This window comes from Motacilla alba, chromosome 4 (assembly GCF_015832195.1).
Source record: "Motacilla alba alba isolate MOTALB_02 chromosome 4, Motacilla_alba_V1.0_pri, whole genome shotgun sequence".
NCBI lineage: Eukaryota > Metazoa > Chordata > Aves > Passeriformes > Motacillidae > Motacilla > Motacilla alba.
The window spans coordinates 26861148-26933236 of NC_052019.1; the positions used below are offsets into that span (position 1 = coordinate 26861148).

A 72089-nucleotide genomic window follows, 5' to 3' on the forward strand; every position below is an offset into this window, starting at 1 on the left:
TGACATTCCTAACAGTCACTCTTCAGAAATGATGTTTTAGATGAATGCACAAGGCAGAAATTTAACCACTTTTTACTTTTTGAAAGCTTAACAAACTTTTATGCCTGTGATTAGATAGGTTTTACAGCAACATTGGTAAATCAATATGTGTTTCAAACTCTCGTAATTTCTCAAAGCCTTCAGGAATCACAGAGGAGTTAATTCTGGAGCTGGGGGCTGCCAGTTTATATGAAAGAGCCATGTTCCAGCCTAAAGTCTGTCAATCTGCAATTTAGAAAAAGGAAACTACAGCCTTATAGAAAAAGTTGTTATCGTGGGCTATCAGGAATGATTCTAGCCAGCACTGATTGGCTGTATCAGAAGAGTATTTCCTCTCTTCTCAATAGATACATTTTGTCATAGATAAAAAGATTCTAAGATTATTTATGCTGTAAAAAAGGTTTTCATAGCTCTGACAAATAAATTGTTTTAAACCATCAAACTCACTCATTTCCAAATGCATTTCCATTCAGATATAGAAATGACAAGCCCTTCATTAGAGCGGCAGCTTTTAGCTTAATCTTACCAATATTATTGACCTATTCAATGTTTACTGCAGCAAGCATTCCCATGGATATCTAAAAGCAATATTTTGAATTGCCTTTTCAAAGGAGCTCACCCACAAATTTTAAATCACTTTCAGGCTTTCAAGCTGAAGTAAACTTTTCAAATATAATTTCACATATTTCTCCTCTCTTATCTCCAAATCTGTATCGAGTCCAAAGGCTGTAGACGGCTCTTGTCTCTCTCTTCATTCTACACTCTCCCAAATGTCAACCTTCAGTTGTCAAACTGAAGAGAGGACCAGGTGAGGCTGTCTGCAAAGCCAAAGAAGAACCATTCTGGTTTATGCTCACATATTTCGGACAAAGGTAGGAAAAAGACCTAAGAGAAACCTCCACTGCCTAAGAAACTTTCTTTTGCTTCTATAATGCAAACAGGATATAGACAAGAGAACTTACAGCATTCAGTGCAATACACTGGAAAGGGCAACTACATTTATCATTATAATTATTAAAAATAAATGAAGGGGCAAGGTTAAAAGCAATTCACCTTTGTTTCCCACTTACTGTTGCTATTTTTAGTCAGTCAAAGCACGTGGAGAATACTGTTGCCACTTTGATTTTGAGATCTAACATTGAGCTAATGTTTGTGAAAATGAGGCATATGATGCAGAGCCACGCGGAGTTCGGATTCATGTGATCAGGGATGTGCAGGACCTAAAGGCAGGCCACTAACTGAAGGAGCACTAATCAAGAAGAACAGGGAAAAACCTGCCACAATAACAACATCACATGTTCCTTGATAATGCTTTAGTGAAAACCTCTTACAGTATACAGTGCCCTGTCTTTGCATCTTTAAGAAATTAAACGCTCCAAGTGTTTACATTAAAAAATTCCAGCTCATTTTTTTTCTCCTACAGAAACAAAATCCAGAGACACCTGAAAAATGAGTGGGACACTAATAAATTAAGTATTTCAGTAAATTTTTCCTCCCTAAGATTAATTTGATGAACCTAGCACCTAGTAAGAAATATTATTTTAAAATGTTATTTGATTTTGAAATTGTTGGTGTGCTAACAAAAAAGTATTCCATTTTGCAGCAGAGGAAGGATTCACCTATCAAAAGAGACTGGCTGTCAGAGATGAAAGAGAGTAAAGAAACGGCGAGAGCCATTTTAAACATGTAAGACAAGACTTTCATCTCATGCTGGACCATGTGGGACAGCGCTATTAACCTTGGGAAAAAATCTGACAGGAGTGAAAAAGAAAAGAAGATGGAAAAAAAAAAGGAATATTTTACCTTCAATAATTTTTCTGATCTGTACTGACACATTTCAAGAAGTCTACATTTATGCTTTTCCAGGGGTGAAAGTTTTGCCATATGTCCTCTACATCCTTCTGTACATCCAGAAGTGTTGTCACGGGTTTCCTGACAGTCTGTGTGTCCTTCGCCCACCTGCCTGTTCAGGTGCTGCCTGTGGATACCTTGGGCAGAGCAAGGCTGGTGAATGCATGCATGACTCCTTTGCCTGGGTCACTTGTGTACCATTCTTCCACCTCAGCAGTGTGTGACACTGACCGCCAAAGCAGTGTTAAAGCTAGACGTTTGTGTAGTTTGTGTTATTTCTGCCTGCAGAGCAGGTCCACTCCAGTTCTGCAGCTACAGAAGTGAGTGCTCCCAGATCTCATCGGTGCTTAAAAAACTCCCTCTGTAGAATTCCACAACCCCTTCTCGCAATGCATTTGTAGTCTAAATCCTCCTTGCTCTTTGCAATTGCCTTCTTTACATTTAAATGATTTTTTTTTTCCTGAGAACTAAATGGACAACTTTTTATCTTGCCCTTGAGGAACATGAAAAACAATCGCTCACAATCCTTTTCTTAAGGACCCTTTCCACGTTTAAGCTCCCTGTCAGTTTTCTCTTTTCCATACCAAACCAGCCACTTCTTTCAAGTCTTTGCTTTGTGCCACAGCACACACTTTTAAGTCTCACTCGAGGTGCTCTGGCCCTTAATAGGTGGTGGCCCACAGCGGGCTGAGTCGATCTCAGCAGTGCGAGCCAGGGCGGAGGCGATACCTTTGGTGCCTCCAGAATCTGCTGTAACACCTCCAGGAGCGATCAGTGAGGATTTCAAAGCTAGGCAAATGGCTTTGTACCTGCCCTTTAAGGGATGCTCTCTCCGTTCCCAGCTCCCGTGCCCAGCCCGGCCGCTCCCCCCACCTTTCTCCGGTCCACGTTGCACTTGGACTCACGCAGCCCCGAGGCCCCGATTGGTGCTCGGGTGCTCGGCATGGCAGAATGCTGCCCGTGAGCGGGGCGAGCTCTCCCCCACGACAGCACTGCGCGCACATTCAGCCACTGGGCTCTGTCCTTTTTTCTTAAACCACGCTGTTTTAGGGGCTTCACGGTGAGCCCAAAGGAGGCACCCCGGAGCGCTGCCCTTCCCGGGGGCGGGGGAGCTGCTCACCTGCGCCCATCCCCGCGGCGGCGGGGCGGGGGCGCGGCGCGGGCGCGGGGCGGGGCCGGCTCTACTCCGCTCCCTCCCGCGGGGGCTCGGGCATCTCCGCGCCGGGCGCTGCGAGCGGCAGCCGCGCCGGGATGGAGGGCGCGATCCTCGCCCGGGAGCCGGCGCACACCGTGCTGCTGCTGCTGCTGCTGCTGCTGAGCCTCTTCCCCGCAGGTGGGAGCCGCGGGCGCGGGCGGGCGCGGAGCCCCGCGGGGCCGGGGTCGGCACGGGCGGCGGCAGGGAAAACTTCGGCGCTGGCGGCCCCTTCCACGGGGCAGCGCCGCGCCGGGGGTCGGGCGGCAGCCCGCGGTGTGCCCGGCATCGCCCCGCGCTGCCCTTGCGGGACGCCCCGGCGGGGGAAATAAAGTCCTTTGTTTGCCGTGCGCGGCTCTGCGGGGCTGGGAGAGGGGCCGGCAGGGAACCCCTCCACCCCCCTCCACCTCCCGGGCCGGACTGTTTTGACAATAAACTATCCGGGGATCAGTACAAAATGTCCCCGCGGTTAAGTGCTCGTTGAACAATGGGCAGGAACGAGCGGCCGGCGTCAGGTGTCCAGCGCGGTGCAGCGGGGTGCAGCCTCCCGGGGGGCAGGTGGGCTCGGTGCCTCTGCGTCCGCCGGTGCCCCGGGTGCAGGGCTCGCCGCGGGACAGGGCGGCAGGGCTTGTCTCTTGCGGCACTGACGGACCTTCGCGGTGAAGAGGAGGGCGAGAGGAGCCTTTCAGGCCTTTGGGGGTCAGCTGCTGCTAAAACTTTGATGTGTTGTAGGTTCCCCTCCACTCGTTTCTAGAAAGGGAGTTTATTTGCTCGACCTCTCAGCCCTGGAGCACAGGTCTAACGGTTTCAACACTGTATCTGGCTGCAGAGCTGGGCAGCTTCGCACACGGCTTTCAGAGCCACCGTGCATCTTCTTTCGTGGTTTGTGGGCTTAGGAGGTGTTTGGCTGTGTCCAGGGAAGGTGCTGGAAGGAGGTCGCTGCTAGACCTGGGAAGGAATTTGGCCCTGGGCACTGAAGTCTGAAAGGAGATAAGGTGAAAGGTTCTTTCGCTGCTTCTCTGAGAACGAGCTTAGGATCCAGGGGAGCGATGCACAGCGATAGGTGTTTAACGTGTGCTGCCACCACCAGAGAGGAGCCTTGCAGAGCACCCTGTGTGACACTGACGGGGAGGGTTCCGCCAGCCTCTGCCCAGGGGAGCGAATACCGCTGAAACGCCAGAAACCAATAGTAGTGACAATTTACACTTCTTTGTTGTTGTAAAACACTTTAGGATGCTTAATGGTTTTGTTTAGGTAACTTTTTGTGTTTACTGCCTTTTGTTTATTGGTAATCTGAGTTGAGTGTGGTTTCTGGCAGTTTGGGCTTTCCTATTTAGAAGTACCCTCATAAGGCTGCAAAATGCTGTGGCCGCAGGAGTGGAGAAGTCTCCTATCAATGAGTTATTCTTAGAAAGAAATTTTAAAAATGTTGAAACCATTAATACCTGCCACCTTTCTTTACTTCATTAATTTCTTGCCTGCGCTTTAAGGTTACTCTTCGTTAGTTAGACTGTCCTTAAGGAAAGCTTGGGAAACAGGTCACACTGACAGCATGTCCTGGAAGACAGAGGTGCAATTTCCAGAGTACTGGAGAACCAAGGAGAACCTATGAGAATCTTTCTCATGATTGTTCTTCTCGTTCTGGGTTTATACACTTACTTGTGGGAGACTTCAGGGACACATCAAACAAAAACTTGTGTGAACAAAAGCACACCATGTTGTAAGAAATAACTTGCTACTGCAAAAGACAGCTGTCCTTGGGTATGTATGTGCATCATCTGTGTATCACACAGATGTAGGAGTATTCTGGGCTGGTTTTGTGGTGCTGGGCAAGGTATCAGTGTGATGGTTTGAGTCCTGGCAGCAGCATAGGAACGTCAGAAGTGACAGGCAGGGCAGAGCTGGTGTGCTGTTCTGGATTACTCCAGAGCTAGTTTGACTCTGTGCTACTTTTGGTTTTGCCTCAGTGTAGATGCTTGGCTGGGATGATCTCCCTGTTGATATCTATCCTGTTTATCAGTATACAGGTTTATAATAAGTATCTTTCTTTGGCTGTTGGTCAAGAGCGTCTTCCTTTGGTTGCAAGCTGGGAAGGAAGATGTAGAAAACAACTCGGGTGTAGCTTCTCAAAGGGTAAACCATTCATCTTTTCTGTCCATAGTCCCTTCCTACTTTTTGTTTTTCTTGCAAACTAACATGCTTCCATACTTCCTTCCATTTGGGACTTGCCTCATCCTCATTTTGATGCAATATTCTAGAACGATCTTTTCTCTCCTTCTCCTGTCCTCCCTCAAGGCTTGCTTTGTCCCCCACTATCCAGTACTCCGCTAGAGTCCCTTGCGTTTCCATCCTGTGGTCATGGAAGACTGGACATGGTTCCCTTCAGCATCTATCCATCAATGCAACCTTTTTTTTCCCCCACAATCAGCTGCAGAGTAATAGGAGACTCTCCCTGTGCCCAGAGGGAAGAATGTTTTCATGATGCTCCCTGCTACCTGTCAGCCATGAGGGAGGAAGCTTGAAGGAGGAAGATTGAATTTGATGAGGATTCTGATTGCTGTCATTCAGTCACTGCCTTGACCTCCCTCAAGCCATCCGAGTATCCTGCCTTCCCTGCTCCCGTTTCCATCTCTGCTCTCTCCTTCTCCTTTTCTTCCCTTCCCTGTGGCAGTGCTGAGTCTCCTGTGAAGAAATGTAGCCTAAGGCCACTGCCAGGAGCAGAATGGAAATGTCAAAGATTGCTCAATATTCAACTCTTTTTCCTTGCACTGCCACTGGGAACCTTTTCCCTGTGAGTGTGTGAGTGATTTTCGTTCAGGCTTTATAATAAAGAATGTGACAAATTTGGCAAGAAGTGAGGCTCCCATTTACATCCTGTTTAAATACCATTCATAGAGACTGAAGGCATTTCCATGTGTTTATTTTGCCAGAGAGAGCCTCTTGTCAACAGATGACTGCAGCTGTAGTACTGTTGGGTTGTATTGGCTCTCTGTGGGTTTTCCATCTCGCTCCAGCTCTCCCAGTGATTGTCCAAACAGTAATGCTTCTTTGCAGGTGCCTGAATTAAGCAAAGGATCCTGAGTCACCTCCAGAAGGGACATGCTGCACCAGGATACAGGTGGAATTGGAAGGGATATGTCTTTAGCACATGTAATCATGAGCCAGGGCAGGTCTTGGGAGAAACATTTGAGTCATATTCCACTCAGTAGGAGGTTTTCCTAGAGAAGCTTGTCCTTTTTGCTCTCTGGTCTGTTCTGAGAGACTAATGGTATCTCTATAGTAGTTGGATTTCTGTCTGAACTATAATTTGTTGTTATTGCAAGCTATTAGAAAGATTTTTAAGGACTATCTGGAGCTGCCAAACTAGGCAAACCAAATACTAGGCATTTGTAGTTTGAAGGAAAGCTGCTTTCTAGTTTGAACAGTAAACAGCCTGATGGAATCTGAAGGTAAGGAACAACACATTCTGGATAGAACAAGAACCATGCAGCATCAAAGAGTTTCAACAACATATATGTTTATCTACAGTACACAATGACTGATCTAATCTCTTATCAGTCTTGTAGAAGAGAGGCAGTAATTGCTCAAGGTTAAGCCACTTTTCAGCTTTTTTTTTTCCTCTGTCCACGAAGATGAATGCCATTGCAGAGATCAAGTGTTACACATTGTCGTGCTCTATGGATGTGACACATGATTTTACAGATGTTGTTTTCTTTTTCATCTAGTACAAACATCTTCCAGGATTTTGACTCATTTCCTTAAGTCTCTTTCAGCTGTTCAGAGAATGGCTAGAGGAAATGAGGTCTAATATCCTAATGCATTGCATTTGCTGTAAGTACCCTCTCACTTTAAGTACATAACTTTACCTTTCTAAAATTTTGGAATGTCTTTCTGACCGTTCCCATGCCCAAGAAACAAGTTGCAGATGTTTCTGTCCCTTGGAAACTCAGCTTCCCTTGTTGGGGCTTCTCAGCTGTAGCAGAGCTTAAGGTGTTCATTGTAACTTTAGGCAGGAGAGAAGAGCTGATGCTGTGGTGCCTAAGGACAGTGTGTTACATTTTTTGGTCATTTATTTAAAACAATCTGAAGAGAATGCACACAGAAATTATGAGAACTTGGCATAAAAGGAATTTTAAAATTAGTAGTATTCTTCTATATTACTGTATTCTATAGTATTGTGCTTGTCTTTTCCAGTAACTTTTAGGAAACTAGAAGGTTTTTTTTTCCAGTAGGACCCTGTTTGACAATGAATCCTGCAAACAGTCATAAATGAACGTAATTTTACGCATGTGAGCAGTCTCCTTGGCTGGCTGCCAAACCTAATGACAACTGAAGTGTATTGTTTGTCCACTGGCCAAGATTGCTGCCGTTAGTGATAAAAGCATAAGGAGAGTGTAAACATCTGTGTTTGAGGGGAGAATGTGACTCCTATTTTCTAGGGGATACCAATTAGAAAGCTCAGTAAATGTTATTTTCTCAGTGGATTTCCTCTTGGGGATTATATTGATTTATTCTGAAAACACCGGTTTTCAGATTTAATGGATTTTTAATGATATTTTTCACGTTGCAAAAGATTTTTTTTTCAGCATGTCAGGCTCTTGACTTTACCAGCAAAGAGACATGTAAATAACAGAAAAATGTCTAATGTTGCTACCATGCTATGCAAATTCTGGGCTGCTCCATAGGGATCATTTCTGGAAATTGAACTAAAATGAAGCATCACTGGGTAACATTAGGAGCTACAGGGTTTTTTGTCACTGGGGGAGCTGACTGCATTCAATGTCTATAATTTTAAATGTCATCTTGGCAGTTGAATCTGTAATCACGTAACACAATCAAATATCTGATATGGAGAAGAACTCTCCGGTCAACTAGGCACTGGCAGTTGTAAATCTAAGTGATAAAAGAGGATGCATGGGCTGATTAAAGTTAAGAAGAGATGAACACTGTGGCAGGCAAATGTGATAATCAGAGAGATGCACCTCTTACAGGTTCTTTGGAAGCGTAGCAAATGCCAGGTTAGTCCTACATCTCCTGTCTTTTCCTATCAGTCCTAAGCAGTTGTCCTCTGCTCATGCTGGGTTACCATGCTCCTCATGAGGGACCAGAGGGCTGGAGCAAGTCTCCCGTGAGGACAGGCTGAGAGAGCTGGGGCTGTTCAGTCTGGAGAATAGAAGGCTGGAGTGAATTTGTTTTACAGAAAGGCATTGTGCAAAAGCCACACAGGAGAAAGAAATCAAGCTTGGTTGATTATAACCTGTCATTGAGAGCCTGCATGCTTTGAAGGGGTGGAAAATCCCAGTGAGCTGTGTAATAGAAATGTTTTGGGTGTTCGCATGCCTAGGCCATTCAGAACTAACCAGATCCCTGCTGACAGGTGTCATGAGATTTAAAACTTGCTCTTGGCTCTCTCACTTAATCTGTTTTTTGTTCAGGAGTTAATGGCTGCACTGGATGTCACATGTTGAAGGTTTTGTCTGCAGGCCTCAGGACTGGAAATGTCATTCTTTGCTGCATGAAATCTGACTTTCTCATGCATTCATCTTCTTCCTGCAGCTGGGTTTTTAAGAGACACAGCAAGTCTTAGGAAGCTCCCACAGAACTCTATGAGTAAGGCTGGAAGAGACTTGCAGAGATCTGCTCTGTCCCCAGGTCTTCCTTGTAGACAGATGGAGCAGATCTCCGCACACAGACTTTTGTTCCAACCTGCTCTAAGGCAGATTTCTGCAGCAGACTCTTAACACCTGTTTTTTTTCTAGTAAAAAGGTATTAAAGGTCAAAAGCTTCTGATACCTAATCTCCCTTGCTGGTTGCCTTATTCCATCCTTTTATTCTCCTGGTCTTTTGGATATATGAACTACTCATCACCATCCTTTTTATAATAATATTTTACACATCAATGATGTAAACCCTTCAGCTTCTCTTTTCTATGATAAACATTTTCAGACATTTTCTTTTGGAGTGTCTTTTGTAACTCCTTCTTCTCCTGCTCTTCTCAGCCCTCTCAGGCTTGTTTGCATTTTTTTTTCAGATATGATCTGTAAAACTGACATCTGACTGCAGATGAGAAATGCAGTGTTTCCAGGTTCAATAAAATGGTCACCTCCCCCTGTACTATGTGCCTCAATTTGATTCAAAGCATTGTAAATCTGATTTTAATCATGATTTAAATCAGCCAACAGTAAGCCTCATTTTAACTGTTTTGCATTTGTACTTAATCATTTTGCAAAGAAAGGTTTAACCTCCTTTATTACCATTGAGATAGAGTTTTAATTAAATATAGCCTTTGCAGTTAATGTTATACTTACTTTGATTAATCACTGTGCCTGTATTTAAGCAATTATGTAGCTTGTTACATATACACTGATCCTGATTCTTCATGTGTATGTTTTAGTATGAAAATAGAAAATGTTGACATTTCTTGTATTAGATAATTGATTTTTGCTGATGATTTGCATCGATTACAATGACGGAAAGAAGACTTCGGAAATGTTCTTCCGTTAGATAAAAAATAGCACCACATAGAAGCCAGCCAATTCAGAAGAAAAAACTCATTGAGAAATGTTTTGAAAAAAAGAATTAATGCCTGAAAGGCCTGTCTGTAGTCAAAACTGGTGGCTTCTAATCACTGTGCTACAAAAATTTTAGAACTAGTCCATGTCATTCTCTCCTTATTCTTAGAATAGCAATGGAAAGAAACATTCATGGTTTTTTTCAGCTCCAGATCAGTAGCTCCTCTTTGAATGGACTAGTTGCTTAATTGAGTTGTACTGAATGAACTGAAATAAAGAAAATATTTTCTCTGCACCTGCTAGGAAACTCCACATGTCAAAGGCTGGTTTATTGCTGCAGCACAACCTGCCTGAAGGTGCTCAGGGGCTGACTTTGATGAATCCAGTAGTTATATTATCTTTAAAATGTTGGCAGCAAATTTAGAGCTTGAATAAATTTTTGCTTTTATTTTTTTAATGATTAGAGGAGCTGTAAGTTTAAATTTACGTTGTTGTATTTTCAAAATCACTGTTGAGTATTTTTACATTTTAAAAGGAAAATGTACATTGTAAAAATGCTGTGGGTTTACTTTTTCATGTAAAATTAAATTAAATATGCCATTTAATAGGGTATTTTTACCTGAAATGGTCATGTTTGTATGCCTTATATACAATTCTGTGCTAGGACCTGATCCTGAAGCATTCATTTTTTGCTGCTCAGTGGCTGATTCTCTTCTTCACTTTTGATGCTTGTTTGCTATTGTCTGTATCAAGGAAGTGCTTTCTATGCCTGGGTGAGCATAACTTTTATACTTCGAAAAGAAATTATGTTACCTTCCACAAAATAAAAGCTTCCTCCCAGTGGCGTTCATTTTAACACAAGCTGTTAAAGTTTCCTATTCCATAGCATGTCTGACTTCCAGGTATTATACATAAAATTGCTGACTTTGCAGTAGTATTTATGTTATCATACCTAGGATTTGAGGTATGCAGCACAATAAAAGAGGTCAAATGGAAGGATGAGAAGTGAGCCTTGTGTTTCTGGTCTCCTCCTGTAAGCCAGTTATATTCAGAAGAGATGCTGGAATGGGATTCCCTGTTGAAGCAGGCACTCAGGCTGCACTCACATTAAGTAGTCCTGTGTGTATCTTTCCTGGAGCAGGAAGAAGGACTATTCAGTAAGCAGTTACCTGTATATATGTAATGTATGCAATTTCTGATAAGGCTTATAAGTAAACTAGAAAGTAAAGTACAATTTAAAAGCAGAAACTACAAGTTGGACTTCTGTGATATGGGAGAGTTATTTATCTCATTGCTGGAAGACTGAGGAAATGAAGCTGAGTTGTCAGAAATATATCCAAGTCTCTATATTCAAGGTGCTTCTATCTAAGACAATATCAGTGACAGATGTTGCTGGATGTTGGTGTGATTGTTTGAGGTGAAATTTTTCACCTGAGGGTGTTCTGAGAAATGCGCTCATGACTCCCCCAGAAACTGTCCCAGTCATAGTTTGAGAAGGCATATGCAAAGATACATATCTAATATACTGGGTACCTCACTAAAAATGACTTATTAGATTTGGTATTGTCTGTAAAACAATGCTTTTACAATAATTTTTTTACCAACATCTTAATAGAAAAGTTTAAGTGTTATTTAGACAAGAGAAATCTAAGTTCTTGCAGGCTTATCAAAAATCTCTGAATAGATATACTTAATTTATATGGACAAATGTGGAAATATCCTAAAACCTGCCTCTTAAATCCTGGATCTTGTGCCATGTGTCTGTATGACATGATGCAATGGCTTGTATTTTGGTAACACAACTGTATAAATACTCTGTCTTATTACTATACCCAGAATTTTTCTCATTAATCTGTCAGTTCTTTCAGTGAAGGAAAAGAGAATACAAAGTATTATGGACATAAAAGATAGCTGTGTCTTTTCTGCAAAATTTGGTGAACATGTTAATCTGAAAGTCTTGTTTATTGCTGTAATCTTCTAGGAAAATGTACTGAACTAAATATCTAGAGAAAGTAAAAAGCAGTGTTCCTCTTTGTGGTATTTAATGTGGTCCATCATAAGAGCAGTGATAACATAATTATGCAATTATTGGTATATTTTCCCCTCTGGAGGCCTTATGTAGATGATTACCAGTGCACCTTTTAATGAAATTGCTACTATTTGATAAAATTACTGCCAAGACTTGAAATAATTAGAATTCGCATTGCCAAAAGTCTTACATCTCCTTCCTCAGTTGAGCCTTTTCCAAATAGGCATTAATTCAGATTGCAAAGCGATTTACTGTTCTCCAGTTTCCTCGTTTCTCTTCATTAAAATTACCTTTTCACTGCATTTCAGAAAACATGCTTTCAAGCCTATGTTGCTCATTACAAGGAACATTCGTTCAAAATGGAAGTTGAAAGACACTGCACCTTTTAATGTAAATGTCAGCAAAGAGAAGTGAGAAGAAAGAGCCATTAAAGGAATAGATGGGGCGCATGACAGCTGAATATGAATAAACTGTGCATTAGTGTGCTTTTCATTCCTTCTAATCATTCTCCATACTTACTTCATAATTTGTTTATTTATGTGTCTAACAGCTGACAAAACTAACCGTGGGGACAGCTGGTTAATAAGTAATTTTGGAAATTAGAGGAAAGAACTCAGTAATTCAGTAGGAGTAAGAATCAGTCTAAATGTATAAATCTCAATGCTGACAAGCACTGTGGCATACAGTTGCTCTTTTTTTTGCAAATCTACTTGTGTGTGTACATACATACATATTTAGCTGTACTCTGTGTTTCTCTTTGAATGAGAATTATCAGGTAGCTGTTGTAAGCACAGACCAGTCCTGTTAAAAAAAACCAAACCTGGCAGGTCAGTCATGCATTGGGTTTGGTTTTATTCATTAATACATTGCCTGTAGATTCCTCCATGGTGGGAAGTTCAGGTATAAGGGACCACAGTGCATCAATGTAATATAATGAAATGAATGAATTACCTAGAGTAGGTTGTCACACACAGTGCTTCGAGATAAGTGACTGGGCTGCTGTAGTGCACGTGGTACTCCTTCAGAAAACAAACCCCAAAACAACAGAAAAAGCCCCAAATCCATGGCTTCTCAAAAAGGAGGATTTGGGAAGGTACCATACTCAGCCTTGGAAAGAAACATGGTGTTTGATCCTGCTGTAGCCATTTAGTATGTGTGCTAAACTAGAATTATATTCAGCTACATGTCAGCCTTTGACAAATGGCTCTATTTGCAGAGTGAGGGATGCCTGTCAGAAAGGGCAAGCTGCTCAGCAGGCAGGAACAATAGCCTGTTTGCATGGCTGGATTTTCCTCACCCCAGCAAGGGAAGTAAAGCCAGCAGGGAAGAGGAAGGTGTGTCTCTGTCTCTGGAAGGTGCACTTGCTTCCCCCAGCCCCTGGCCTTGAGCGAGTGTTGCGCTTGCATGCATAGGGCAGCTCTCACATGGTTGTGGAGGTCATGTGAGGAATCTGCTCTGCTAAGCCTGCTTCTGAAGTACTGAAGCAAAGTGCTGTTAGCTGCATCACTAATTGGTGTGACAAGACCCCCTGCAGGAGGACCTGCTGGCTTCCACCCACAAGCCAGGGATTGTCCCAGGTGCTCATGGTTATCCTGCCTAAAGATTCTGTGAATGTTTCTCCCAGAGACTGCGATGTACAGGGTCTATAGAGCTGACTGGATTTGGCTTCTTGCTACCTGTCTCTGATACTGGCTCTTCCTGATTCACCACATCTTGTTCTGGGGGATGCATAACCTCTCTCCAGGTGTAGCTGGGTGTGCCCTCAGTCTCCTAAGATCTTTTCTCTGCAAGTGCTGAGCACCAAGTGCCTCTTACATGTTCTGTGAAGTGCCCATGCCCTGTGAAGGGCATGAGGTGTGTTGTGGGGCAGGTCCCTGTAGGCGCAAGCCCAGACTATGGAGCTTAAAGGCCTCACTGCACAGGGGGTGCCTAGCAGCCACAGCCTCTGTAGTTCCTCATGCTCATGCCTCCACAGATGATAAAGACAACCTTTGTTCTAACCTCCTGCCACTTCCTCTCTTGGGTTTGCCATGGGTGGGAGTCAGCTGGCTGGTTCCACACTTGCTCTTTGTGTGGGAGATCTTCATTTCTCCTTGATGCTGTTTGCAGATGGAGTCAGCTTGGCTGTGCCTTTGAGTGCTGTGCTGGTGAGCTCCCGCCTCCTGCTCTCCACAGTGCCCTTCCTCTGCCCCCTTCCCTTTGGGGGTGAGGGGGCAAACAGGGCTGGCTGGGAAGACAGGGGTTGCCCTCATGCAGCTGGGTAAAAGTCAAAGCCCTCATTAATCCTCTACACTGGTCTACTGCTTAGTAATATATAGCTTCCAAGAATCCAAAACTTCAGCGTGAGAATGAGCTCGTGAGCTCTTTGTTTCTGCTTGGAAAACATGGCATTGAAGAGTCTGTTGGTCAGCAGATAGCACCGACCCTGGGAGATGGGTTAGAAACAAACTGCTTAGTTCTGCAGGGAAGCCTAATCAGCCTAGACTTAAGTATGTGTCCAGTGACAGATAATTTTTCAGTCTCTGAAAAAAAGTTGGGGCAGAAGAGACAGTCAGCAAGGATTTGTGTTCAGATATGCTGAGAGTCCGTAACACTTACAGGGACAATCAATCACGTGTTGCGTATTTTTTAGTCTATGTCTTTGAGGAAGACACTAGTGTGGGTGTTGGTATGGATGGTTTCTTTTGCTAGCCACCTTTATTCCCCACAGCCTGGCTGAAACAGTATCTGATGTAGCTTTCAGATCAAATAATTTAAAACTGACATTTGCCATTGCTAAACTTTTCATCTAGCATAAGGGAGAGTGTCTGTTTAGTGAAATGGAACAAAACAAGTAAGCATATGATACTATCTCTCCTTTGAAAAATCTGGGAGATTTTGTACATCAGAGTAAATTCAAGTTCTTTCAGTCCAATTAACATGAAAGTTTGACACTTTATATTTTTCCTTGGGGCATGAAATGGCAAGACTAAGAAAATGTAATTGAAAGGATCTTACATTCATGTCCATCATAGCATATGTCAACTGTCATAGTGGCTTTAACAAATAAGAGACAGAGTTGGAAAGGTGATATTCCTCAATTAGACCTGTGTGTAAATACTCTGGAGAGGATTGAGCAGGCTTCTGGCTAGGACCGCTGCTCTTGTGTAAAAGAGATGGTTTTGCTTCTGCTCTTCTTTCAGACCTACAGGGGACTTGTGTGTCTGAAAACACGTTCATTTTTTCCAGCAGTGCTGGGTATGCTGAAAGAGGATATTACTTCCCTGCAAGCCATGTGTTGCTGATATCCCTGGACCATTGCATCTACAGCAGTGCCACTACTTTAACTGATAAAGCATATCTCTTGTTTCTGCTCTCTTATGTTGTTGTAGATGAAAAACCACGGTGAGTGAGGTCTGTGTGATAGCCTTTGAAATGAAGCCAGTGCCCAGAATGTATAGGCACTGAAAAAAAATAGCCTCTCCAATTGTATCCAATCCTCATAATCTTAGACATAAGTTGTGGACATTTTGTCTCTTGAAGTTTAGCTCCTCTGTGCATTTATGATAGAAAAACGTTAACTGCTGTAGAAATCATGGTCAGGATCAGGTCATGGCCAGGTCACTGTTTTCGTTGTGCAGTGTTTGTACAACTTAAATGATGATGACTGTGAAGGTTATGGACAACTGCAAGAGGAAAAGGCAGAAGCTCAGAAGAGCTTCAATGTGTCCCAGCCCTTGAGGAGGCAGAGTGAGGGATTTGCCCTTGCTAGGCGGCAATGAACCTGTTGGCAGGGTGCTGCCAGTCCTGTGGGCTTGGCAGAGATGCTGGTACTGGATGTGAGCAGGTTGGGACTGTGCCTCTGCCCGGGCAACTTGGAAGTGGAAGGGCGTGGGATAAGGCAAAGGGTTTTCTGTTTTATTTTTCTTTGGGAGCAATCTGTTGTCCTATAGAGCTGCCACAAACTTCTTGTTCCTTTTAATGTTTAGATAAGAGTTGAAAGAGGAAGTGGCCACAGAGAGACTAACCTGTTGGCCTAAGGTTGTGCAGGAAATCTGTGGCAGAGCTGGGAATAAAATCCACAGTGTTTGACTCTTCGTCTTACTCCATGGCAGTCCCACATCCTTTGTTTGCTTGGCAGCTGGAGATGGTTTCCAGTTGCTTGTGAGCTTGATGTGGACTTGCACCTGATATGCTCTTCCATGCTACAGCAGTGTTGTGCTGAGGCTGAAAAGCTCCAGCATAAACTGTATTTTTTTTCCCAGGATGGTTCACTCCTTAGCCAGAGCTTTTGTTTTTTGCACATCCCTTAATTGTTACAGGAACATTCTGCTGTCCTTAATCATATCCCTGCAATTTGACCCGCATTTCCTATCAGTATTATCTACAGCTGTTTGATTTTCTAATTCCTCCAGCTTGGTTTTCCAGATGTTCCTTCTGCATGCAGAATTCACAACTGCTGTACTCCTCCTCTTTCTTCCCTTTCCCTTCATTTTAATGTATTTATATATTCTTTTTTTCAGTTACACAGCCTTGTTCTCAAGTGATTGTTCCCAGCATTGTAGTTTTTAACTCAAGTTTTTTATATTGCAAAGAGAAGTTAGGGTTGTGGAAGTGAAGCTCTTCAGCTGTAGGACTCAAATTTAATACATCCAGAATGGAACTTGGGCTGTCCAACTCTGAGCTTATTAGTTTATTTTAGTTTTTTTTTTTAAATTTGTGATTTATTTGCCATTATTAGTGTATTTTTGTTAGCATATAGTAACAACACCCTCTAGTTGTCCTTGAGGACAACTCTAGAGGGTCATCCAGAATCCCAGTGTGGTACCCTGGCTATGCAGCATGTGGGGAATGTTGAATGTGTCATGATGGGATCCACAATCTGTGGTCAACAGTGGGATCATCTGCACCACATGAGACCACAGGACCCATGTGGGCAGAAGACGGGTTTCCTCTGTTGTTGTTCTGAGTTGTTGCTGCGGTCAGGTGGACCTCACTGAGATGGGGACACTTAGCTGAATATTGAACTAGTACTCCACCTCCTTCTCAAAGGTATGAAGAGGTGGAGAGAGGGTGGGGGCATGCCCAGATTTGGGGTAGGTAACAAAGTAAGAATGCATACCCACACCTGGAAAACTTCATAGCAGTGGGTTCCTGCATCCCGTTGCTCAGAAAGTTTACAGTCCTGCTAGTGACTGGTAAAACCATGATCCCTCATGGGATCATGAACACAGAGCTCTGGGAGGAGACAGCAGACACTGTATCCCATGGGGTTTGGCACTTGGAGATCCCTACTACCTCTAGCATATATACTGCCAACACAACTGATTCCTGAATTATGGGTCTTGGTGTCATGGCTGTGATTACATGGTTGATGTTACTGGAGTCCCCAAGAGCAACAGCAAGCCTGGAAAGAGCCTCATCACTTGGGTGCTTTACAAATGGAGCAGCCTCAGACATGGGTCTGAGAAAAGATGAGCAGAGAGCAGATGGACACATGCTGTGGGGATTAGTGCATCGGATTACAAGTTGTTAGTTAAACTCTCAGATTTCTGTCACTTAATTATTCCTCCAAAAAAAAAGATAAAAAGTCATTCTCATCTTTCTAAACACCATTTTAATTCTCTTTTTAAAGACAGACGATATTTTGGTGCATAATACAAAGCAAATTTAATAGTCATTGTTTTTACAACCGGTTGTCCCTACACTGTCATAGTTTTTTTGACAAGACATTATTTTCAGAAGGCAAGAGAAAAAAACCCTTTACACTCTGGGAATCCTTTGCTCAAGGCATTATTGATTTTGTAAGTTGTTTTGCTGAGAATTCATAGACTGCACAAAAGGAACCATAGCAAAATAATCTCGAAATATAAGTGATACTTCACTGCATTGTGCTAGTTTCCTCTTTTTTTTTTTTTTTTTTTTTTTTTTTCCCCAGCTCTGCTACATAATGTATTTCCTGTGCCTCTGGACAGGTCAGGCTCTGCAGTGTTGTTGACTACCTTTAAAAACTTACTACTAACTTGCTAGATAGTCCTGCTAGTAAGTGTTGCAAAGACTTGAACTCATAACCAGAATGGATAGGATCAGGACTAGGGGAAAGAGCAGATAAGAAACATTCCATAAGAATATGAAATGATGTTTTTCTAATCTTTCTGGCAATTATTTTTTGTGGGATACTTTTTTATCTGGTCAGTCATGTGAGTTTATATAGGGGATTAGTAGAATTCATGGAAAATTTCTGGTGGTGCTGCAAAAACAGGCATTGGTGGACTTGTCTATTGGTTTTAGCACTGGTGAATCTCCATTGGAGGGAGATGGGGAGAGAATGAGGGCTTCTTCCAAAACCCAGAACAAAAAGTAATTAGTCTCTGCAGGTGGTCTGGTCATCCTTTGCTTCCTACTTTGTGGTGGATTTGTCAGGAAGAGGAGCAGTTACCTGACCTGGTCTTAATCCAGTATATGCCATAAGAACAACTAAAGCTGTGAGATGAGTGAATTAAGTCTGGAGTGTATAACCTCATCCCAAGTAATTATCCGATTGTTTTTCCTGAACGTCTGTTGTTATCTGTGTGGGTAGGGAAATTCAGCCTCTGAATGGAGCTGCAGAGTGTGTTTTTGCATGCAAGTGGAGCTGGGTTTTGAAAAATGTTCCCCCTGGCTCAGGCATGGCTGTTACACGTCCAGTCCAGCGGTGCAAAGCTGTGCTGTGCATCAGAGGGACATGGACGTGAGTATTTGTAGGACTATTGAGCTGGCCTTCATAAGGGTAAGGGTTTTTTACTGCAGAACCTGTCAGCATTTACACACAACACAGTGATGATATGTATTGTTTGACAAATCCATCCTCAGGTCACAGGTCAATTATGACATTAATCTTTACACTGTGGCCTCTAATGGGGCCTTTTTCCCTCAGCAAACCTGTTGGTGATACCCTACACTTGACCTTCCCACAGCCTGTGCCCTAGGGTTGGGTGCGTAAGTGGGTTCCTGGAGAAGCCCTGAAGGTTTTGTCTGGGCAGTTTGGAGCCTCCACTTACCCCGTGTGTCATTATTGGGCTGAGGAAATACCCAGGAGGGAAGTGGAGGGAGCAGTTCAGCCAGCCAGGCTGGCTTGGCATTTCCTCAGAGGCAAGTAAATGAGTTTGTTCTCCGTGTAGCTCTGGACACTTGGAATGAAGCCACCTCTTGCTGCAGCTGAGGCTGCTGCCGAAAGAGGGGGAGCACAGCTCGGGCCAGCAGGCTGGTGTGCGCATCCCCGCTGCCTGCGCCGTGCCGGGGCTTGGGAGCTGAGGCCAGGCCACAGCAGCACATCACCTTGAGCTGGGGAAGGAGGCTGCCCTGTGGTGTGATGAGGGCACACACACACACTGGTGTTTGCTCCCTGGCAGGGTCTGTGTGAGCTGCCCAGGATTGTGCTCCTCAAGATACCGGGCAGTGGGGGCCATCCCAGTCCAGCGCCTCCCTGGCAGGGCCCAAGCTGAGACCTTTCCGGCTGCAGGCATGGAGTGATGACAGTGAAAGTTGTCCGTATCTTCTGCTTTCTCAGTGCTCCCTGACTGGTTAAGCTAGTGCCAGAATAGCTATACCACACCACACTTCTGCTGTTTTGTGCAGCTCATGTCATTTGTCACTTGAACTGCCTGTGGTCTGTGGGGAGCGCGCAGAGCAGTCTTCCAAAGAGGCCCCCATGAATGACCTGGATGGCTGTTCAGGAGCCCTTCTCAGAGGTCTTTGCCCTCTGTCTTCTCACATGCTGGAAGTTCCTGGTTCTGAACTGAGGGGTGTGAAAATCAGAGGTCTTCTTGCCTCAACCCTGCTGTCAGACACCTCTTTGCCCAGGGCAAAGGATTTTTCCAGCTTTCCTGTTTACCATTCTACTGCTGAGTGGGACTTGTTCTTCTGAGATCTTGGAGTTTCACTCTTCTTGTTTGAGCTACTGTACCACAGCTCAGACACACACCTGCACTTCGAGGTAGCAGATCTGAAATGAAAAGCTGTTTTTTTCTGCCTTTTTCTGGCAATTTTTATTTCTAGGATGGTTGTTTATGTGTTCAGTCATGGAAGCATATATGCAGGATTAGTAGACCTCCTGTGGAAAATTGGTTGGTGACACTGGAGGAATGAGTGTCAGTTGAGTTTAACACTGATAAATTCTAATTCCAAGGAGGGCTCCTTTTAGACTACAAACAAACAAAGTAATTAGTCTCTGCAGGTGGTCTGGCCATGCTTTGCTTCCTACTCTGTGGCAGACTTGTCAGGAAGAGGAGCAGTTACCTGACCTGGTCTTAATCCAGTATATACCTTAAGAACGACTAAAGCTGTGAGATGAGTGAATTAAGTCTGGAGTGTATAACCTCATCCCAAGTAATTATCCGATTGTTTTTCCTGAACGTCTGTTGTTATCTGTGTGGGTAGGGAAATTCAGCCTCTGAATGGAGCTGCAGAGTGTGTTTTTGCATGCAAGTAGCATTTTCACTGGCATGACTCTGCTACGACACACGGATGTTGTACAGTCTTGTACAACTGTGTGGCATGAGCAAACAGCACAGTTATTGTAAGCTAAGGATTACTTGTAGCACTGAAGAGCTACTCTGAAAGGGGAAGGGTTTGTTACTGCAAGATCACCTCAATACTTGCCTATGTTCTTCTGATATTCAAGTAGGTCCAAAACAGTGAGAATTTCTCTGGATTTTTGACTATGAACTCCATTTTTGTAGGCTCACTAAGACTTTCAAATCATGGGTATGCTAACTCAGCAACCCCCTGATTGGCTTGCCCTAACAGTAGAGCCAAGGAAGCCAAATGTGCTCCTTTCTCTGTGTAGACAGTTGGGAAGTGGTTGGGAGCTGTGAACTGGGGCTGCTAATTTTATAGAGGTTTATTTTGTGAGAACATTTAAAACATTGGGTTAGGGCGTGCTCAGAGAAAAAGAAGCTAAATTGTCAATTAGAGCAGCTTTGGTGACTGGGAGATTGGTGCCTCAGTGAAACTAATTTGGTAGCATTGGGATGGAAACTTGAAGAATGTTTTGCATGTTTTTTTTTTGTAAGAAAGGTTGAATTGGCACTTCAGGTAAAGAAACAAGCAAGTATGGAAAGCATGTTCTGATGCCTTCATTAAACTGGACACTTCTAATTCAAGAGTATGAGTAGAGCATCTGAATATGTGAGAGAGCAGTTATAAAAAGATAACTGTTGAGCAAGGAAACTTTAGTTCTTGGCAACATACTGAGTAAATGACAAAGAATGATTAAAAATGCTGCCATGTAGGATCAGACTCATATGTTCTTGAATTTAATTTTTAAATAGCTTGGGTCTGTTCCCATTCAAAAGCCAAACATTGTAGAAAGTGGTGTATCTGAAACTTTTGTTTCCAAAGGATTTTTAGAGGCCAGTTTCCACCTGCACTGGTTATTTTCTCTGTGTGCCAAAGGTCTTACAAGCCAAAAGGTGTCTGTAGAATTGCACAGTCCCGTTGCAGCTTAGTATTTTTAAGAAATAAATCCCAAAATATTAGTTGCACGTATACAGCTATAAATAATAATTTAGCTGGAGAAAAAAAATGAGAGTGTTGTATTGACAGACCTTCTATTTTGTGCTTTTTTTTTTTCCCAGGTGGTGCACTGTCCCATGTAGAGTCTTTACGGGTTGTGAATAAAGGGGAGGAATTAAGGCTGACGTGCAATGAGGAGGGACCTGTGACTTGGAATTTCCAGAACTCGGACCCATCGGCAAAAGGGAAGAGTTCCAACAACAAAGAGTGGTACACCAAAAATGCAACAGTCAGAGACATAGGCAGATACACATGCAGAAGCAAAGGGAGTATTGTCTCCTCTTACTATGTTTTTGTTAAAGGTAAATATCAATGAAGGCATTATTTTTGCTTCCCACCCCTCCCCTTCCCCCCCTGCCCCCCTTCCATCTCCACTCCCAAAATAATAGGACAATAAATGTTGGAGGAAGGACTGAATTTGAAGTACAGCAGGAGAACACAATCTGGTAGAATAAATCTTCCTCCCTGTCCAATAGGAAGAAACCTCATTCTCTGCTTTGCTTGCAATGGCCTTTGTCAGCTGCACAAAGTTCTGGATGAGTTCTTCTTTACATCCCCATTAATTTTGTGGTAAAGTTTATCCAAGCTCCCTTTCCAGATGTGGAAAGTGACCCTTTCCTAAGTGACCTGATTCTGTTGTATGAGTCAGTTATATAGTGAAGAAGCAAGAAATATGTAGAAATGTCTTTTTAATTCTATGCCATCCATCAGTATGGAGTTATGTAAAGTTTGGTCCCAAGCTTTTAATTTACTGAGGCAGTCAGCCTAAAGGATTTGGTCTTTTGAGACTGTGCTCCCAGGCCTAAGCCAGCAAACATTGATGATTCCTCTGCCTTCAGCTTCTGATCTATCTTGTGACTGATCAGAAATGTCTCAGACAGGGAAAAAAGTGCTTCTGCTCTGACACATTTCTCAATCCTTTTTTGCTCTTCTTTGTGCAGTGTTTTCTTCAGATTTCTTCTCTGCTGATGTATGTCTACATCAGCTGCTGCCGAGCTCACAGTTTACCATGCCTGGCACTTTCCCAGGAAAACAGTTATTTTGCTTCTCCTTCACATAACTCTGGTGGTCTTCCTAACCTGTTGATGGAAAAGTCCTACAGCATCATTCTTGAAGACAACATTCCTTGACCATCAGGGGTTGTCTCAAAGAGCCCCCTCTGAACCCTGCTAGTCCTTTGAGAATTACTGCAAGGTTGTTCTCCAAGACAGGGAGATACCAGCACAGCAAAGGTTATTTTTGTGGGGGAAGATGTCTGGCATAGCAGCCGCACAATTTAAATAGTGCTCCTTTAACTGCTCCTGAGTTCTCAAAATAGCCATGCAGCTACCGTGGATAAGTTTTCTTGACTTTCTGTTTTTCTCTGAGACTGTGACTATAGGAAATCTGACATGTATTTTACCTACATGTGGTAAACAATCTTCACTTTACCTACCCTGATTTTTCTCCTGAAGGTTATGATAATTATCTGAGACAGCTATGATGGTAGAGATTTTTTTGCCTTCTGTTACATGAGTGACTCCTTCATGACTCCTTCACCTCAGGATCACAGGCAGCTCTCCTGAGCATGCTTACCAAAGCATCAATGAAGTTGTGTGGCCCTCATGCAGCACGCCATTATCTTTTTTCTCAGTTGTGTGCAAAATGTGCAATTTTAACTTTGACAAGTTCCTGGCAGTGAAATAAGTATGTTTGTTAGGTTGACCATCATTTTGCATCAGGCATGGTTTAATGACATCTTACCTCACCTGTAATATGCTGCCCTTTGCTCTGCTGCTTGTGGGGTTGCCACAAACACCCCATTATACTTTTCTGCTTGGAGAGTGGAGTGAAGAGAGAACAGGACCAAGAACCTCTATCCTACATAGTGACACCTAAAATGATGGCATCTGTTGATATCTTATGTTCTTCTGAACATACTAAATCCAAATTTCTTCTGTTTCTGTGACCAAGAATGACACAGTGACAGACTGTGGATGTGTACCTGCTTCACCTTTCTCTTTTGGCAGAAAGTACCTGTGTATATCTAAAAAGCATGTTTTTTTCCTCATCCAAGCAAGCCTAGTTCAGACTCCTTCATAAGAGAGAAAAACTTCTTGATTTTGATCTCAGTTTTTTTCAGATGGAAGCACTGATAAGCACTGTAATATCTTGTGTTGGAAACTGTGTTCTGGGGTATGCCCAGAAGGCAAGTGCAACCCAAGACATCCATGAGGTAGAAGGCCATGAAAGGAAGAGCATGACCATGTGCAGCCTTGTTTGTGTCTGGGTACTCTGTAGGAAGTCCTTTCATGTCTTCTCACTCTGCTGTTCCCTTCCACATGGGGATTGAAGATGCAAGGGGAGCACCTCAGCAATTCTGCTTGCTCCAGTCAAGGCCTTGCCTGCAATTTCAGCTGTTAGTGGAACAGGTCTTTGTTCCTGCTATTTTCAAAAATTTCTTTCATTTTTTGGTAGTTGCTGGGAGCCATACTTTCTGCCTAGTGAAGATATCTTGGTTCAGTCCATACTGGAGAAAGGGGGACTGAGTAGAAAGCAATCAGTTATGTCTGTTAGCAGGGGCATTTAGATGAGCACTTTTAATCCATCCTCTTCCTGCTCAGAAGTGACAGCTAGTCATAGCATTTCTTTTAAGATCTCTGTGTCCAAAATGTCACATTTTGGTTCTGTTCAGAAATGATTTAGGGTTTTTTTTCATTTCTTAGTAGTCTCCATCCTCTAATTCTAGACTGATGCTTCAAAACCTGTAGTTTGTGGGGCTACTTGGGTGGTAATATCAAATTCAGCTAAAGCTACACCCTCATGCTACACTAGAAACCAGCCAGTAACTTCTCTGTTCAGTGATGAGTAACCCCTGATGTAGTGAATTGCTTACATCAACATCCCAGGCTTCATTTTCAGTCTGGTACTTCTTGTCTTAAACCAAATGCACATTGTGCATCATCTTAAACAAATTCTCCCAGTCTTCCTTGGTAAGCCATGGTTTGTTGGGCTCTGTCATTGAAGTTGTAAGTAAGTTTGCAAAAAAGAAAACTTTTCTCTCTGTTTTTGTTTTTCAAATTCGTTCTGCTCTGCAGAGAGGGCAGATGGAATCTCAAATAAACTTTTACAGAGTGTTTGTCATCACACATTCCTTTATTTGTGTGTTTGCCAGCTTCTTAGCATTTCAAGGTCATGGCATATCACGGGACTCAACTTTGGTTGTAGAAGTGTTTAAAGTACTATATGTTTGTGTGCTGTGGTTGGCTGAGATTAAATGCTATAGGAAAATTACCTTGTGAAAGATTGCGTGATTATTTTTCAGTCAGATGTGCTGTTTGTATGCCCAGTTTTTCTTCTAAGGAGGCTAAAAATAATCTCTGCTTTCAGGGAGCAGAGAGAAAGAGAGAAGTTGTTTGCTGCTTCCTCTGGTAGCAATGTGTGTTCATTTAGATTATGTATTTTACAGAAGTAAAAACCATAATTTAGGTGCTTTTCAACTTCCATTTGCTCATAAATTTCTTTCAAATCCTCCTGTGGGCATGAAACCTTACAGCCCTGCCACTAGCTGAAAGCAAATTGCCTCCAGTGGTCTGTGAAAATCTGTTGTGGGGATATTTTGGACCTAAACAAGGCAAAAAATGCCCTCCATCTCCAAATAAAAAAGCAATAAGATTATTTTAGTGCACATGATTCTTTAGTGTATCTGGTATGGAATGCTACTGCATGTCTCCTGCCACACTGCTTTTTTAGGAGAAAATTTTATGTCTCTTGGTAAACATGAATTAGGCAATACTAAGTTTTACTGGCTGAAAGTAAAACTTTCTTTGACAAGTGCCCAATTGTAGAGTTAGAGTAATCAGAAGTTCCCACGCCAGCTTGTCTGACAGATCTTTGTGTTTCTTCACAGATCCAAATGTGCTCTTCCTTGTTGATTCTCTGATCTATGGAAAAGAAGACAGTGACATCCTGCTAGTGTGTCCACTGACAGATCCAAATGTTACAAATTTCACACTGAAAAGATGTGATGGAAAACATCTCCCCAAAAATATGACGTTCATTCCCAATCCCCAGAAAGGCATTGTTATAAAGAACGTACAGAGGTCGTTCAGGGGCTGCTACCAGTGCTTGGCCAAGCACAATGGAGTTGAGAAGATATCAGAGAACATTTTCTTGAATGTGAGACCAGGTAACACAGGATTTGTGCCTTCTTGTAGAGAACCTGATTCCCAGGAGGTGTAGAGAAGGGCTGTGAAGCCCCACTGCTGTCCAAAGCAAAGTGGTGAGCTCAGAAAACTTTTTCTGGGCAAGTTGTGTCTGGGCACAGATTGATCTTGTGACACTTAGCTTGTGGCTGTGCCCAGAAGGTTTGATGATGATGCTTTATTTTCATGATGAGCTTTATTTTCTGTTCCTGGCGATTTCCAGGCATTTTTAAAATCATTGTAAGAAACGTGGATTATGCTGTTAAATTCTGAGGGCAAACAACCACCCTGAGGTTTGTACTGGTTTGCACTGGCAAAATTATTTCAGTGCCTGACTCCTGTGTCTGTTGCCCACAAATGACAGTAGCAGGAACTGATTGATGGCATTGAAGAAGAGGGATGTGGTGGACAGGCAGAGCTTGTGGAAGGAGAAGGTCTTTTCTTCATGATATTGAGTGAAGATGGTCACAACAGCAGCCATGTTCACAGATGATGACGGGGTGATAATGGGGAGTGCATTGTGGCTGAGCTGCTCCATGCAGCACTATGCTCGGCAAACCTGTTGGTGATACCCTACACTTGACCTTCCCACAGCCTGTGCCCTAGGGTTGGGTGCGTAAGTGGGTTTGGGAAGCAGGAGATGCCCTGAAGGTTTTGTCTGGGCAGTTTGGAGCCTCCACTTACCCCGTGTGTCATTATTGGGCTGAGGAAATACCCAGGAGGGAAGTGGAGGGAGCAGTTCAGCCAGCCAGGCTGGCTTGGCATTTCCTCAGAGGCAAGTAAATGAGTTTGTTCTCTGTGTAGCTCTGGACACTTGGAATGAAGCCACCTCTTGCTGCAGCTGAGGCTGCTGCCGAAAGAGGGGGAGCACAGCTCGGGCCAGCAGGCTGGCGTGCGCATCCCCGCTGCCTGCGCCGTGCCGGGGCTTGGGAGCTGAGGCCAGGCCACAGCAGCACATCACCTTGAGCTGGGGAAGGAGGCTGCCCTGTGGTGTGATGAGGGCACGCACACCCTGGTGTTTGCTCCCTGGCAGGGTCTGTGTGACCTGCCCATTCTATTTGGAGGTGGGGCAAGAGGTTGAGGAATGAGGACCATCTCAAGTGTTTAAGTCTTTTTTTTCTGATGATTTGGAAATTCAGCATTGTCACTCTTAGTATTGTAATTACTGTGCTGCAGAGTTGATGCTTTGGTGGGTAATGTTTCTGTAGTTATAACCACAGCACTCAGACCCTCAGATGTGAGCTTCTGGTACAGCAAGACTGAAGAGGCATCCGGGAAACAGGGAGCTGTGCAGGAGTACTCAGACATACAACAGCTATGAAAGCACAGGGAATGTTTATGTACAGCCCTTCTCAAAACAATGAGGGGCTTTATGGACTTAGGGCTTTTTTTTGGATGTCCAGAGATGTTTCTGGCAGATGAGAACACAGAATGCCTTCTGCACTGGCATCCTTCTTTCATTTGGGTACTGCTGGGTGCTGAGGGGGATTTTTGTGTGAGCCTTTATGTCTAAAGAGAGCAAACATGTTTCTTTGTTCTCTTCTGTAGCTTCTTACAGCAACATGAGGAAAACATTATTGTTAAAGTACGAATGGCTGAGAAGCATGGGGTTTTCCTAAGTTTTGTACAATTTACCCAAGATAACTACAAAAGTTATGTCAGAGGCAGAAAGAGAGTCTGGAAGACCTTGTCTGATACATGCTACAGTCTGATACATTCACAGTCTGTCTTCCTGTGTAAAACCCCTACAGCAAAGTTAAGTGGAGTATAATAAAAGAGGAAAACTTGAAGAAAGGATAAAGAAAATAGAAAAAAACCCATGAAGGGAACAGAGGAAGAGTTGAAGAGCTTTGCAGAAGCAGGAGACACATAGTCCTCAGATTCACCTGACTGTTGACAAAAGACATTCTGAAACAGAGCAGGATACAGCTACCCCACATCTGCATGTGTCACCTGCTTCTTGGGTGACAAACTCTGAGCCACCACTGTAAGCAGAGGCTGTGGTGCTTTCAGGCACAGGTTTGCAGAATTCCTTGAGCTGTACCTGTCCTTCTTAGGCTGTCCATCAGGGACCTGTCAGACAGTACTTTCTGTTGGCTGTAGTGTTTTGTAATTAAAATCTGCAGTTAGTGCTGGGCTGCTGTTCTTCAGTGACTGATCCTCACTGTGTTTTCAGTTCCAGAGTGCTACTTTCTAATCACTGTCACAAAATGAATAGTCTCATTGGTGGTTCAGCATCATTCAGGTTTCTTCATACAAGTGGCTATGCTCTAACAAGTACTATCTAACTTTTAAGTGTAATTTGAAGCAAGGTTGAAGCAGAAATGTGCTTGTTGTAAAGGAACAACTGTGTAATATGTTAAAAAATTTGAATACATCTCAGGGCCTTGATTTTATTGGAAAGTTAATTAATGACTGTTGATTTTTATCCTCCCTGGAAGAGCTGAAACTAATGAAAAGTAATAAACTTCTAAATTGTTTTCCAGTTCATAAAACTCTACCTGTCATCACCTTATCAAAAAGCTATGAGCTTCTCAAAGAAGGGGAAGATTTTGAAGTTACATGCATAATCACGGATGTGGATAGCAGTGTAAAAACTAGTTGGATTCCTCACAAAAGTGGGGTAAGTTCCTTTAATTCATGTATCATGTGTGCCTCAGTGCAGTACACAGACTCTCTGTAGACATTCACATGCTTGTCTTGGGTACCTGATGCTGTGTTGATTTGGATTTGTTGCATTTACAAAGATGCAGTATCCCACAGACTGGTGAGAGAGTAGCAACTGTCCTGTGCCCTTGAGGATGTCTGGGAGGAAAAGCATCTGCATGGGTTTCTCTTCCCAAAAAGAAATTAAAGTTAGGCTCTTCAATGTGAAGTTCAGGTGACCTCTGTTGGGCTTCCTAAATACGGAAGCATGGAGTGCCTACACATCACATTGCAATCAATGGGAGCTGCAAATATCAACACATGGACTGCAAATTACATATTCTAGTTGTTATCATTAACAGTAAAATACCTGCTAATTAGCATGGGGTTGTGCGTGACAGGAATAGTAGTAGGCATTCATAGGAATGATTAATTCATTTAAATTACATGGTGTGCCTCACTAACTGGAAAAGCTCTGAAAAATGAACCAGTGAACTGGCTTCTGTCTGCCAGTGATAGATGAAGTTACTGACTGGCATCACCAAATTAAATTATTGAGAGGCTCAGTGCTCCAGAAGTTTGATACTGGCCATGCAACTATTCTGCAGAAAAGGGGCAGAGAGATCCCCTTCCTTGGTAAGCCAGTGTGCTGCCAGCTGTGCCTTTCAAATGAGCAGCAGGCATTGGGTTGTTCTTGAGAACGCTTCTTGATCTTCTGGGTATACCTTGAAATTTAAATTAATTAAAAGCCCTTGTGAAGACTTTTTAGTAATTCCTACCCTATACTTTCCCATGCTAATTGACTGATTTTTTACTGCTAACGGTAGTGACCAGAATACGAAATTCTCAGCCCATGTATATGGAATGCTCCTGTGGTATTTGGATAAATCACATCTCCTCGGGCACATAACAAACAGGAGTCCTGTTCCCTGGGGCTGGCCATGCTGTGCTTAGTGAATCCACCAGCTCTGGCAAAGCTGTTCTTGCTAAGTGCTCGCTGCTCCAAAAATCCCACTCCACAGCTCTGAATGTTGAGAAGGTCTAAGTGACATGAAGGTGGCTTGGGAGATGCAGATCTGCTTTCGTTCCTGTTCAGGACCTTCATCTGACAATTTAATTTCTTCTCTTATTCCCCTCCCTTTCGTGTGTTACAGATTGATGAAATTGAGGCCTTCCCTTTATTTTTTTGTGCTTCATAACTTTTTATTTAATGTGTAAAAGCCAAAGGAAAGTATTTTCCCAATAAGTTTGACTTTTCTGTCCTTTCTAGTAAATAGTAGGAGCTGCTTGAAATACTGACTATCAAAGTAAATTTTGTATTGAAAGAGAATGCATAAATCTCATCTTTAAGTAGATTCAGAATTACATTTGTCCTGAATAGATGAGAGAAAAAAACCAAAATGCTTTTTCCATGTATGACTGAAGTTATCACGACTTTGGAAAATTAGGAGATTGGCTATTAGCAAGCACATCCATACTGAATATACTTCTCTTCTGATTATTATAAGTCAGGAGGAATCAAAATTGCATTGAGAAGCCTTAATTGTCTCGAAGCTCTTGGAACATCCAAGAATTGCAACAGTTAAATTAGAAAATCATAACAAGTCTAGGTCTGCATTTGGTTTAATCAGTGTAAATTCTATCACTCTTTCCAACCATACCAAAAGTTCTCTTAGAGACTAAAGTCAGCATCTCAAAGCATTTATTTTTTCTGTGCTTATGTATAGAATCATGACATATTTAAGAAAATGAAGTTTCCAATTTCCTTTAAGATTAATAAATTTATATTGCTGTGGACCAAGAATCAGAGTGGGTACCAAAGGGAGGATGCTGTGTGTAGCCTGCTGCCAGCAGGGCTCTCTGCAGCATGCCTGCAATCAGGAGATGCTGTGGCCTTGGAATATAGAGCAACGTGGTTAAAATGAAGCCCCAGGATGTTAAATTCTCTCCTGTCATTTGCTGGGAAGCATTGCAACCATTAGAGAGTTGCTGAACTTCAGGCACCATTTGAGGGGTGAGCCATACTTCTAAGATGCAATGACTTTGTACAAGAGCTTCAGCTTCTGAGCATTAGGAAAGTCAGGACCCAGTGATCATTTTGCATCAAGCCCTACAATTAGAAGTGCTGTTTGTGCAAATAAAACTTTCAGTTGGTTGCTCACTCTCTCACCAATACTCACCTCAATATTGGAAATCTAGCCAGAATGAGCTAGGTCTGACCTTGAGCATGACAGCCTTGTTGTCAGGTAATGGAAACATTTGAAGAAGCTAGAGGTCTAGTTCTTTTTTTTCTTGGGTTGGTCTCCTCCATTTGGCTCTCTTGGGGCAGGTGAGCATAGTCCCAAATTCACCCCAATCCCACCCCATGTCCCTCCTCATTCTTGCCTTAGAAGGGAGCTTAAGGAGAAAAGAAAAAAAAAAAGAAGAAGGGGAGGGGATAGGACTTAGGAGAAGACATTGTCTCCTAAAGGCAGCTGATCACACACTTGTTTTGCATGGAAAGATTCTAGTGACAGGTTTGTCGTGCTGGCTTACTATTCCGGTTTAAAGTTATGAATATTAATATGAAAAAGTTATAATTACTTCTATTTTTAATTTATCTAGGAAAGATGATGCATACACAGTGTTTTAGATGTTAATTGTTTTTTACCGACAGTCTGTTACAAGCAAAAGCAGAAATGTGCGTGATTATGGATACGAAAAGAAATTAATGTTGAACATCCGTTCAGTGGGAGTTAATGATTCTGGAGAATTCACATGCGAAGCAGAAAACTCTTTTGGAAAAACCAATGCCACAGTAACCTTGAAAGCTCTAGGTAAATACTTCTTGTAGAAATCTTAACATTTCTAAGAGCAGGAGATGAAAAGTGAGAACACTGAGGAGTATTTCCTTCCCTCTCTCTCATTTTCCCCAAACTTCAGCAAGTTAAGTTGGTTTTCTGTAAAGGCTACTGCTGATGGGTACAATATGGATGGGTCAGGAAGTTGTGGTGTGTATGACTGCTTTAATTTCTATAACCTTTTGCTTGTTATTGGAAAGTGATACTAGAACAAGCACCCAACAGTGTTTCTGTCCCTCTGGTTTGTCTCATCCTTCCTGGTTTAATCTAAAATTTAAACTGGTTTTAAAAAAGCAACTAACTTATCCACTTCTGGTACTGTCCCAATGCCCAAGTAATTTGGCAGCACAAGTGCAGAGCACATCTTCAATACCTGCCTTCCAAGCACGGGGAATCTCACTGACAGTGTGTCAGTGTTTACTACGTAGAAGCTGTAGCTGTACCTCTATTTAAAATAATGCTGTGAGAAACATTGTGGTGCACATAGACAGCATGAAATTGTTCTGGAGGTCACCCCCTTGTTAAACCCACTATCCATCACTTCTACATGTTTTGGATCATGTCCCTAAACAGTGAGCAAACTCCCTTCCTCCTCTTGTTTAATAACAGATGTGTTTAGAGTCTGCTATATATTAACTTGAGTGACACACAGTGCCTTTTGAATTTTAAAGCTGCTGAAACCTGCTCATTTAATAAATTGAGTACAATTAAGGACATATTGGTATAGTTAATAAGATCATTCTGGTCTGTGTAGTTGCTACAACTGTTTCAGTTCCATTCAAAGGTGTAGTAACTAAGGGAAGTGTAGCCCTGGATTCTTTTTTTTCTTTTCAAATCCGTTTTTCTCTTGCACAGACACGCACTCCAGCCACACTGCTTGTTTTGCTTTCCCTGGTAACGTAAAGAAAACAGAAGTGTTTGACCTGTGTGGGTCAGATCTTCAGCAAACAGGCAGAGGTTTGAGTGCCCTTAACCTTGCTTTGCTGGTTGAGGGGGTAGGGCTCACAATGAAAAGGATGTTTTCCTCATTTTTTTCCAGGAGAGACTACATTCATATGTAAAAGAGTGAAACAGTGTGAAGTATGAAAGAAAATCTTCTCCCCAAGGGGATCAATGTGAAAGCTTTTATTATAAGAGGAGGGAAGTTCTTCACTACAGAAATTCCTAGTACTACTACATATGCAAATGTAGCTTTAAAAAGGATTGACTTTGGAAAGTCTGGGGTTTAAAATAAAGCATGGCATTATAAAAAGTAGGAAATAAAATTTTTGTTTAGTAAAATACGAAGTTTGTATTTAATAAAAAATGCCAGAGAAAAGATGGAATATTTCCTTTCTGAGATAGTTTTCTCTCTCCACCCTCTCAAATTTGACTTTGATAAGCTCCAACTTTTGGATACCTTTCACCATTTATTGTCAAACTGACTATATTTACCTGAACTGTGCTGGCTCCCATGGTCCTGGGAAGTGGTGTATGGTGTGTACATAGAGAGAGATCTGGGATTGCAATAGATACTAAATCGCTGTGGCTTTAACATTAGCCAAAAGTTTTACAAGAAATAATGTGTATGTTTTGTAAAATTCCTATTTGCTTTTTGTATTGGGTAATTTATCTAACTGTAGAAAGTACTAGAACTGCATTACAGGGACTGATAGCATTATAATAAAATTTTATTTGAAGGGAGTTGGGTCTGATTTTGAATATAGCTTGCACAGGGAATCCTGTGTTTATACCGAAAACTGAAAAAAGCACTGCAAAGGTACTGCAAACCTTTAGTTGCCAGGTTTGAAATATTTTCCTCTTTGCTAATGATGGAGACCATTTTAGAGCATACCTGCCTGCTGTGAATTTACTTTATCCTTTCTTCTTCAAAGCATCTGTCAACCGCTCTGGCAGATCCATATGCTTTTACCAAGCCCCACTGGCTCTGGCTTTCCCAAGCTTGGGTGCCCAGCTGGCCACAGCAGTTTGATTACTAGAAAGTGGGAAGAAGCAGAACTCTGAGATTGACTTTAGGTCTGAATTCAAGCTCTCAGTAAATGTGTTTCCTTGTAATTGCAATCTGCCTGTCAAACTGATGATTCCCTTATGAATTTCTGTAATAGGACTAAAACCTTGTCTTTTTAAAGTGAATCCTCAATCTGATGAGTTTATTGATGAAATTAAAACCACTACAGCAAGGATGTTGTTAGACATGATATTTTGGAACGGAACTGCGCAGTGATAAATGGTATCTGCCAAATGAAAGATTAAGACCCAGCAGCAGATGTACAGAAATGCCTTAGTTTAAGATGATTGGTATCCAGGCCTGTGGACTTAGCACATTTTTCTCTAATTACAGCTTTTAATAGCTTCATTTGTAATGTTGTTCTTAATTACACTCGACAAAGAAACCTCTAATACTCTAGTATGCTGTAATAAATTATTTTAGTTTGCTTTTTTCATAATGTTTCTTTCACACCAGACAGTTAGCAAGTCAAATTTTTGGAAAAATATAAATACCTGAGTAGAATCAAACACATACTTGCATTTTTCCAAATGTTTATAGAAGGTATTTGTCACCAGAAGATGGAATTATTGGTGCTAAGGCACTCAAGGCTGCTTTAAGTTCTGTGCCTCATGCTATATGTAGCTAGTAATGTTGGTTTTGGCAGGTGAGGGTTTAAGTACTACTTTGCAGATAAGGTCTCCTGTTTCACACTTGGATGTTTGATCACTGATCTTGAAGTCATCTGAGTGTGGTTAGTGTACTCTCAAACTTCTAAATAGCCCTGAAATTGTTTTTCTTCTCTTACGACCATCAGCTAAAGGATTTGTCCGTTTGTTTGCAACAATGAATACCACAATAGATATAAATGCAGGACAAAATGGAAACTTAACAGTTGAATATGAGGCATATCCAAAACCAAAGGAAGAAGTCTGGATGTACATGAACGAAACATTACAGAATTCCTCAGACCATGATGTCAAGTTCAAGACTGTGGGCAATAACAGGTAATATGCATGGCTGTAGTGTCGATTTCACTCTGGAACAGCAGACTAGAGTCTGCTCTGGAAAGAGGCAAGTGGGGATGGTGAGAAAATGGTGACTATAAAAGATGTAGTACGTGTGGCTTGCCACAGTAACTGGTGCAGTCTGCCGACCTGCATTTGGAATAGCATCGAGCTAACTGCACCATCTGAGGACCAGCATGCTGTTTACTCACGACTCACCTACATTCCTGTCCAATAAGCGAGAATTAAGGTTGGTTGTGTGCAGAAGCTCCCTTCACTGCCACAGCAGACCCCAGTGCTCTGGAAAAAAGCTTATGCTTTTATTTCTGCTGGGCACTGTTCTCTCCTTGTCTTCCAAAAATCCAGTGAAGCACCTAGAATATGTGGCCTAGGTTGAGAACCTGTGTTCCTTCCTCAGTGAGAAGAGGAGCAGGTGTGATACATGCACACCAGTCTGAGCCTGAGGCTCAGCTGCCACGCAGGCACACATCTGGGTGTTCGAAGTGGTCACACTTCTGAATGTTGGAAGTGCAATGGCAATCATAATGTAAGACAGAAGTGTTTGCATGGACGATGTCTGCAGAAAATTCCTTCCTTATTTTCCATGCAGCAGTTGCCTGTTCAGAGCAAGTTGTGTGTGTTAGTAATGCTTAAATTTTTCTTTGCAGTTACACAAGTGAACTTCACCTTACACGATTAAAAGGAACAGAAGGAGGCATTTACACATTTTTTGTGTCCAACTCTGATGCCAGCTCCTCTGTAACATTTAATGTCTATGTGAAAAGTAAGTAAAGTGAACAGTCTGAAATATTTCATTATCATAGTCATTGTATTTTATACAACATAATGTATGCACAAGATGTCACAGTGTGGTTCAGCATATGAGAAGCTTTCTGAAGTGAAGCACATGCTGGAAAACTAAATGTCAAGATATAAAAGTGCAGAGTACTCACACAAATCCACCTACTATCCAGCATGACCTTATATTCTAGTGAATGTATTCCAGAGATTACCAGGGAGCAGCTAGGTTGTTTATACAGAAAAAAAACCCTGTAGCACCTGGAAACATGATCTCAAAAATAAGTATGTATCATAAACCTCTTATAATTTGAGGCGGAGCAGGCTACAGAGGGATTATAATTTGCATTTCTGGCAACCAAGTTAAGCTTTTAATTGTCCTTAATTTGTTTGAGTTGGATGCAGAGTTTGAAAGCTTGTCAGGAGAATTACTCACATTTAGATGCCTTTTGGCATCTAAGTACTTCTGTATAATAGTATAAATCACCATTGTTTTAGAGAAATCTGCGTAGCTTTACAAATGTGTTTGTTGTCATCTTTGGGACATGCTTGTTAAGACAGAGCACTGGCCTCAGTTCCAAATAACATTCTTCGAGACAAAAGCTAAACTTCAAAATTAATTCAATGAAACCTTCAGAAAACCCTGTGCTTAGTGGAGCCATCCTCTTAGAGCATTTCATGCACTCAGCTGACTAATATTGGCTGCTGCTAAAGGCCAGGCTTAAGGAAAATTAAACCAAGAGGGACTTTGAGCCCAGCAGGAGGAACTGTATCGAAAGTAAGTGAATGTGCTGCAAATGCAGTTTTGTGTTGCTGCTATGCTTTAGCAGCAATGTGTCCTTTTTCAAGCACAGTTTTATGCAGAGAATTGTCAAGACTTCCACAAATGCATCAAGTTCTTGCTGTTAATTTCTGAATGCTTCTCATTTATCATTGAAGATCAGCCTTTGTAACATCTGTATTAGCAGAGACATAGTTTGGATCTAGAAATGTCACTTGGGCTCCTTTCAGAACATGGTATTTCTTCCTTCATCTATGTATGTTGACACTTGCATTGTGCCTTCTATGTTTCCTAGATCTGATTTCTGAGATACGGGCACTGGTGATCTCAGATGTCCTTTGTCTCAGTGAGTGAGCATGGGTCACAGTCATGAGGAATACTTCTAGTGTTTAAAAGATTCATGGAACAAAATGTTGAGCCAGAAGTTTTAATTTCTCTGAAGGAATGGGAGAAATTGCAGGTTGCCTATAGTCTGGGCAGAAGAACGAAAAAAACACTTTCACAGTTTTGACATCATCAGGTGTCAGTTGTCAATGCAGATCTCCATATTGCTGCTTTTGAGGCATGTGCTACTTAATAAAAGCTGAAAATCCATGTGGCTTATGGTTAGGAAACCAGACCAGGAAGAGAGAATAGAGCGGAATGGAAAAGGCAAGAGGGAGCACAGATACTTTTACTCTTCTGAATGGCTTGTCCATACAACTGGCAGCATTCTAGTCTGTTTCCTTCTTTCTTCAACTTCTGGTCTTGTAAGTAGCAAGATTGGTCTTGGGATGCCATGAGGACACTTAAGCAGTCTCATAGAGCCCACGCTATCATGCACTGTGGCCCTGGGTAGATTGCAGCCATAGCTGAAGCAATTGGATTTGATGCACTTGACTCAAAAAGTTTCTTTCGGCATTTTGACTAAGCTCCTGTAAACATTGTTTTCATTTTGAAAAAGAGAGATTAATAGATTTGTCTTTCCAGGGGTTGTTTTTAACTATAGCAGCCCCTAGAAAAGGGGTTTTCACTGGCTTGTAAAATGTTGATCGTTTATCTGTGAAACACAAACTGCATGACAACGTACCATATTATTTGACATTGCAGAGTAACTGCCAAAGGTGAGTCATGTGTGGGTGGGTCAGATCCTGATCTAATGGTGTGTCCTCACCTGACATTGTTGTCAGGAATTTTGCATAAATTGCTTAGATGTAGCTCGTGATGTTTACATGTCTGGCTTGGGCATGTAATCAGCAGAAAATAACCAAACAGGTAAAACAGGATTCATAATCAGGAGAATGTCTTCACATAAACAAATACCGATGCTGAAGCATTTGTTAAAAGACATGACAAACCCAGTGCAGAAGTACTTGGCTTGGATTTAAACATATTTAGCAATTGCATATGCTAATCTGAAACAATACTAAATTGCTTTCAAAATAGTGTAGTAATTCATAATAAATGTATAGAGGTAAGCAGCTCTAAAATTAGGAGCCAAAAAGAAAATTACAGCTTGACAAGCAGCATACTGTACTCAATTACAATTAAGAAACTGTAGAAATTTCCAGAGTGGCAAGGTATTGTGTATCTAGCAATTAGCTGAGGGATCTTCCAACTAGTAACTGAATTTAGTGCAAAATAATATCTCAGCTTAATTATAGTCAACAAAACATTATCTATGCAGTTAGGGCTCCTGCTGCAAAGAGAAAACTGGTCATGGTATTACGGATGCCATGAAGCCATACTCAGTTGCTTTCCTGTCATTGGACTATGCAGTGAACAATAAGGAATCATCATGATATTCTAAAAAGATTTGTTACAATCCATAAAATTTTCCTGCTGTAGCTCTAGCAGGAAAAAGCTCTCTTTTTGCCTGGGATGACTGACAATACCTATTAAGTGTTACTTTTTAGACATTTACTTCATTAACAATGAAGGAAGGGAAACTGGCAATAGAAAGCAATTAAATGCAGAATTCCATTATACAGAACATTGAATTAAAATAGAAGTGACCTCTTATAAGTCATCTTTGATATATTCAGAATCAACACTAATAAAAGTTGAAAAGCAATTAATAAACTTAGTGAAATTAGAAGTTTTAAGACATTTAATGCCTGATTATAGAAGGCAGTGTGTATATATGCTGAGCAATGTAATAGAATGTTAAATATTTAAGGGGTTAAAGTCAGAACAGTTAGCAACATCTAGTCATCAGGAGTCTGATAGCAGGAGGGGTAATTAAGCGGTCCAAGTCATAAAATCTAGCACAGTAAAATCGCTTTTAAAAAGAAGATGCATAGAGACAGCTCGGCATCTGCTTGTGAAAGCCAGTCCCTCCTTGCTCCAGCATCCCCTGAAGTACCTACACTGGTGGTTGAGGAGGGTGCTCTGGCTGCCAGAAAGGGCTGCAGGTGCTGAGATGTGTGGCCTGAGCTGGCAAAGAAGCAGCCGGTGGTGATTGCAGCAGCAGCCATCTCAGTCCCCTTGGGTACTGGTGTGTGGGGCTCTTTGCTGCCTCAAGTGAAATGCATCCCCTAGTATCTCTGACCCAGTGAGGCTTGGGAGCCCTCAGTACTGGTGAGGAGAGGCTGATTGTGCTAATTGCCACATCAAAGAGCTTCTCTAGGCACATGACAGGCAGAGCTGCTCTTAGGTCAGCACTTCTCAGAGGCTGCTGCAGGTCAGCTTCCCGTGGCAGCAAAGCTGGACCACTCTGCCTGAGCTGCACAGCCTCTCACCTCCTCACTCTTGCAGGGTGAGTCCATGTGGGCTCGTGGCCACGTAGACAGGCTTTTATTGTGCCAGGTTCTTACAGTGGAAAGAGCCTAACTAATACGGGCATTTTAGTTTCCTTTAATCAGCTTCAGATGTTACATGGAGACCAACTCCGGCACAGTATTTTTTCCATGGCTTAATGCACAGATGCCTCTTATATTTGACTTCTCAGTTCTCTCATTTCTTGAGTTACATTGTGCTGTAATGTTGCCTAAAATACAACATATACCTAAACAAATAGCACTTGGGTTGTAGTTTAGCTAATTGCAATTTCACAATCCAGCCGTTTTGATTGGAATTTCAGAAATGTGAATTACATGTGTTCTTTGAGCACTGAGGCTGGGTGAGATGCTGTGTGCTCTCAGAAAGTTCCTCACCAAATGAGTAATGCTGAAAATCAGTCTCAACATTTTGCAACAATGTTTGGTTCTTGGTGTTTTGTATAAAACACAACATGCGGATTTAGAAATGAAAGAACATTCGGTTCCTGTAACATGAGTCACGAGGAGGTGGTATGTGATTGAGAATATACGTGTGCTTTGTTGACTCTAATTTAATCAGAGAGTAGAATATTCATTAAAAACTAACACTGTGCAGTCTTCGTACATGGGTTTCATCTGAAATAAAGCTATGTTTTCCCACTGCAGCCTATACAGTTTCACTACTTTCTAGAATTAGGAGTTCATCTTACTTTTCTGTAAAGCCATAGTAAATGATAATGGGTTCTTGTATCTATCAGGTGAACAGAATCATTGCAATGTAGTCTTTCATAGTTTCTTTCATTAGCTTCTGTTTGGGTGATTTTGCAAGGAAGCTAAGGTTGTTAAGAGAAGTAAGGTTTCAGTTTCATCAGGAAAAAAAACCTTGCTGTGTTGGTGGTACTCTTGGCTGAAGCCTATGACATTGGACTAATGACTCTGAAGTCCACTGGTTTCCTGCCATACTTGAAACAGGGGCTACTAAACTAACTGCAGGACTAGATTCTGTGCAGGATGCGACAGAAGGCATTGGCTGGATGAATTGCTTTCTAAACTACCAGAGCAATCACAAATTCTCATTTGGAAAGCTGATACATTCAGCCCAGTGTTGGCTTCCTCTACCTGCAGTGTTTCAGAGAATCAGGCAGTTGGGCAGTTCATTATCTTAGAGGGATGTATGTCCTCTGTTGGGAGGTCTGCAGTGGTTGCCTTGCATTGTAGTTCCTTTCATGGCTGCAGTGGTAATGTTGGATACACAGGGTAGATGTAAGAGGGATGTGGTTTGGCAGATTTAGTACACTTTTAACTGGGAAGAAACTGTCCTTTTTACAGAAAAGTAAAGTCATGCTGTGCAGGAATGGGAACATTACTGTTGTTCCAAGGACACACTTCTTTGGGTTGTTTAAGCTCTTAGCTTTGGTGGTTTAGGATCTTTCATCAAATCGGATACTCAGGGGAGATAAGGTATTCTTCTAATATCCAGCCCAAGCATTCAGTGTAAGAGCTAGTATTTTCACAGATGTTAGATTTTTGCAGGACACCAGTTCAGACTGAGACATCCTTGAGCATAAGAATCTTGCTCACCTGAGTGATTCCATGGATTATGAGGCACACAGGTTGCTGTGTGAAGAGCAAATAGCAGTGTACATTCTGTGTTCCCCTAGTGGATTACTATTGCTTTTCTTTATTGCAGCAAAGCCTGAGATTCTCACTCTGGATATACGTAGCAATGGTGTTCTCCAGTGTGTAGCAGCTGGATTCCCAGCCCCTACCATATACTGGTATTTTTGCCCAGGAACTGAGCAGAGGTAAGTTAAGTAAACAAGAGTCTCCAAAGGTTGTTTTAGGTGCAACACATCCAATTCCTAATTACAAATTAAGAAAATAAAATGACTTGGTAATAGTTATATTCAAATGTTGCATCGTGGTTTTCATCCTTTTTGGCATTGCATTATTTGCAGTATTTTCTGAGAATGCAGGGATACATTTTATTTTTCTCCTTTGTATTCTGTCCTTGAAAGGGGAATAACCAACACTTTTGCTGTGTAAAAGTAAAAGCCAAAGTTTCTGCTGCAAGCTAGCTATGGCTTTTATCAGCTTGGCCCCAAATGACACATGTTCTATATGCAATTTCACAGAATGGCAATCACAGAATCACTTGCGAATATGACTGTTATAATTTGTTTTACTGTGTAATGAAGTAATTTTTCCAGACGTAATTAGATTTCTGTTCACATGAAACATATGACAAGTAAACAATTCCAGTGTTGTTATGAATGAAGTTGGATGTTTTTAAAACCAGATGTTTATAAGAAGATTGTAGAGTTTCACTGTGAAGTGAGTGAGCACTTGTGAAGCAAGTTTTAATGTTTTGCTTGACTTCCCCCATGATTATAGATAATCATACTAGCAAGTAATGGGTCTCCTTCCCACTGGTGTAAATTTTTTTATGTCTAAAGTAAGTGTTATTTCCTTAATGATTTCAAAGAGTACCTTTTTAAAAATCTTAAATGTGTGCTCCTGTAGCAAATATGTGACATATGAAGGAAAAGCAACATCTTGAGAGAAAAGAGCTGGCTATTTTCTGACTGTTTATACACTCCATGGTGTTCATGTGTATCATGGACTTCTTTTGTGCTGTAATGAGATGATGCTTGGGGAACATTTTCAGAAGTGGGTAATAGACCACAACTGCTTGATAATGAAATTGAAAATGTACGTTGAATGGTGTAAAACCCATTGAGAAGTTACAGACCTGTAGGTATGTCTAAGCAAAAGCAAATGCAAAGACATCGTGTCTCCTGTCTAACCAAAAGCAAATGCAAAACATTGTGGTCTCCCGTCTAACCAAAAGCAAATGCAAAGACATCGTGGTCTCCAGTTGGGCCCGGCTAGGTGTATGTATCCATTTCTCCCACTACATACAAGACATGACTCACCATGAGTAAGCTGTTTCAGGGTTAAGATCTTCAGCTGAATCCCTTTGTTGACCAGAGTTGTTCAATTGTCTGTTGGTCTGTCACTGCAGCTAGCAATCCATTGCAGGTAACCGTCAGTATTGTTTCTCCAGGTGTTTTGATTCACCAACAATATCCCCCATGGATGTCAAAATTGGTTACACAAATTCATCAGCACCATCATTTGAACGAATCCTGGTTGAAAGCACCATTAACGCCAGCATGTTCAGGAGCACTGGCACCGTGTGCTGTGAGGCCTCCAGCAACGGGGACAGGAGCTCTGCTTTCTTCAACTTTGCTATTAAAGGTAACGTCCACAAAACATGGGTGTTGTGTGGCTCTTTCTGGAAAAGGATTTTGAGTGGTTTAGCAGTTTACAGTACTGTGGCTGAGCATATGATAACGTACTACGTTGCATGTTCTGCCTGTCAAAGTCTTGCTTTAATTTCTCAGTTAGTATTGTGGTACTGTCTTTTTATGGCAGCTGTTCTGGAGTGCAGTAGGTAGGTGGGTTTCCTCTGTCTGTGCAGCACAGAGGAAAACCACCTACAGCATTACCCTGGCTTTCCCCCTCTCTCTTCCTTTAGTTTTCCTGGTTTTCTGTTTTGACTGTTTAGGCCATCACTTCTTTTTTCAAAGAAAGATTGCATTTTATTTTAGGTTTTGCAATGTCTCAGGAAAAATGCAGTCCCCAACTTGCCTGGAGCCTTAGCATCCTGCTGCTATAAAAGAAGTCGCAACATACTGCGAAAGGGCTTATGAGTTTTGTAGTGGTATTTGTAGGTTTGTGGGGGAGAAGAAAAACCCACTAGAACATAGATGATTTGAAATGTGTTTGTAAAGCTGTACTCTTCTTTGCAAAACCAAATGTTCTGCTTCTTTTTTTTTTCTGTTACACCCAGATATAACATACAAACAAATATGCCAGATTTGGGGCAGATGGGTTGTAGTAGAATGGTATTTCTTCACTGCTTGGCACAACCTCTCCTTGTAAAGACTGTGCTGTAGTGATCATGCTTACATGGGGGGCAAAGGGGAGGAGAAGAAATTGGGACTTGAGATAAAAGCTTCTTTCTTTAACCTAACTTGACTGAGATCATGCAAACCCCTTGCATTAACTGATATTAGTGACAAACCTCCTTAATTAATGAAGCTCAGACTCCAAAGGCATCAAACTGCATGGTTTCTGTGCCAGCTCCATCTCCCACAGCTCATTCAGGAAAGACATTCTGATACACCTGGAGCACATCTGGGGAAGTCAAAACCCCAAACTGTGTTTCACAAAGAAGAGACAAGAAAAGGTTTTCACCTGCATATTTTTAATTTAGTTTTTCTTGTTCAGTATTTTTAGGAGAATTTTCTGTTTCTTTTCAGAGCAAATCCGTACACATACCCTTTTCACTCCTTTACTAACTGCATTTGGAGTTGCTGCAGGACTGATGTGCATCATAGTCATGATCCTGGTGTACATATATTTGCAGGTAAAATCAGAAGCCCCTTTGCCCAAATTAAAAAAGTGTGTGAGCTACTCAATGAGTCTGCAGTAGTAACATCCGTTTTCTTTCTTTTCCAGAAACCCAAGTACGAAGTTCAGTGGAAAGTTGTTGAAGAAATAAATGGAAACAACTATGTTTACATAGATCCAACACAACTTCCTTATGATCACAAATGGGAATTTCCTAGAAACCGTTTAAGTTTTGGTTAGTTTAGATTTGTTTAACTTCATCTGCAGGGTGGAACCTTCAGGTCTCATAAGAGACTTTGGTCAAACACAGCAGGGTTTTGTCACAAAGTTGTTGCGCAATAATGCAGATAGTGATAATTGCTCATTCTTGCCTTGGGACAAAAGGCAAGCAGGCGTGTCTGCAATAGCTTCTTTGATATAATAAAATAAAATGTAGAACTCTACAGGAGCTACAAAGTCGTTACAGAGTATTTTGTTTGCTTTATTAGGTAAAACCCTTGGTGCTGGAGCTTTTGGGAAAGTTGTTGAAGCCACTGCATATGGTTTATTCAAGTCTGATGCTGCTATGACGGTAGCAGTAAAGATGTTGAAAAGTAAGTTGCTGTAGTATATTACACTGTGTTTTCTCTCTTCCATCTGGTTGGGGTGTTACGTACTGAGCACTGTGCTTTGCCTTGCAGCAAGCGCCCATTTAACGGAGAGAGAAGCCTTGATGTCAGAGCTCAAAGTGCTCAGTTACCTTGGAAACCACATTAATATCGTGAATCTGCTTGGAGCCTGCACTATTGGAGGTGGGGTTATCTGCAGATTATTGATTATTTCTGTTCTTTTTTAATTGCCAGGAGGATGAACTTTTTGAGGAAGAATCCAAGGTGCAGTTCTAAGTGTAGAAATTATAAATTTCATCTTAAAATCTTACATTTCATGCTTAGACAGGTTTCAGATCATCATGATTATCACCTGTGATTTACTGAATCTAGATTTTAGGCTCATTATAAAACCAGTAGTAAGACAAATGTGACTGCAGCTAAACAGGAAGGTTGCTTTCATTCTCTTTCATGTGAACCATTGGGTGCTTTCTTCTTGAGAGATAACAAAATGTACGGTATAAATTTTTACCTCCACCACACTGTTCCTCATTAATGAGAACTGGTTCCTTGTTGGTATCCAAGGTGAAGTCAACAGGCTTGTCTTGTCTAGTCTTTCAGCCTTCTGTTTAAACTGCAAGTGTATCTGTTAAGGCAACACTAAAAGTACAAATTCTAACCAGCAGAAAGTTGAGAAAAGTAATTTTCCAAAAAAAGCATTGTACAACCATAATGTTGTATATTTAGTATTAACTCCATAAGTTTGTTTTCTTACACAATGAAACTACAAAACTTAAGAACTACAAAACCTCCTGAAGTGTCCATAGAGTGATAGAAATCTGTATTTTTAATTTGTATGCATTTTAATATGAAAGATGGTATTGATACTTACACATTTTTCAAAGAAAAAGAGCTTGTAAAATCCATAGTTTTAGACAAAGGCAAAACGTTTCTCATGATTAGTGATTTAAAAATAGGATGAAACAATTTTGTTCCAGCATCCAACTAAGTCGACTCACTGGCCCGAGTGCATGTCTCTCTCAGTGGAAGAAAATTTGTTGTCTGTAAGAAAATCACACCACAAACACTTCTTTTGCTATTGTGAAAGCTATAATTTTTAACTGCAGAAAAATGGAAATAAACCAGTGAGGTTAGGAAATGATGGTACAGAGTAAACTTGGAGATGAAATAACACAGTGTAATTGCATATTCAAGGTCTGTAGCTGGAGTCATTCACTCAAAAGACATATATTTGATCTATAAACATCGATGCTGAAGATGACTTGATTCCCTTTTCTGATTTCATTTTAATATTCCTAGACCTTGTGCAATGTAGTTTTCTGTCGCAGCGGGCTGTGTTCTGTTTGAATGATTTTTCCTATTATACTGCAGAATATAACACTCTACATCATTTCCAAAACATTACTGAAGGAGTGTGAAGCTCTACTGTAAACAGAAGTGAATCAAAAGGATTAATGTTTGAAGCTTGAGTTACTCTTAACGTTTGGAACAAATAACTTCCTTCAGGAAGTGAGCAAAATCAAACAGATGTGTCTGGCCAGAAACATTATCACATGAAAAAAGAGAAAAAGACTTATTTGTTTAATTTTTATACAATGCAATGCTGTTGAGGGGCAGAACATTAATTGGGACACAGCTTTAGCTGGACCATAGTTGTTAATCTGTGAAAGGGAAGATGCTGGGTTACTTTTCTATTACTTTTCAAGTCTAGACAGTGCTAGACAGTGTGATTTTTTAGTAGTCCAGCCTGTGTGCTTCACTGAATGCTAGCTTTATGTAAGGTTTTCTGCTTAAAAAACAATACTCACCAGCTTTGTAAACCTTACATGCATCTACAGGGCCCACTCTGGTCATTACAGAATATTGCTGTTATGGCGATCTTTTAAATTTTCTGAGACGGAAACGAGATTCATTTATTTGTCCAAAACATGAAGAACATGCAGATGCAGCTGTTTATGAGAACCTTTTGCATCAGTCAGAGCCTGCAACGTAAGTAGACCTGCTGAAATGTACTTGTGTTTTTAGAAGGTTGGGAAGGAGGAGAAATCAAAGTTTATTAGGGATAAGAGGTGTGGAGAAACATTTAATGCAGCAGGCTTTGAAGATTCTCTGCTGCACAAGAAAACAATTTAATTAAGAGGCTATTTGTTCAGGGGGTTGTTTATTCTAACAGAGTGTCATTATATACAGAGTGGATTGTATGTGCTCTTTGTTTTTCTTCTTTATCAAATTTTCTGCAGTTATTTCATGCACCTCCTTGGCTCCAGTTTTTGTACATATTTGTGTCTATTGTTATTAAACTTTGGTAGTGCTTATTTGGTAGCTTGAATGACAATTTCCCCAGTGTCAGGCCGTTAGTACCCTGAGTTCTCCCAAATTCCTGCCTTCAGAAGTGACTTTTTACAAAATCAAACCAGTGTCTTAAAATGTCAGCAGCAGGCTGCCACTGACAGCTCACTGTGTTTTGTGGTGAAACAACCTGTGTCATGACTCTAAGATTGCTCTTGTACTTAATTCTCCTGTATATTTTTAACTGCTCTGTTTTATATACCATCCCAGACTTCTTTCCAAGAGTGTTTCCAAGCAGATTTCCTTCCGTTTGCAGAGTGAGAGACAGCTTACCAAAACCCAGGGGCTATTAAAATAACTGCCCGTTCTAAATTTTAGTCATTTTATTGGCCCATTACTTTGTGTTGGCAGTCACAAAAGAAGCAGGCAGACCCAAGGAGCTGGAAAAGTCCTTTATCCCAGCCAGGCATAGTACTGGTGAAGCTGCTTGTGCCATGGCAATAAATGGGTAGCTGGGGATGCCCCAGAGAGGCTGGGACCATTGGGGTGATGAACATAAGGCTGTGATTTGCCATTGGAGTTGTGCCCTCTGTTCAGTGAAGAGATCTTGCTGTTTAAGCATACAGTTATTGTAAATTGAGTTTACAAACTGCAAATTGTAAATTGAGTTATTAACAGCAGAGTAGTTACAGGATTTTCATGTTAGTATTTACTACTGCTGAATGTGTCTGATGTGTTTCTGGTGGTAACTAAAACTATTGGTGATCTCATTGCTCCTTCCCATGTTAGTTCTGTGGCTGCATTTATTGCTCTTAAACTAAGCAGATGTTTCAGGCTAAGAACGTATATGAGTTCTAATGGTAATGAAGTGAAAAATGCCAAAGTACATCCATCATTTCTAAAGGTGCCTAACTGTATATTTATAAACCATATAGTATGAAAATCTGTACATTTGAATTATATATAGCAATGAGAAAATTTCAACTTAAAAGAATCTAGCAGATGGCTGTCCCAAGCCTTGGCTGATCTTTTGAAATACATATGAATCCCCTATGGAACTTGGAAATTTCTGAATTCAACATTTTTTACCATTTGTCTTCTGCATTTTAATTGCCAATTGAACTGCTGAAAAAGTCTGGTAGAAGTTGACCTAAGCAGAAAAAGGAAGCACTAGCAGATCCTGTGAAACATCTGGATGTTAATATAAAGAAAATGAAGTCTGTATAAACAGTATTTATGTGAATGGTTTTGTTTGCTCACCTGAGCCAAACTCCAAACTTTCAGGTGTACCATTAACTGTATCAACAAACCTCTCTTTCTGTACAGGCATTTCCTCATTTTTTTCACACACCCGTGAATTTCCAGTCAACTGATCATCTGTAAAGCAATTATTCAGAAGGTTGGCCTGATGCTGGCTTTTTGTTTGGATAGCATTTGAGACATTTTTCACTAAACTATGTTTCTTTTGTTCTGCTGCCTCTATAGTGATGTTGCCAATGAGTACATGGACATGAAACCAGGAGTGTCATATGCAGTCCCACCAAAGGCTGACAAAAAACGACCTGTGAAGTCTGGTGAGTTCAGTGACAAGGAAATTCTGTTGCTGATGGGAGTGCATGAAGATGGGCTTCATGGATTTGTTCAGTTTTAGTGTATTTGTCTTTTGTGAATGAGGACACTTAAAACTCAGTAATTGATGTGAGAAGGCTTGAAAAAGAACAATATGCTAAATTACAGTGTCCTGTATTTTTTCACATTTAAATGGAGTATCAGGATTATTTTTTACTTTTTGGTGATGGGCTATTTATGTGATTCTAGACTGGTACGTACTAAAATTACTGTTTTGTTTAATGTCAAAACAACTCTATGTGATTTCTCCATGATTACACTTGCTGAACTCAAAAGCTGTTGTTGTTTACATTGTGTAGGATCCTACACTGATCAGGATGTTACCCTTTCTATGCCGGAAGATGATGATCTTGCTTTAGATGTAGAAGATCTGCTAAGCTTTTCTTACCAGGTGGCAAAGGGCATGAGCTTCCTTGCCTCCAAAAATGTAAGTTAAGAGTTTTTCAGAGATTTTTTTTTTGTCACTTGCAGTGTTTTAAAGTCATCTATGTGTTTAAATGCTAAATATTTCTATGTTCTTTTCAACAAGCACTGCAAATTGATAGGCTCCCACTCATATCTGAAGCTTGACGTGGTATTGGAGTTGTGTATGGTGCTTATTGGCCAAAAGTGATGTTTTATATCCCCTAAAACAGAGGTCAATGTGAAGCAGTGCTATTGCATATGCACTGCTGAGGGTAGTAGAATCAGTGCAAAGGTATCTATTTGCATGAGTTTTAAACAATGCTGCACTTGCTAATTCTCTCATGCAGAATACTGCTTTAAACAGGGGAGATATCACATCGTGTGCTCTTTTTGTAAGCATGGCTTAATTCACAGGAGATGTCTTGATTTTTAGTTTTCTGGAAAGATAAGATCAGCTGAGAGACCCACAAAAAATCGTCATTGGCTACATTGAGCATAATAGACATTCCTCTGGGTTTCATAGGAGAGGTATTGTATAACACAAGGGGATTTATAAAGAAGTCTTAAGCACAGCATAATTAGTATCTCCCTGTGGTTATTCTTGCATTTTATTGCAAAAGTGCCATTTAACATGTAAACTTCATAACTAATGTAGGTACTACAGGTGCGCCTTAAATAAAGTGCAAAACCAAACTTAGGCAATTCAAAAAAAAGGAAGACAATCCTGGAGTCCTGTGCTACTATTGGGAAATGTATCTCGAATTCTGCTCTGAGGAAAATGCACATTAAAACTTGCTTTTGCACTTGTTTTTTTTTCTCCCACTGTACCTTCTTCCAAACCAAAGCATAAGCTTCCCTTTAGTTTATTTTTCATCTATCAACACATTCAAAACAGGCCTGACATGCAAACATATCACATTACAGATGATACACAGATTCACCACACTCCTGCATCCTTCACTGTTGAGGACATGCAGTGCTTAGCACACTCATTCTGTATTTCTTCTCTTTTCCTAAAGAGTAGCCCCTGGATCCATTATGTATTATTCCTCGTGACTTTTTCTTTATAGTCCTTCCCTTTTTACAGACACAGTGGCATTAAATAGCAAAGGCAGTAAAGAATGTAACATCATCTCACCTGAGGATGGGAAGTAACACACAGAATTGCTTTGGCAGCGCCAAGTTAACACCTACATCACAGAACTAAACTGCAGTGCACGAATGTGATACTGGTCCTCTTCAGTTGTTGTATACTTACACTCTTTTGGCTCCAGCAGTTAAATTAGTTAATGCAGACTGCTGTGGGCTGGTAGATAAGGTGCCTCAGATTGCTTCACATCCTTGAGGCAGTAGGGTCCCTGAAGACCAGCACACAGTGTGCCCAGCTGCTCTTCTACAACTTGTCAAGGCTGTGCAGGAGTCAGGATAGGAGCTTGTTCTGGGAGGGCACTCGGTGCCTTCATCAGAGCTTCCTCCCTTGGACGAAGTCTCTATTCAATGCAGACTGCACTGATTCTGGAGGAACAAGGCACAGCCACACTGACTTTTGGCCATTCCTTTGCCTTACTGCTTCAGTGCTGCATGACAGCTTTACATATGCAAAGTGCAGAATGCATTGTATACAGAGGTGAACGAGAGTCTACCAGAAGAGTGGAACTACTAAAAATTGTTCCTTGTGTAAGCATACTAAAGGGACAGAGATTAAGTTCCTTGTGCAATCTGCAGTTACTTTCTCAGCCTGATTTTCGTAACTTTTGATATATGAGGTCATTTTTTGGCTAGAAATTCCAAAAGTTCTATATTTCAAAGAAAAAAAGAAAAAATTAACTGTCTTCAGTTATTTTTAGACAGCTGTGGCCTATGTGTTAAATACCATCAGTAAAGCTGAAGCTTAATGCTCTTCTTTCCAGATGAAAGAAGAAATCATTTTGTTAGAAAATCACATCCATTCTCTAACAAACACACATGGGCTCCGCAGTTTTATACAAAGAAACACAGGTGCTGGGAAACTCAGGCACCCTTCTGGAACTGCAGTTACCAACACATGCCCACTTCTAAAGTAAAAACTGGAATATAAGGTGGTTGGGTCACTGAATGCATGACCATGAAAGATACTGGCATGTGAGAATTTCCACTATTTTAAAATACTTACATCTGCTTAACCTCTTTTAGGTACTTAGTAATTCAGCTTTTCCAGACGAGTATTTCTGTTACAGGATTCAGTTTCTGTGTTTGTGTGCTTTGAAGTTGTTACCATAATTTCCTCTGTTTCCAGATTTTCAGCACTTTTATGTCAATGACAATAGCTACTTAATATAATATTAGGAATGTTTTGGAAACAAACCACATTTTCCCCTCTATTTTGTCCTGTGTTAGGAAACAAGCCAGTGATGATTTTGACAAATCAGGAAAAAGTACATCAAATTTTAGCTGAGAATGTGAAACACTGCAAAATTCAATGACTGTGACTGGTATTTTCTAAACTAAATGCATAGACAACCTTATTACTGTGGATTGATGTAATTATTGTAAAGATAAGAGATCAAAATGTTTACTCATCTGAGTAAGCTTATTAGCACATGACTTCGTTGTGATTTACAGCTTGCCTTAAAATGCATAATACAGTAAGTTACATAGCTAAGTAAACATGAAACCAAGCCTGTTAGGGATATTATCAACTAGCTTTGTTTGTTTGTCTGTTATTTAGTGCATTCATAGGGATCTGGCTGCAAGAAATATTCTTCTAACTCATGGTCGAATTACAAAAATCTGTGACTTTGGCCTGGCAAGAGATATAAGGAATGACTCAAATTACGTGGTCAAAGGAAATGTAAGTATACATGATACTTAATACACTTGTTTTAAGTTAAGCAAGTTCCTGTTGTCTTGATGTGCAAATAAAAGTCTTTTTTTTAGTTAGATGGAAATCTGGATTTTCCAGTTCTGGTGTATATATACATGTATCCATGTTGACTAGGAGGGGAAATTTCTGACATAGATGTGTGTGCTGACAAAATCCTTGGTTTATACTTGTTATCCTGGAAAATATGTGCTCATAGCTGAACGTATGTTGTAGTGGAAGAAATGTTTTTGCTGCACCAATATAATGTCCAGTCTTCTTATTAGACATGGATGTACTCAAAGGTACTGCTCTGTAAGTAATTGCTAGTTTTGACATGGAAATACTCTAGTATCCCAGTCCTAAATTTTGGTATTATTTATTTGAAACATTTTCCCTGGGCATTGCAGTATTTGTCCATTATTGAAATAGTTTATTTTAAAAATATCTAAATAATCAGGATTTTGCAGCTTCTCCTTTTCTGTAAGGGAGCACTCAGACAATGAAAACTGAAGTGTGAACTTACTGATTAGAGCATCAATGGGAGGCAAAAACATCTTGGTTTTCTCTGATTCAATAGACATCCTAACCTCCTATGTGTAACAAACACAGCTTTAGCTTGCAGCTGTAGTTCAAACCCTGTTACAGGGTTGGAACAAGACACTATATTTTGATGAGAAGTTTTAAACCTCCCATGTAGAAGAGTACCGACCTCACAAGTACCTATTAAACCTCTGGAGGGGTACAAAGGCACTTTGAAGTGATGCAGATTACCTTGGCAGCACTTGCAGTCCCCTTTAAAGTGCCAGAGCAGTAAAAGGAGCCCTAGTGCAAAAGAAAATCAAGCTTCTCTGTGGTTAAGCTGGGGAAGTGTTTATGAAGTATAGGTATTTTGCATCTCAGACTGATTTATGCTGCCTGGCTTAGTGTTTTAAGTCTGTGTCAGATAGGTGCAGCCAGCTGCTGCCTTCCAAGTACGTATGCTTTCACTTGCACAGTTTTTCAAAGGAGAAGATCCCTGTTCAGCAAGGTAGCCCTTGTCCCCAGCTCAGCTGAGGGCTCCATGATCTTAATGATGAGGGGCTGCTCATTACTTAGGGGCTTGACAAAACATGAACTAAAGGTTACCTATCCTGGCTTTGCTGATAAATCAGCTTTGGCTAGCTGATAAAGAGAGAAAATGCCACACCTGAGCATCTCTCACCAAAGGGTTTGCCACTCAGTTAGCTTCAGTCAGTCCATGGTACCTCAGGTATGACATAACTCTGATGCTGTGCTGTTACCCAACAGGCCTTGATGTCTCAGGTACCTACAGCATCCTTATTTTAGGCTGTGAGACAGACAGGTTTATTTGTTTTCTTCAAAACAATGTCAGTACCAGACAGTGGTTCAGATTAGGGAGCAATAGGAGCTGAAATAATTCATGAATGCCTGCTGTGACAAAATATCAAGTAGCATTTAGTGTAACCAAGCTACTTTCAGGCTTAAGGTCAAGAGCTGCCTGATCATAAAGAGTCCTGGGAATAGGAAGTTTAGACCAGCAGCTTAGGAGGGAAGTGTGCAATTGAGTTTTATTTGTCTAGGTTATCCTTTAAGTTTCCTGAGTTCATAGAATCACAGAATCATAGAATAGTTTGGGTTGGAAGGACTTTCTAAGATCATCTAGTCCAACCCCTCTGCCATGGGCAAGGACATCTTTCACTAGATCAGGTTGCTTAGAGCGCCATCCGGTCTGACCTTGAACATCTCCAGTGTTGGAAATGTTACCCAGAGGAGGTATCCACAACCCCTCTGGACTACCTGATCCAGTGTCTCACCATCCTCATCATATTTTTTTTTCCATGTTTTTAATCTAAATCCATGCCCTTTCAGTTTAAAACCACTTTTCCTTGTTCAGTCATCACAGGCCCCAGTAAAAAGTCTCTCTCCATGTTTGTTATAAGTCCTCTTTATATAGGCCACAATGAGGTCTCTCTTCTCTTCTCTTCTCCATATTGAGTAACTCCAGCTCTCTCAAACTTTCTTCACATGAGATGTGTTCAAGCCCTCTGATCAGTGGAAGAAAGAGGTCTGGTTTCTTCCAAAGCAGGAAGAGTGTTTAGGACAGAGGTCTGACCAGCTCCTACAATCAGACAAGGAAAGGGCAAACCAGGGAGAGGAAGGTGGAAGCAAATGCAAAGACTTCCTGTGTCCTTTCTTCTGCTCCAATTAGAATTCATAAGGGATGTTTCTATTCCCACACAAACTTACAAAAATTACAGAATCATAGAATTGTTCAGGTGGTAAAAGACCTTTGAGATCATTCACTCCACCTGCTAACCCAGCACCACCAAGTCCCCTAAACAATTTCTCTAAGCCCCACATCTAACATGTCTTTTAAATATGTCCGGGGATGGTGACTCCATCACTTCCCCAGGCAGCCTGTTCCTGTGCTTGACAGCCCTTTTGCTGAAGAATTGTTCCTAATATCCAATCCAAACCTCCCCTGGCACAATTCAAGGCCGTTTTCTGTGGTCCTGTCACTTGTTGTGTAGAAGAGACAGATCCCCACCTTGCTACAGCTTCTTTTTGGGTAGCTGCAGAGAGCACTAAGGTCTCCCCCAGCCTCCTTTTCTCTGGGATAAGCTCCAGATCCCTCAGCTGCTTGACTCCAGATCCCTTGACTCCAGATCCATCAGCTGATCCCTGTAGGGCTTTATGTTCCAGACTCTTCATTACCTTCGTTGCCTTTCTTTGGAAACACTCAGTACCTAAATGTCAGTGTTGCAGTGTGGGGCTCAGAACTGGACACAGCACTCAAGGTGTGTCCTCAGCAGTGCTGAGTACAGGGGACAATCCCTGCCTTGGTCCTGCTGGCCACACTGTTGCTGACACAGGCCAGGGTGCCATTGGCCTTCTTGGCCACCTGGGCACAGCTGGCTCATGTTCAGCTGCTGCTGACCAGCACCCCCAGGTCCTTTTCTGCTGGGCAGCTTTCCAGACACTCTTCCCCCAGCCTGTCACACTGCAAGGGGTTGTTGCAACCCAAGGGCAGGATCCATCACTTGGCCTTACTGAACCTCATACAACTGGCTTGGCTCATCAATCCGGTTTGTCCAGATACATATGTAGAGCCTTCCTGCCCTCCAGCAGATCAACACTTCTGCCACACTTTTATTTGAATTTAAATTTTTCTACTGATTGACTAAGGAGCTAATGTATTGACTAAAGCCTTGAAGCATCTTGACTATGTGAATGTTATTTGGCTGCCTGTGCCACCCAGTCCACCAAAGTAGACTTGCTTACGTGTTTAAGGAACCATGCCATGATCACTTATATTATTTTTCTCTGACTTCCTGATATCCTTTATTAACTAGACAGAAGGAGTCAAACAGTATTCAGAAAATCAGAGTGCAAGGAACAGTATTAGCTTGGTAGACCCACAGAAGGATGGATCACTAGCAGTGCAGCACTTGGAGACTCTAAAATGCTAGAAGTTTCATTTTTGGTTGGATACTTCTTGATTTTAAAAGTATTTAATGGACATAAAAAACAGAACAAGTTGATTTTACCTTGTCAATTCTTTATTCCTTATGTCCATTGTTTTAATTTTTCCCCTCTTCCCTGGAAAGGCTCGTCTTCCTGTGAAGTGGATGGCACCTGAAAGTATTTTCAATTGTGTCTACACCTTTGAGAGTGACGTCTGGTCTTACGGGATATTGCTTTGGGAGCTCTTTTCTTTAGGTAAGCTCCTTCAAGATGTGTGCTTCATGGCTGTTTCATTTTGGGGTTTACTGTAGATGCAGAAATCATTCTGCTCACCTGCTCTCTCAACAGGAAGCAGCCCCTATCCAGGGATACCTGTGGACTCCAAGTTCTATAAAATGATCAAAGAGGGATACAGGATGTTCAGCCCTGAGTGTGCACCACCTGAAATGTAAGTGAGCAACTAGCACCTCCAATCATCCAAACATCAGTAAAGATGTGAAAAAAGGGAAGCTTCTGTTCTTGCACTAAGGCTCATTGCACTGCTTCATTGTAATTTTTTGAAGTTCTTTTCATGTTTTAAATAATTCATGTACTCTTAACTAGCAGAATATGCGCCTGTGTTGTTACAAGCAATGAAATACGCTCATGCCTTGTGCCATCTGATCACTTTGTCATGGCACCTGCTCTCTGTCAATAAATTATTGACAGATCACAGAACATAATTAAACATTTTTACTTCAGATAAATAAGTCAGTGAGATGTATCACCAGACTGTGCAGCATCTGCATTTGTGCCTTACTTCCTGACAACAAGAGGACTGGCTACTGATCCTTTTTATGAGACATTCCTAATTCACAATTTTGTAAATGGATTGGCATTTAACAAGCTATCAAAGAACACTCTGTCCAGAACCTCCCATTATTGGTGAGTTCTCTATTATCACAAACACAGGTGTTAGCAGCAACATTGCTGTTCTTAATGTCATTTAAAGAAGATGCAATGATTTTGTTTCAAATAATAATGCAGGAGAGATAAGAACTAAGGATTTTTTCATGAGCAGTATTTAATTTTGGTATCTTTACAGGTATGACATAATGAAGAGTTGCTGGGATGCCGACCCCTTACAGAGACCCACATTTAAACAAATTGTACAGATGATAGAGCAGCAGCTTTCAGATAATGCCCCCCGGGTAAGTTATGGATTAAGGAGTTTCGAGCAAGATGTTACACTAGAGCTGTGAGAAGCAAAGAGCCCAGGCACTGCATTTTTAGTATTACTTATGTAGCTCTGCAGCATCAGTCTGGGTAGTAGGAATGATGTTTGGGCTATTTCATTAGACAGTATCTATCTAAGCCCATACCCAACATTTATTAGCTGCAGAACATTTTTTGCATTACTGATGTTTCTCACTTACCCTAGACCTGTCATAACAATTTTTATGTTACAAAATGCAATGGTACTGCATAAATTAATCTTATCCTAAACTATGAAAAGTTCTGTTAATCTGAGAAACATCTCAGAAATAAATATAATTAGTTTTTATTAGGAAAGCCATTGGATGAAGGAGTGAGACTTTGGCACTCTTCTGTGTCTTCTCACTTCCCTCCCCTTATATCATTTACATAACCTTGGAGGTACGTTGTCACAAACTGTATGTGCTGCTCTTTCAACCATTCCATAGTGAAAGCTTATCCTGAGCAGGCAACTGGAAAAAACAGTCCAAAGAAAAACTGGAGGCACATCCTAAACTTGGATTTTCTCTCTCCATAACTTTGTGTATTACTGGGGTTTACAAAAGTATGTTTAAACCTCATTTAAAAATAAAGCTTCCTTTTACCTTCTGGATGCCTCGTTTGGGCAGAGAGTACATGGCTTCCTGACAATTTGAGAAAAGAGGAAACTGAAAGCTGCTGGTGTTCGATTGCATCCTGTAGTGTATTTTTGGCAGGTGCAGGCATTACTAAAACAAAAGCAAGAATCTGAAGGAATTATTAGTGAGATTTCTGTGGGAGCTTAGCAATAACCTGAGCTATTTCTTTTTTTTTTTTTTGAGCTCAGCTGAAATTTGACATGCAGTTGGAAGCTAGTGTTTTTAGTAACTGAGATTGAGCTTCATGATTTTTTAAAGTAGCAGTTAAGCCCAAGACCTTTTGACACTATTTTGATTTGCAAAGAAGCTCCTGAGCTGGAACCCTTCCACAGCAGTGTATAGTACATGGTGGGAAAAAGAAAGAAAGGAATGCTCTCCAAGAATGTGTGAAGGGAGCAGTCTGCAGAGTATTGACACCAGTCTTTGGCTTCTGCAGGTTTATGCCAACTTCTCAACTCCACCTCCGAGTCAAGGAAATGCTCCAGATCACTCAGTGAGGATTAACTCAGTGGGCAGCAGTGCCTCCTCGACTCAGCCTCTCCTGGTACGCGAAGATGTTTGAGTGGCATGTGAAGAAGAGGAGATCAGATGTGTTAGCTGTTTGTATTGTGCAGGGGCTGAGAGAGGGACAACTTCAGTTATTTCTCTTTCTTTTACTCACTACTACCACTGTGTAGCTGAAACGTTGTTGTAATACTGTCCTTTACCATGCACTGTTATACATAAACCTAATCTGCTGAGCACGGTTACAGGCATCATTGCAGTGTTGATTGAAGCTGTATATATTCTGCTATATTGTGTGTATTTGCAGTAGAGAGCCAGATGTGAAGGAAAAAAAACATCGACAAAAGAAATCCTAAGCCAGGGTGTGGAATTAGATGACTGTAGATCAAACCAAATCTGCAGTGATTCGTCTCTGGATCTGTGCCTGGAATGCATACAGTCATTTTCTAGTTAATCTTGTTTTTCTGAATTTGTGAAATAAACAAGTGTTAAGTTAATGATTTTGTAAACCCCTTCCCACATCCAGCCAAGCCTGGAAGGCTTTCCCAGGCAGGTATTATAGTTTGGAGGCCAGTGAGGGTGCTGTGTTTACCTGGGAAAAAGAGGTGAAGAAACCGAGACCCTTCCAAAGCTGATTTGCGCAGCTGGAAACCCTCCTGGGAGCTCTGGGGTTTAAACCAGAGGAGAAGGGAGGAAGAGCATGGATTTTCATTTTTATTTCCCACCTGCGCTGTCACCCTTGCAGACCAGTTCCACTGTTTCCGTGGATATATGCACTACTTCCCACCAGTGCATTCCCTGCCAGGATGAAGCTGCCCATTGCTGGGTCTCACTCCACCACGGAGCCTGAACTGCTTCTGTGACCCTCACCCTGGGGTGCCCAAAGACTTTGACATTTGTTTTGCTAATAGTTGCATCTAAAAGTGTTCACCAAAGATAGGTGGGCCCTGCCAAATTGGTCAAAAAAGAGGAGGAAGGCTGCTTCCAGTAAACTACGTATCTGGAGAGGAGGCCGTTTAATGAGTCATCTTATCTAAGGGAGACCAGGGGAAAATAATGCTCTCCTGGGGGCCCCTTCTTTATCTTGTCCTACCCAGGTGAATCTTTCCCACAGGCAGTCTTGGATAGTGTTAACAGGAAAGGGCTATTCTCCTCCACCCAAAGTTGTTTCTCTGGTAGTCCGGAGATGATAATGAAGAAGAGTCTAACTGAGAAGTGCCAAATTTATAAATGGCATAAAAGAAAGAATCCTTTCTTTCTTCTTTGAAAGACATGAAGCTTTGGGGTCAGCATCTGTTGAGCCCAGGGTTGTGCTTAGAAGTATTTTCTAACCCCTTTTCTTCCCACCAGGAACACTGCTGGTTCTTTTCTTCCTTAGTTTCTGACCCCTAAAAATAAGTAAAGGCATTGAGAGAGAAGTATTTCTCAGAGGCAGAGTACTACTTGAGTACCTATTTATTTACAATGCACTTAAGCACTCTGTTACTTACTTTACCAGGATTTTGGTTGAGTTTACATGCAATTCAAATGTGTAACTAACTGCCCGAATACAAGGTAATTGTAAATACACACGCTGGTAGTATATTTTGGGTTCCATTGAATACCGCGCTCCTTCTATGACTGTGCATTTGGTTTATTGTTACAGGAATCCGTCTTTCAGAGTTAAATAAAAAAATTAGCCATTTGCACTGAACTTACTTAGGCTGTTGCACCTTTCCAAAGTTAGCCATTTGTTTGGATGCACTCTTATGCATACTAGTTGTTGAGCATTTTCAGTTTAATGCTATAAAAGCTCTTTTGTAACGTGTTGGCTTTTGGAGCAACTGTAGACAAACTAGTTGTTATAGATGTTTCGGTACTTTACAGACACTTAGCTGAAAGAGGTTTGGGTTTTTTCGTTCTTGAAATTTATATTTTTATAATTTGGGGGGTTTGAAACTTACTTTGCAATGGCTTGGTGTTTTGAATGGGTTTATGCATTGTTTTTGTAAATATGGAAATGTAGCAATAATGTCCTTTTGACTATTCTCAGTCCTTGAGTCTCAAAAATATTTTTTTATATATATATATATGCAAAAACTATATGTATAAATATGTAAGTGTTTGAAAGTTTATGAAACACTTATGGATATGTTGCTCAGTTGTAGAATTGCAGTTAAGAAAAGTTCAAATAAATCTGTAAATATGTATTAAAATGCTAACAATGTGTATTATGTTGAAACTGAATATTTTCATGTTAAGTCTTAATAAATTTCTGGGTTGAAGCAAAACCTCAGTGTCTGGCCACATACAGGTCAAGTCTGGCATTCTGAAACACTTTTGCAACTACATGCCAAGAATTTTTATTTGACATGTAAGTTCTTTACCTGTGAATATGTGGGGACAAATACTTGAAAATTCCAATTCAGCTTTGTTCTGGAAGAAAATTGCAGTTAGAAGATTGATCTTGTAAACTGTTGGTGCAGTCTCTATGTCATGAATAGTGTTTAAAATTAAGATCTCTCAGTATTGCTAAGGAAATGGTTGCAGAGGCAATTGGAGCCACTCAAAGGCTGCAGTCATGCTGAAAATTCCCCCTTGCTTTAAAATATGTACACGCTCTTGGCCCCTCTTCCAGGCTGGCATGAGAGCTCGTGCTGGACTGGCCGAGTGCAGCACTGCAGGGAGGCAGCAGGAGATACCTGGGGCTGCTGCAGTGGGAGGGGTCATAAAGGGAAAGCTGCCCTTGCTTGAGCAGGTACTCTGTGTCTTAGTGGGAGACCCTCTGATGTAGATACTCCAGGTTTGAAATCTGTGACTCCCCATCTCACACTTGTTCCTGTCCTGCCTGAGGGTTTGCCTGCTTGGTATGTGATTTAATAGTAGCTATAGAGCCTATAAATCTCTAATATTACCCTACTAAAACCCCTACTAACTTACATGGGAGACAGACCTCAACCATTTTGGTCCTTAAACATTCCTGTTCTGTCAGCAGACGACCTTGAAAAGCTCCCCTTCTTCAGCTTCTTTTGTAAACCAACTTCCTTTTTTTGGTTTTTTTTTTTTTTGTTTTTGTTTTTTTTGTTTTTTCTTCCACACAGGTCTTCACTTTGCTTGTTAAAACTAATTAGGGAATTATAACCTAGTTTTGTCAGGAGCCATGAGATACAAGCTTTGTTAAAACTGGCATTGTCATTGTTTTTAATAATGCTTCAGAAGATACCAAGATGGTATCTGATACGGAACCATTTTTTTCCTATCTTGTCCACCACCCCCACATTCAAGCAGAGTAGAGTTCATACTGAAGGATTCCTGCAGCTGAATTGTACAAATAATTTGGGAATTCTCATTTAGCATAGCCAAAGGAGCTATTCTACGCATTTATTTGGTTAGCACATCATTAATTTTATTTTCCTGAAATGTTTCCCATTCTGAAACACCCTAGGATATTGCATCTCTGTTTTCTGAAAAAAATCTTGCTCCTATTTTCTTACTACAAGGCTCGCAGTGATTGCCACTTCCATTCCTGCTCATGGTCAAACAGCCCATTTCCTTCTGAATTATTTTATTGTGCCAGTTCTAAGCAATAGCTTTCATGGAAAAGCCCATATTGATGTTTAATATGTCTTCTATCTGCCCTTCACAGCATTGTTGTACCCAGCTATAAAGAGCAACCAGCACCATATTATCATCATGGACCATCAGGGCCATGGACTATCGTGGACTAAGTGTCTGAAGGGAGAGTGCAGAAGACTGGTTCAGGCTCTTCACAGTGGTGCCCAGTGATAGGACCAGAGGCACTGGGAACAAATGGAAATGTGTAAGTGTCCCTCAACATCAGGAAACACTTTTTTTTACTGTAAGGGTGACCAAGGACTGGCATGGATTGTCCCAGAGATGATGAGGTTTCTGTGCTGGGAGATAATAAAAAAACCACGTGGACATGGTCCCAGGCAAGGGGCTCTAGGTGTCCCTCCTTAAGCAGGGGAGTTGGGCCAGATCACCTGGCTTACAACTCAACCCTTCTGTGATTCTGCAGTCAGCCAAGGTCACTTTGGAGAATCTCAGCTGTAACATGTACTCAGCCAGAAGTAGGAAAGAAAATCCCCCCTTAGAGACATTAGAACATTAGAGAGTGACTAGTCCTCTGTTCCCTTTACTATCTAGAAAAGAAAATACTTGTAGGCTCTGTGGGAGAGATGAGGAAAGATCATGGAAACACTTAGGTACACATGGAGTTAGTGATCAGTATAATATGCAACAGAAAACACCACATATGTTTTCTGTTGCTGGTTCCTCTTTACATCTCTACATAGGTCTTCGGGAAGGCAAACGGAGACATGTTCCTGGGCTAAGTCACCAGGGAATGACCATTCACACCCTGGTCCAAAATGTTCACACTGATCAGTGGGGAAGTTGGACAACAGCATCCTTAATTCTAGTGTGCTGTAGGCTGAAACCCAGAGAGTGAAATGTTTCCCTCTCCCTCTACATGGATTAGGGAGCTTCCTACTTGTCTTGTAGGGAGGTCTGAGTCTCAATAGAGGAGAAAGAACAGTTGCACAGACTTTTTAGCTTCTGGTTTAGAACCTAAGTTGTAACAAAAAGGATAATCTACTCTGCAGTTCAGTTGGGGTTTACAGAAACTTCTGTAACTATAAGTAATGGTTAAAGATGACCTTCAATTGCCATATTTCCTGTGCATTAATTTCTTAGAAGATTATGCTGTAACTAGTAATTTTCTGTCCAGAAATTGCTCTGAAGCTATGTTTCCTGAAAGATTGTCCATATTTCTTAAATTGATTATCATTCACTCTTCTTGGTGAGGATCCTTATCTGTCAGTTGCCAGCAAGGCAGCAGAGATTATTTACTAGCAGCAGTAGCTCCAGTCACTTGATTTTTCTCCCTAGAAATCATTTTAGCTAGGTTGTGACAGGCAGCAGAAACCAGTATAGCCCAAAGGGCCTGCTGGGCTTTGAGCGTGTGCTCCCCCCAAGCGCCGTCAGCAGCATCAGATAAGGGCTTTGCATGGCACATTTAGCGCTATCCAACCATCAGGTCCCCACATGGGAAGGCACAGCATGTAGCTTCCCTTATAGACCAGTTAACATCAGTGTGTAGCACAAGTTACCCCCAGGACTTTCTCCAGCTCTAGAAAGTGCCAAATTTGTACATTTTGAGACGTAGGCGTGTCAGTGGCTGGCTGCTCTCCTGCGAATTGTACTGCATGTATTTTTAACTGGTCCGAGCACCATTGCTGGGCAGGGGGCCTTGCTCTTAATGTGTGGTTGTGGGTGGAGCTGGTGTGGCCATCAGAACCCTTCTGTATAGCCTAAAGGGTGTCCACTTAGAGAGGGAGAGCTCCTCTCCTCCCCTCCAGGGGGGTTACCCGGCAACAGAGCTTTTCTGTGCATGTGCTGCATGTGCTGTTACTGCCAAGGCGTGTGTCCTTCTGGTACTTTTCCATTTGATAATCAAATAGCAGATTCATAACCCACAGTTCACGAAATGAAACTAAACAATGTTGAAGCATTAATATTTTAAAATTAAATCAGTTCTTCACAGCAGTGCAATAAAAAAGGGCAATTGCAACCTCACAGATGCTGGTTTTGGCATTTTCTCTTTTGAGTTAAAATAGCAAAGCCGATTCAAACTTATTTATGAGATTAAAGCATATTTGTATTTTCCCCTTCAGCCATTTTTCATTCAAAAGCTGTTTGCATTTTTCTTCTTTTGCTGGGATTAAACACTAGCTAGTTACTTCCAGAAATTAGCACTATTTGAAATTTCTCATATTGTGTAACATATTTTGGGTTTTAAATCACTGGTCTCTGAGCAAAGGACCCAGGGAAGGACTTGGAGTAGAAACAACAGATCAAAAGTAGCAAATGCTGCACCAAGAGCAGTAAGTAGTTGCACAGCCCCTGCTGTCTGGGGACAGGCTGGATTTGCTGCCTTGCTAAGAGACGCAGAAGCCTGTCGAGCCTCTTGGTCTGGATACCAGCACATGGGCAAGCCTGGCTGCAGCAGAGGAAAAAATGTTGGCCTTATCCCTTCAGAAGTCAGGCCTGTAAAGATTTCCTCTCTAATCCTGGTGTTTGCAAAGCTTCTCTTTCGAGGGAAGAGGGAGAAATGACTGGTGTAATACATTTTAGCTGTTCAGTCTGAGAACACTGACAGTAAAAAGGGTAGTGGTGAGGAATTAAGTGTATTTTACAATACCTTCACTTTTAATAATGAAAATAAATGTTTGTAGAGGAAGTTTGTCTGCATCCTTTGAACTATAATGATGAAATAAATTAAGTAGGATAAAATCTGATCACTTCACTACAAGCAATTATCTAAATTTTGAAGCTTTTTCTTTTCCTTTTAGAGCTTCTAGCATTATGGGGCATAGAGAAAATAGAAAAATATGAGCAGTACTGATAACCCCTCCCTCCCCAGGAAATTAATCAAACACAAGGACTATGATTACCTTTCAGAAGTTTATTGTTAAACTACTGGAGACTTCAGAGGCCTGGGGCAATAGCAGGGAATACCTGGACCTGGTAATGGGGAGTTGCCATTCAGAAGTAGAGCACTGGGTTACAGGGAGGCAGTTCCCACAGGAGCCAGAGGACATGGCTGACCAGTGCCTTGCTGCATCCCACCTGGCCATCAACTGTCAGCTCCTGAGAGATTTCCCAGCATTTCTCAGACCCCTTTGAATGGCAGCAGTTGTTTTGAATTTCATGTATAAGGTTGCAGGAAAAAGAACCAAGCTGTTTTGATTTTGGTCACTTGAGAGGAAGAAAAAAACAAAACCTTTTTTTTATCATCAAAAAAACCATTCTTTTAAGATTCCTCCTGTGACTGCAAGTAGCATTGCACTGCCTGCACTCTGCTGTGTGGCTCCTTCTGGGAGGCACCAGCAGGACCAAGGCAGCAAGAGCGGTGGGATTCCAACATGGGGATGAGCATCCCCACCAGCACTCACCAGACAGCTTCTGTGTGGAGCCACATATGGCATTTCTAGGGTCAAGAAGAACATTTGCACTGTATCTCATTGGCCCCTTGCTAAAACGCCCTCAGCACTTGACAGGTGCAGGAATTTCTCTAGCGCTGAGAGGAGTTAACCCAGAGGATTTGCTTCCCAGGTGGTCTCTGTTACTCTGTCAGTTAATCCCAGCAAGAAGCATATTATGTGCTTCTTTACAGTCTCTGTCCCAAAGAGCTGGAATGAAAAAAAATTATTTTAGGATCTTTGATCCTTCTTTGGTTTTGGTGGTTTTCTTTGTTTGTTTTTGTTTGGTTGTTTGTTTGGGTGTTTTTTTTTTTTTTTTGGTTGGTTGGTTGGTTTGGTTTGATTTTTTTATTGCTCCTTTATAAAGTTGCCCTGCCACCCTCAGCTCTTGCTGGGTTCCATATTTTTGATTTTTCTGTGAAGGAGTAAAATACTGGAGAAGATCCTGGTTTTGGGCAAGCTCAAGGGCTCTCTCCAGCAGGAGGAGGCTCAGCTGTCTCTTTGGGATGTGTGTGTTGAGTAGGGCTGTAGCTGCAGCAAGCACTGTCCCGCAGGCAAACGCACTGCCAGGGCAGGCCAGTTTGAGCCAAGCCCCTCTGGCCTCTTCTTTGAACAGCTTTAGGAACAAATCTGCTTTTAATCATCTTTGTAAGCTATTGTTGCAATTACGTAGGATCCTGAGGCCGTGTGATAGTCATGTGTGCTGATCACCACCCCGGCACTTTTCCAATCACAAGCAATAGATTGATCCACTTCCTTGGGATCAGAGTGGCACTGTCAGCTCTGCCCTGAGCAATGCCTGCATGAACCACCATGTGACAGTGGTTTGGATGTGCTCTTGTCATTTGTGCACAGCAAAGAGCATTCCCCCCTGAATGGAAAGAGGGGAGGGAAGGGAGGGCTGAAGAAGAAGCATGTTTTGTCATGTTTTTCATGGCAGTAAAATAATTCAGAATGAAGACATGCCTGCTTCATTACACTTTCCCCTTAGTTCAGTGTTAGAGAGAGAAAAATGAAGGTCTTGATAGAAAGTCAAAGTATTTTGCATAATACATTACAGGATCATTAGTAATGTAGTTACAAATAATGAAGACAATATCTGTTAACCAGTTGGAAAGTAAGAATTTCAATGCTTTCATTTACCATCTAGTAACTGGACAGTCCAAGGAACCACTTATGTGACAAGAGAAATGTTTTCAGAAATAAAATCAGCAAGGATGTTTTCTGGCCTGCTGCCCACACGTCTTGTCGAGCAACACACGCGACTGGTGTCACCAGCCCAGAGAGCGCGTGCAGATTCGTCATCTTTTCAAGATTTTTTCTTCTGATATCAAAAGCCTCTCAGAAGCAGAGCCTGATTTATGCCCAAGCCCATGGATATGCACAAAGTAAAACTGTGGACAAGTATCTGCACACCTTGCCTGCCTCCCCAAGCCTTCTCCTTCCAGTCAAGAACAGATAGGAAGAAGTTGTGGTTTTATACGTGTGTGCAGCCAGTTCTAGAGCAAAGATGGCATGGAGAATCACAGACCCCTCTTGTGATGTGCTCTGAGATCGCTGCAGTCATATGATGAGCTATCTAGATAGTTTGGCACCCAAATTGTAATCTGTGGTTTCATACAAGCCTAACCACAGCCATACCTGCAAATATAGTTAAAGCTGATCTATGGCATATCAGCTGGAGAAGAAAATGTATCTCATCCTTTGCACAAGAAACTTTAACAAAAACTGGTTTGTTTCTCCTCCATGACAAAAAACAGCCTCTGGGGCTCAGTGGAAGTTTTAGAAAACAGGCTAAAACCAGCTTTCTTACACTGAAGCATTATATCCTCTGAGATATCTTTTCATCCAGTAAAAACTGAAGAACTCAATCATTAAGTAAATGGTTATTTTAAATTAAAAAGAGTAATTTTTCTGGTGGCAGATTAAACATGAATTGCACACTAGCACACATTTTTCTAGATTCAAATTCATACCAAAATATGAAATTGCTCAATGCATCAAAAAGTGGGAAGGAGAGGAGGCAGGAAAGCCAAGCTTTATGATGTCAGAGCTGACTGGCTGGGCTGGGCTGAGCCTCTCAGGGCAGTTGTGCCTGCTGTGAAATCCAGTGTAGCTGGAGGTCATTTCTTCAGTGGGAAGGCCAGGACAGACTTTTTGCAAACTGGCATGAAGGAAGAAAGCAAGACAGCAGCAGTTTGCCAGAGTGAAGGAGTCCTGCAATACAGCTGAGTTGTAAGAGCCACACTGAGGATGTGGTGTCAGACACCCAACAAAGACCCCAAACATTGGGAGATCTAGCCTCAAAGCTGATAATCTATAGAGATTTCATCTGTTTCCCTGGAAAATGATTTCTGATATTTGGTATTGCAGTCTTGGACAACAGCCCCATCAGCTTCTTCAGGGGAGGTTGAAAAGTGGTCCATCACCTGCACCTCGGGAATAGCTGCCTCATGGCAGCTGCCTATGTATCTTTCCACCCCAAAGCATTGACCACTATTTGGTACTCTGCACCAGAAGGCTGGATATTTCTTCTAATTTTCCATCCTGCCCAGTGTCATGGCTAATATTTGTGATGAATCTCTTCCACTAAATTTCTTTTTTAAAAGCCTGAAATTTTAAGGCTTCAAATTCAAACGAGTCAAATATTTTCCTACTTTCCTACTGAGCAGTGTTGTGCAGACTTGATGCAGTTGGTAATGAGGTTCCAGGTCATTTCTTATTTTGGGTACCATCTGCTGCAATGGGAAATAACAACCAAGTGTATTTTATAAACACCATATGAATACGGTTCATTTTGTCTAATAATGTCCAAAACCTCTCTCCTAAGTATATGCTGAACTTGAAAAAACCATTCCTGAACATCCGTTAAGCTTCAGAAAGTCTATCACTTCCAAGCAGACAGACTCAATATAATTCTTTTGAAATAGATATTAGCATTTTACCCCAAGTGTAGAAAGCGGGCTCTACAGGGCTGCTGTGACAGCCAGCTCTATGCATCATGACTTATGCATATTATGCATATTATGACATGACTATGCATGGCAGACTAACCATGGAGACTTTACAAGAGGAAGAAATACTTTGGAATTTGCATTATTCTTTCACCTATCCTTTAGGTGCAGCGTTTTTAGTCTTGCTGTCAAGAGGCCTTTTGTCGTGAAAAAAAAATCTGATTATTTTTGACAAGCCTGTCAAGAAAACTATTTTACCAAGTGCCTGCAGATGCAACTTGCTAAACTAACTGTGTGCTTCTGAGGATACTCATTGTTGGCTCCTGCCAACGCATCTTCATTACATCCTTACCAGTGCATTCCAATACCCACCTGCACTCATTGCGCAGCTGCTCTTCTCCTCCGTGCCTACCACAGAAGTATGTGGGAGGAAGTATACAGAAAAGATAAAAGTAGATAGGCTAAATGTGTGGAAGGCATGGATTCGGTGCTATTTTGTCCACGCAATCTGAACAAGCTCCTGAAACAGGCTGGCACAGGCACCACCGTCAGGCATATGGCTCCCTTGGGAGGCACTCCACAGGGTTGATGTCACCCAGCTCTACTGCCTGGAGGAGTTGCTCCCAGGACAGGGAGAGAGAGCAATTTGGGGTAATTGCCCAACTAATTTTGGCTGGAAGGAAAAAAGTCTTCCTGCCAGAGAAATAGTTTAACTACTGGCAGCAACATAGTATGTACCTTCCAGTTTTGCTTGTTTTTCAGCTGTAATTCATTTACTACTTTGTAAAATTCTACATCATGAATTATGAAATATATTAAATAAGCCCAGGTCTAATACTGATGCTTGTACCATTCCATTAAGGGCTTTATTGAAACAGAGGTAGTTTGTGTGTTTTGCTTAAAGAAGGTTTCAGTTCATACTTAGGCACCACACAAACCAGCATCTGGTGCTTGAGCAGGTAGAATTTTGTGCTACATGGTACGAAGAACCAGCTGAAATGAAGAATATCATAGCTCTTGCCTCCCAGTTTTCTCCCTAATCTGCATTTGCCTGTTGTTCAGAGAACAGCGACCTGTGGCTGTGATTGGAGGTAGATCACTCAAGGACTATTTTTTAACCATATTAATTGTATTCTAAGATTCAAAATCAGATAGATAATGACTGGAAAATTACCCCTTAAATGAGATGGTTAATAACCATGTAGATTGCCTCTAGTTTTTCTTTTATTTCAGCTTATCTTCCAAGATTTAGCATTTTTATTGCAGTCTTTCCCATGTCCTCAGTGGTCTGGGCAGAGGCAGTACAAGGAGAAGGCAATCCCACCAGGCTGGGACAGATGCCCCCAGGAGAAGGGGTGAGAGTGTCTCCCCATTGCTTCCCACAAGAAATGTACGGAGTCATTTCTGGGCACTGACCTCTCCATGCTGAGCACAGATTCTCTTTTTGATGCCCTTATCTTTAGTCTGCATGCCCTGACCAGCTGTACCTTATGGGATGTTTTCTTCTGCTTTTCCAGCCCAAGTTCCTGTTTAGAAACAGATCTTAAGTAGTCTGTCACTAACCAGATTGGCCACTTCTTTCTTCTATTTTCCTCCTCAGTGTGACATTTTGTTTCAATGTCTTATTTGCAAAACTAACCATAGAAAAGATCATTCTCCCTCTTTTAGTCTCAGACATTACTTCATCTAATTGCAGCACCCTGAATGAGGATCTGATATGTGGGATTGAGTAGCGGGGAGCCCATTTACACTACTGGCTACATCTGGTCACAGTTTGCTTCCTAATTGCCTCATACCTCAGGCCTGGCCAGTGAAAATGTGAAGAAGGAAGAAGACAATGTACCCACATCTGTGTGAAAAATCACAGAATCACTAGGTTGGAAGTGACCTTCAAGATCATCGAGTCCAACCCATGCCCCGACACCTCAACTCACCGAGTGCCACATCCAGTCTTTCTTAAACACATCCAGGGATGGTGACTCTACCACCTACCTGGGTAGGCCATTCCAGAACTTTGTCACTCTTTCTATAAATAACTTTTTCCTAATATCCAACCTATATTTCCCTTGGTGCACCTTAAGGCTGTGTCCTCTGGTTCTGTCAGTTGCTGCCTGGAGAAAGAGACCAACCCCCACCTGACTACAACCACCTTTCAGGAAGTTGTAGAGAGTGAAATAAAACAATTTGTTGCTTAATAAAAAGTAACTGAAAAAACCAAGAACAGAAATTTTCAGAATTCAGTAAAAAAATCAGCAGTCTGTGGTGAGATCTGATTTCCAAAGAGCCTCCTCCTTGGGGCAGCAATGCCTGTAAGTGGGAGGCTCAGCTTCACCGGTGACGCACTAGCCATGCTGTCCTTTGGCATGAGAGTGGATGCCCTCTCTGTTCAGGCTTTGCCCACCAGCAGCACGCTCTCCTTGACACTCTTGCTGCATGACACCCCACCAGAGGTGGGAAAGCTCCTTCTGCAGGTAGCTTTGCACTTGAGTTTTAAGAGTAAAAGGATACCTATGAACCTAGCAATAAAGCTGGTCTGCACAGACCTGTGAACTGGGACCATCATGAAGCCTTGGTCACAGTGGTACTGGCAAAGGGCAACAAATCAAGATGAAAAGCTAACAGGTTGAGATAAAGGATGATGATCACTTACTAATTAGCATCGTGGCAAAGAAGACTCTATGTGGAGTTGTGGTTTAGTGGTGGTCTTGGCAGTGCTGGTTTCATGGTTGAACTAGGTAGTCTTGAAGGTCTTTTTCAGTCTAAATGACTCTGAGTCTATAAAGTTGGTGGAAACAGTTCAAAGTTTGATTTTCTTCGTAAGTTTTGCTCTTTTAGTATTTTTTTACTATTTTTTATCCCTTAGATGTATGTTGGATAGGTTCCATTTTGGAAGCCAGGTTTTGCATAGTCTGTTACTTTCCAAAGAATTACCCACCCAAACAGATTTTCAAATGCATTTGAGCCTAGCCAAGACCACTGCTTTTATTTATTTACTTTTATTTAGGTATTTATTTACTTATATGTATTTGTTTTCCTTTATTTATGTATCCATTTCTGTATTTAATGAAATAGGAACATACTTTAAAAAACTTACATGAAATACTGTTATTTTGGGGCACAGAATCAGAATCAACATTTAAAAACAACGTTTGAAAGACAGCACATGTTTTTGCATGTGTGCGTGTGTGAATGGGTGCTCTCTGGGTACATATTTCGTCTGGATTGGAAGGGTGTGATGCTAATTGCAGTGTGCTGAGTTCTTTTGAACATGGGCTTTGTGTGTGGATTTCCCCCTCCTGAGTATAAGACTATTTAGGCTGCATGTATTTTTAAAGTAAAATTAGGTATCTGTGGAAGATTTACAGTAATTTGCTTTCAATTTAGGGCTGTTTTTTGAACCAGAACAAATAGCTGAGCATCTGTTACCCTGAAAATGTTACAAAATGCAGTCACCAGGCAAAAATCAAGCATCTCTGAAAATGATTATTTTGGCTACATAATCAAGCAAGCAATTACTGCATTATCTACAAAGTATGATCATACATTATTAATACATTTTCAGAGAAAAAGGTTTCAGTAAATGCAGTTTTTCTGGCTTTTATGATACTCAAGACCCAGACGTAATTCTAGCTGACTGAAAATACTTCATGGCTTTTTCATTTTCCAGTTTAAGGTGCAGTTTGGTTGGACATGAGAGACAGTAAGGAGGCAACAGGAAGAACAGAAGGATATGGACATTTGTGTAAGTGATTACAGACATCCTTCCTATGTGTCATGCATATCCAAAGCCAGAGAGCCAATTTTCCAGTGGAAAAGGATTTAATAAGTGCAAACAGTATAGTGTGCTGTGCTATATACAGGACTTAGTATATACATGTTCAGATATACAACTGGGAAGGCATTTTTCACTGAGCACCAGAGTTTCATGTGATACAGAGAGAATATATTCAGAGCTGAGAGAAGAGCCTAAGAGTGGTGCTCACTGACCTTGATGTTCTAGGCTGCCATGACTTCACAAACTAATTCCCATCTTCAAAAGCATCTTAAAGCGGGATTAATTTCAGTTAATTTTGGCTGTCTGAACGCTAGGCATCCCAGCCAAGCTCCTGCCCCGGTTTATTTCTGCAGCCAGAGAGAGACTGTTTCACCTGTCTTGGACGCTTACCCTGTGACAGGATGCATCACTCAAGCTTACAAAGAAGGCATTTATACTGCTGAGGCTGTGGGAGGTGAATCCGTTAAACATTAACAGTTTCAGTCAGTTTGTAAATGACTTTTGGAAGTGGAAATTAGTTTTCCAATTGACCTGGGGAAACGAGTGTTACCTCAGCCCTGACATGACGGAGCCGTACGTTCTTACTGAGCTGCACACCATAACCTAATGTCACCAGCTAGAACGGAAAGATTCACAACCTGGTTTTGGACAGGTTCTCTCTGGATCCTGCTCTAATTCCTTTTCTAAAAGATGGCTGAAAGTGTATCCTGAAATGTCACCAGGAAATACTTTTGCCTTATGGAAAAACAGCCCAGGTTGCCTGGGAACTCATCTGTCAAGACTGTTTTAAAGATAAAGAAAACATAAGTGAGACCTAGCTGGGAAAGATCTGCTCAGAACTTGTGCTAGTGCCAAGAAGTCTTCTAGAAGGAAGTTGGTATAGAGGGGCGTGGAGGGGGGGGGTGGGGGGTGGTGGGAGTGTGTGTGTGAAAACATTGGCAGGCAAGCAGGCATCACAATAATTAGTTATACAAATTACCACTAATGGGTGGCAGCACCGAACACCATGGGATAAATTTATCCTTGGCATGAAGAGGAGTAATTAATCCTAAATGCACCCTTGTGATATAGGTAAGTATTACTATTACCCCAGTTTGACAGATGCAGAGAGGTGATGTTTTGCCCTTGGCAATTTAGCTTTCCAGAAGACTGACTAAGATAATTTATGGTGGAGGATTACGTTATGCTTTTTAGATGACATTTCTTATAGCATTGCAACACTACCCCATAAAGAAATGCATGGGGTAGTCAGAGATTTTGGAAGCTGATCTACAGCCAGAAAATTCAGCAAGCAGGTTCATGTTGGGGTGATCTGGAAAACCTCTAAATACACAACACAGCAGTGTTTATGCTGGCACACATGCGTCAGTAACGAAAACTTGCTTTTCAGCAATGGAAACTTTCTGAGTGTCTTTTTTCCTTTGAAAATTCACACTTACAGGATGTAAACAAAGCTCTGCTCAGCTTTTGAGGTTTTCTATAAAACAGTCCTTGCTTGGACTGTAGGCCTTCCCCTGCAGCATGTAAATCATCCTAATGCAGTGCTTGAGCCTGTTCCCCTCCCCAGTTTATTTGCTGGTAAAGACTCGATGACCATCGGCTCAAAGAGCTCTGCTGCACATTGGTAAATCTTCCAAGCAAGGGAACATTTTAAAGTCTCTCCTTCAAAGAAATGCTATCCATAGCATGAGGAGACTTCAACCGTACACCATATGTTTAGAATATAAAGGTTTCAACACATAGCAAGTCACAGCTGGACAGACAGATTGCATGCTGAATTTCCTCCATACTGATATGTAAAGCCCACAGCTATTTGCATTTCCCGTATGTTTTCATTCAGTGCAAATAATTTTGATAATAAAAATCAAAATCAAAATCTATTAGGACACAGAAATCTAGCTTTTTGACTGAGAACGAGGCTTTGGAACAAGCAACAACAAGCAATCTAGATTGGCTGGAATTTATGCAATACTTTGGGCATATGCTTCTAATGCTAGGATGTTGGGGAAAAGAAAAGCATCTTATTACAAGACAAAAGCACAATCAGACTGAATTATGGCCGCACGATGTTGACTTCATTACATAGAGAAAAAAAATTGAAAACACCTATATTTCTTATGCCTATTTCAGCTTTTAATGGTTGAATCAATGAGTTTGTCCCTTAAATTTTGCACTTCCTTAAATTATAAAAATAAAAAAAAATGTTA

At 41.4% G+C, this 72089-nt stretch overlaps 1 protein-coding gene across 1 annotated transcript; it reads left to right on the forward strand.

Moving 5' to 3' along the window:
• Positions 1-3003: 3003 nt before the first annotated feature.
• KIT (KIT proto-oncogene, receptor tyrosine kinase) lies at positions 3004-58440 on the forward strand. Its single transcript, XM_038136044.1, has 21 exons — positions 3004-3223; positions 21220-21459; positions 25047-25325; positions 27828-27964; positions 30644-30803; positions 33632-33821; positions 34490-34605; positions 39829-39943; positions 41206-41399; positions 42467-42573; positions 42666-42792; positions 43046-43150; positions 43238-43348; positions 45004-45154; positions 46940-47028; positions 47383-47510; positions 50196-50318; positions 53939-54050; positions 54144-54243; positions 54880-54985; positions 56103-58440. The coding sequence occupies exons 1-21, from the start codon at positions 3142-3144 to the stop codon at positions 56226-56228; spliced, it is 2898 nt and encodes a 965-aa protein (XP_037991972.1). The 5' UTR covers positions 3004-3141; the 3' UTR covers positions 56229-58440.
• Positions 58441-72089: the final 13649 nt, after the last annotated feature.

Excerpts from the sequence above, each read along its gene's own strand:
- KIT (XM_038136044.1), top strand. The coding sequence starts at position 3,142 with ATGGAGGGCGCGATCCTCGCCCGGGAGCCGGCGCACACCGTGCTGCTG. Across the intron at positions 25,326-27,827 it reads TTTCTTGAATGTGAGACCAG|TTCATAAAACTCTACCTGTC; the intron begins GTAACACAGGAT and ends ATTGTTTTCCAG. Across the intron at positions 43,151-43,237 it reads AGCAGTAAAGATGTTGAAAA|CAAGCGCCCATTTAACGGAG; the intron begins GTAAGTTGCTGT and ends TTTGCCTTGCAG.